Source organism: Coloeus monedula (assembly GCF_965178545.1).
Source record: "Coloeus monedula genome assembly, chromosome: 6".
Lineage (NCBI taxonomy): Eukaryota > Metazoa > Chordata > Aves > Passeriformes > Corvidae > Coloeus > Coloeus monedula.
Genome location: NC_138786.1, coordinates 59,583,061 through 59,644,008, shown reverse-complemented (window position 1 = coordinate 59,644,008; position 60,948 = coordinate 59,583,061). Strand labels below are relative to the sequence as shown.

Genomic DNA, 60,948 nt, shown 5'->3' with positions numbered 1-60,948 from the left:
CTAGAATATTAATACTATTTTATATACGAACCTCCATTAATGGTAAATATATTACCTTTATTCTCCTTTTTATCTGATACCAATTTATAATATTTATTTTATATGCTTGCATTTTATATGCTTTATTTTGTATTATGTTTATATTCATTATGTTTCATAATTTTATTGAGCTTATTTTACAAGCTTTGTATTTTTATTATGTTTCTATTTTTAATATGTTTTATATTAATTTTCAGCATAAAACTATTCTGCTTCTGTTGATATTTTGGTCTTTGCTGTACTTTGCTTCTGCTGGTTTTCTTGAATTATAGGTTACTTCCATCAGCAAATTCTCCCTGGAAAAATAAAACTCATGACTGAGCATCACTTGCTTTCTCTTACAGCTAAAATAAGAAAACCACATTGTGATGCCCTAATGATTTTGTACCTAATTTTGTAGTTTGAAAATTACCAGCATTTGGTTTTTAAATGAGATCATCACTGTTGTTTTTTAAAGCGATCAGGAGAGCATGGATCTGGTCTCAGAGGCAACAAAGTATGGCAATTTGGGAAGCACATTTCAAAAGTCCAGCAGAAAGGGAATTATGTCAATAATTATGAATTATGTCAAAAACTGCTGCATTTCAAGAATGCAGGATGTTTGCATGTGATGACCAAAATCTTTGTGACATCCTTCAGATAAATTCAGTTTGGATGCAGGATACACCCTAGGTGTGTACTTTTGATGATTTAAACATCATGTGATTATTAATCATCACTACAGTTCTGGCATTTTATGGAGCTCCCAATGGCACAGCTGCCCGAGCAGATCCCTACAGGTGTCATCACACCAGGGTGTTGCAGGAATAGCACCAGGAAGACAGAAAGCCTGCAGCGTAATTATCCATCTGGCTTTGAGATTTCCAAAAATAGGTGCAGCCCCCTGGAGAAGGGATGGGGCAGGGCATCAGTACTTCCCAAGCCAAACATGAAGTTATGGCAAGATCACGCTATTACGGGTCACACATATCATTAATACAAAGATTTCTATAGATAGCCTCTAAGTCTCTCTAATATGTAAGGTAATTAATTCATTTTAGCTATATAAAAATTAGGAATATCGTCTAAGTTGTCATCTGAGCTTCTTCTGAATTCACAGACACTACAGAAGAGAAAAAAAGTCACCTTCAAAGAACTCACCCAACCTGCTCCAGACACCAGTGAAAACATGACAGTAATGACCACCTGCCTCCTTCCACCAAACCAAGGCAGCCCAGACAACAATCTATACATCCAGTATTTAGATGTGTATTACCAGGTGATACAAATCCTTTTCCAAACAAAACCCTGCCGTTTACTAACTTTTTAGGCTGCAGAGTAACTTCGAATGTATTATTTCCCACCTACATCAGATATTCACGGCAGACCATATAAGAGAGAAGAAACAGGGACAGTAAATAAGGGAAGCTGAAACCAAGCTTTCAGACGACAGAAGTTCAGGTTTTTTCTCTCCGAAGTCAAAAAAATCTAAATGGTGCAATACAAGAGTTCACAGTTACAACAGTGATCCTCCACCTCTACTCTTCCCTAATGAGGCCACCTCTGGGGTGCTGTGTTCAGTTCTGGTCTCCACAGTTCAAGAAAGACAAAGAGCTACTGGAGAGGGTCCAGCGGAGGCTGGATGATCAGGAGTCTGGAGCATCCCTCTTATGAGGCGTGATGAGGGAGCTGGGCCTGTTTAGGCTGGAGAAGAGAAGACTGAGAGGGGATCTCATCAATGCATATAAATGTTTCAAAGGTGGATGTGAAGAGGACATTACCAGATTCTTTTTGGTGGTGCCCAGAGACAGGACGAGGAGCAGTGACTATGAACTAAAACACAACAAGACTTGCTTCAACATGAGGAAGAACTCCTTTCATTGACAGTGGCAGAAGACTGGAATAAAATGCCCAGGAAAGTTGTGAATTCTCCCTCTCTGGAGAGACTCCAAACCCACCTGGGCCCATTCCTGTGTCACTGCTCCAGGTGGCCCTCCTGCCTTGGCAGGGGATTGGACCGGGTGATCTCCAGAGGTTCTTCCAACCTGACTGTTCTGTGATCCTGTGATATTGGTACTAAAATTTCCCTGTTTGAGGAATACACAGACAAAACTCTGATACTTCATGGTATACCTTAGAGTAAAAGAAGTTTAAGCACTGCTATTGAACCAGAAAGAGTTAAAAGGGGTGTTGGGCAATACAGTGTGCAGAGATTACAGCAGGCTCGTACAGAATATGGCCATTACGATGGAAGCTGATTCCAAAGTGCAGTTAAATTGCCATGTGATCCCCATTGCAACTGTGGTCCCATTTTCTCTTTTTATGGGAAATGATGTCATTGGGAACAGCTTCATCGGGCTAAGCGTGGAATTTTCTAAATTGAGTTTTAATGAATAGACTGGACAAAGTTATCCTCCTGCCTGCAATAACTGAGTGGGCATCGGTGGCAGAAAGCTCTTGGCAATTACCATCCATCTAAAGACTTCTGAAAACCTGTAGCAGGAAACAGAATTAAAATTGTCCAGAAATAATATTTTCTAAGAACAGGTTGAGAAGCAGGACATCATTTTAAATATGACTATAATGCCAAAAGAATTTTCTTGTTCCAAACAGTGAAATATGATCCTTCTCAATAACTCATTAATGATTTATGATACAGAGTTGAGTTTCACAACGGTTCTTGTTACTGTGGTGCTAATGAGTGTGGTGACTACAGGTCCCAGCCATCTGTATCACAATTTGATGTACAGCTGAAGAGAAAAGAAGGAGTTGTACACTGGGAGATGTAGTTTCATCAACTACAAATACATTTAGTAGAGGGATATGATATACTTAGCTGTTTTATCAGAATCAAATTCTTGTAAATATTGATTACCATTGTCAGTGCAATACGCCAAGCAAATCTAGGGAACTAAATAAAAGTTAATGCTTTAAGAAAATATTGTAGTAATTTAACTTAGTCCAATTTCCCCTGAAAAATGTATAAATAGCAAATGAGAGCAGCAAACTCTCTGCTGACATGACATGCTTGCAGCTTAAAATGAGGGCATCACCAAAAAGATACAGGGCCATGTTTTCATTCACTTTTATTTAAAAAAGCCTCACTCAAAACGCAGATATGGGTAACATGGAATCTAAATGAAATCCATTATTGTACATAATTCTAAGTGCTAGGAGAGCTTTATTAAAGTGGAAAAGGGGAGTGAAAAATTAAAGAGGAGAGGTTAAAGAAACATGGCACATGCCTGCAGGAACAATTCTGTGTAATCTTGGGAAGGGAAGGGTTAGGGTTTGCATTTAAATCTCTCTAAAGGTCTGTTTCCACCAACAAATTTTACTGCATTTGACTACAAAGGCCCGAAATTTCTAACATTGATTTGTTGAGTTAACAGAACATTGAGCACAACTGAGTAGTGCTCAGTATCGTGGTAACGATCACAATTAGGGGAAATACAGGGAGATCGGGTCCAAACATTCCATCCAGCCGAAGACAGCAACGGGAAGTGGAGATTCTGCCATCGTACCAAAACACGGTCAGTTTATCTGTCACAGGAAAGCCATACAGCGATGAGGTTTCATTGTATTTTTCAGAGTTCTTATAGCTCTCTCCAGATAGGATTTTCTGCCCTCCTTTGCTGACAAACTGCACTGATAGTTGTCAACCATAACCAGCCATTGGAGGGCTCTCCGAACATTCAGTTTAGGGAATGCTTTGGTTTGGAAAGGACCTTAAAGACCACCCAGTTCCAACCTCCCACCATGGGCAGGGACACCTTCCACTAGACCGGGTTACTCAAAGCTTCATCCAGTCTGGTCTGGGGCACTTTCAGGGATGGGGCATCCACAGCTGCTCTGGGAAACCTGTGCCAGGGCCTCACCACCCTCGCAGTAAAGAATTTCTTCATAATTTCTAAAGTAAAATTCTCTCAGTTTAAAGCCATTAACATATGGCTGTTTGCTGTGATTGTTGTTAAAGATGGAAACTATCTAGACAACCTTGCTACACAGCCACTTCACCTTTCCCAGTCCTCCTCAGCATCTCTTCCTCTGTATTCAATTCCTTCTTCGCATCCTCGGAGCTACAGTGCATTCCTAATCCTCCCCTTGAAGCACACCTCCCAGCACCCACTCTGCCTGAGAAATCCCCAGCCACGAGGTTTAACCCTGGCTTGCTGGAATTAGCCATTCCTCCCAGAACCACCCCTCTCCCATCGCAGCCTCCTTGAGCACCCTCCTCCCCTCCTTGAGACAAAAGAGAGGTTTGTCTAAAAGCTTCTCCTCTCAGTTTGTTCCCTGCAGACTGGTGGGGGAGTTGCTCCATGAACACACTCCCATGTCTTTTGTTCACAGGCCAGCCTTCATCAAAGGGGGCTGAAACCCGTGGGATTATTAAACGCATTACGCGTTCATTACTGGTAATCCGCTGCTGATTTTGCCAGCGGTTGTGCTTCCAACGGGAAATCCTGCGGGGCTCTGATTCAGGCGAGTAAGAGTCCCTCAGGGCTAGAGGACATAGTCATAAACTGTGACGTTCGGGGGATGTTCAGGTTGGACATCAGGAGGAATTTCTTCACAGAAAGGGTGATCAGACATTGGAACGGGCTGCACAGGGAGGTGATGGGTCACCGTCCCTGGAGGTGTTTAGGGAATGACTGGACATGGCACTCGGCGCCATGGTCTGGTTGACACGGTGGTGTTGGGTCATAGGTTGGACCCGATGATCCCAGACATCTTTTCCAACCTAAACGATTCTGTGATTCAGGGAGACGAGCCAGCACCTCGGGACCCACTGTGCGCTCCATCATCCTCAGGTGGGTTGAGCTGCTGACGCCACCGCACCGGGACCGAGACCGGGCCCGGGATCCGGATTGGAATCGGAACAGGACCGGGATCGGGATCGGGATCGGGATCGGGATCGGGATCGGGATCGGGATCGAGAGTGAGCTCAGGATTTGGATCGGGATGGGAAACACGCGCCCCCAGCTCTCGCGCCAGCCTCTCCCCCTCAGGGACAGGGGCGGAGCCAGTGACGTCACCGCCCCGCGCGCCGCTCCCGCGGGCCCGGCGCACGCGCGGCGCGGCGCGGGACCCGGGGCGGAGGGTGATGTAATACCCGTAACGGCCCCGCTCCGTCCGACATCCGGGTATCCTGCTGGGGTGCTGTTGTTTTTTTTGTTTTCCGCTTTTTTTTTTTTTTTTTTTTTCTCTTTTCCCCTGAAAAGCTCCATTTGTCGCTTTTTCTGGTGTTTTAATTTTTTTTTTTTTTTAAACGGGAGAGGGAGACGGTGAGGAGGGAAAGGGCACGGGGACGCGCGCGCGCTCCCACCTCCCCTCCCCTGCGGCGTGCGCGCCTGCGCAGAGGGGCGGCGGCGGCAGCGCAGTGCGAGTGTGTCCGTGTGTCCGCCCGTCCGTCCGTCCGTCCGTCCGTCCGCGGCCGGCGCTCCGCGCGGCGCTGCGCGGGTGGGCGCGGAGCAGCTCGGGCGGGGGACGGGGACGGGGGGGGCCGCCGGCGGCGGCGGGGGCGAGATGAGCGCTGGGCTCCCCCTGGGCACAGAGCCGCCCTGTGAATGAGCTGAGGCGAGGCCGCCAGCCGGGTGCCCCCCTCCTTCTCCTCCTCCTCCTCGTCCCCCCCTCCTTTCCCTTCTCCCCCGCGCACCGCCGGGAGCGCGGCCCTGCCCGCACAGCCGGCACCGACGCCGCGGCCGGGGGGGTAAGTGGCGCTGCGCAGTGCGGGGCCGGGGCGGGGTGAGGGGGCGGCGGGGCCGGGGCGCTGCGGGGCCCCGGGGCCTGTAAACAACCGGGGGCGGCGGAGAGCGCGGGAGCTCGGCGGCACGGCTGGGAGCGGGTCGGGCGGCCGGAGGGAGGGAGATGGATGGGGAAGGGGGGTGCGATCCCGCTGGGATGCCGCTGCCGGGAGCCCCCTGCGCAGCCCCTGCATTGCAGGCGCCTGCTGAGGGTGGGGGTGTCCCCGCAGCCCCCCGGGCACGGCGGGAGGAGGGTGAGCGGCGGGGTCTGGGCCTGGCTCAGGTAGGAGCAGCAGCTTTCCCTTTCTCCCTGCCCCCTCCTTTCCTCGCCCAGAGTTCATTTAATAAAGGCTATAAACAGCCTGCTCTCCCATCGCCACCCAAACGCTCGGGGCACGGCACTGACTGGGAAAAAAAAAAAACCAAAACAACACGCATCTATTTATAAAGCACCCCACCCTGGCGAGGGTCGGGAGCATCAAGCACTCCCCAAATAGTGACATTGTGATGCAGCGGGCGGTTTTCCCTCACCAACGCCTTTCGGGCGTTTAAAGTTTGAGAGAGATTTCGGTGCCTTTGAAAACAATGTCTTGAGCAAAGGTTGCGCTGACGATCTGTGATCTGTCACAGAGTGCGTGGTAAAAGTCCGTGGAAGAAAATGCTGGTTTCGGTGAGAAAGTTGTGCGGTGATGTGCTGGGTAATTGGGCTTGCGTGTGAAATGCCGGAGGTTCTGAGCGTACGTCTAACCTTTTTGTTACATTAGATTGTATTCTAGTAGTTGTGATACAACGTTAAGACAGGCTGGAGGTTGACCGTTTCAGAATTGATTTTGCAGACATCTGTTCCATACGTATTTGTATTTATTTGGTACGATTAAAATATTCCTTAATGTTGCCATGTGGATGGCAAAATTTTGTGGTTACAGAACTAGTGTTTAAGTTTACAGCAGCACTTGGGAAGAACTAAATTTTTTTGAGCTGTATCTTCTGTCAAACGGGAAAGTGCTGTTCATTGGGGTGGTCTCTGTGGTAACTTTAAGGTTTAAAGTCCTTAAGGTATGTCATCCAAAGGAATTTTTTATTTTTATTTTTTTTAAGCAGGAGACAGTTTTAGATCACGAGAGCAGTAGCTGGAAAGAAGGTAGGTGATATGTTTTCTTTAGATTGTGATATTTAGCATCAAGTGAGCTGAATCAATTTATAAAGTAGAAGTTCTAACTCTTGTGATTCTAGGAAATTAATTTCCAAATATAAGCCCTAGTAGCACTTTCCTGAGCTGTTTCAGTGATTAGGTGGCTGAAGCAGGTTCTGTGAAGTACTGGTGGAATTAAGGCTGGATGGCTACTGTTACTCAGCACCCTGAATGAGTTGCCAAATGACCAAGAATTTTGCAATTTCTAGCCACATTTCTTCTCTGATAGCTTCCCTTCTGGTGCTATTCATGGTTTCTTCTATGAATAACATCAGAGAAAACGTGAGCCAGGTAAGTTTTACAGTTTACCTATCCAATCACAGTAGTATTCAAAGGGAAGGTGTTAGAGGACTGCAGCTTGGATCAGTGCACCAGCATTAGCTGCTCCTAAAGTTCTCACTCCCAGGCCTTGCTGGGTCTCCCTTTTGTATATGAGACTGGGCTAGAAGAGTTGCTGATGCATCATGCCAGTTATTAATGTTTTCCTCACAGAGCTCTCTGATAAATTCCTCAGAGAACCGTGGGGAGAGTTTGTCTGTCCTCTCACTCTCTTCCAGCATAGCCGTGTTTTTCTCATATACAGGCAAGGCCTAGCTCTGGATTACAGTTTAGTCCTCTGCTTGATGATTGTCAGGTCAATCTCTCCCCTCGAAGTACAGTACAAAACTATACTTGTTTTCCAAGTATTTCCTTAACTGTCTATAGGTATGCTTGGGATACTTTTGTTGAAAGCGAAGAGAGATGGAAGTGCCAAATGACTGGTGAAGCTTGCAGGTCCAAACAAGCAGAACTCAGAGCAATTTGAATTAAAACAGAATACTAAAAAGTTTTTTTTTTTTCCTATAAAATCGAGCTGGTTGCTTCTTATCTGGAGTGCAACTTATGTGGTGGAGTTGAGTCATTCTTGCTGAGATTGCATTTTGAGAACTGTCGTTAAAATGCTTAGATATTTAACTCTGGCACAGTATAATTTGCAAACTTATGTAACTGGTATGTTTTTGAATGCAGCTGTCAATAAGAGATCGTATTGCACTTTTCCTTTTTAGTGGAAGTAGGGAATATAAAGCAGCTGCTTTCACAAAATGACCTAAATATAAGTAATTTAAGAATAGCATATTTCTTGCTAAAATATTGGCATTTCTATAGGCTTAATTTTCACATGTTCCAGGTCTATTCTGATGTACAAAATACTTATGTAATTGGCTAGGCAGAACAGCATTGCAATTAAGTGATGGAATGATGCAGGCTGTGCTAATAAATAAACAAGTTTTAGAATGGAAAGTACTGTAAAATAACTGTTTTCATTTGGCCCGTGCTAACCGGAGACATTTTAAAGACTTGAGTAGTAGTAATGTTTGAAGTTAAGACATTAGTGGTTTATCATAGCTAAACCTGAGCCAAAATGCATTTGTTCTTACTATTGCATGTGGACCTTTGTAATTTTTGCTCCTCTTTTCTCATAAATCATACTTTTTACTTTTTTTAGAAAAAATTGTATCATCTGTTTCTTTCCAAATGACACAACTTGTAGTCTCATTTGTTCTTTTAGAAATTTATCTCTTTTTGGATAATACTTGGTTGCCGAACTCTTACTGGTCTCTGTAGTTTTAATCACATGATCCAAATTTCAGTTTAGAATACTAGGATAAGGAATAAACTTCTGTAACATTTACACATGCTTAACTACAATCCTCTTCGTTGAATGAATGGCAAATGCAAAGTATCAAGTCTGTGTATACAATATGTAAATCCTGAAAAAATGACAATGTTGTTAGGATATTTAGAAGATCCAGGGAATGTGCATAGATGTACATTTTATGGCATTTTACATACATTCCATTCACCAGAGCTAAAAAATGTTTTTTAAGGAGGATTCATGTATTTGAGCCATGATGTGGTGCAGATCGTGGTGGAGATAATGCTTTCTACTCGTAGCTTCTTTATGTTGCTCTCTGTCTGTGAAGGAACAATTTAGCATTTATTAAGATTTAATATTTCTAGAGTAAATCACTTGACTCTTAAGACTGGGAGGAATGTTTAGACCAAGGGAATTGTAATCAGGGCAGGAGGAGAAAGCAAGTGTGATTCCATGGGAGTGAATAGGCTGATTTTTGTTCCTGGGTAGAGGCGGTAACCACTGTGTGTTACTGGTGTTAAACCACTGCTGCAAGGTCTGCTTTTCTGTAGTTGTCTGCTAACTCTGCTCTGTGTTAAACCACAGACTAAGTTACAGATTTCTGTCAAATTGTTATCTGTTTTCTTATTTATTTGGTTTGTGTTTAAACACAAATACCAGTACAATTCACTAATGGATATTTCAGCTGCCTATTGGACTCTACAGAACAAAGTGTGTTTATAACTATATGAAACAGTCGCTCAGATTTTTTTAACAGCTCTTCTCAAAAGGTGTTTATATGTGACTAAAACAACAGAACAAAAACTTCTTTCACTGACAGTTCCAATGAAGTACACTTCTACTGTTTAGAGTGTAAACTTTATAGCAGTATATATCTATGTATACCAAAAGAGCATCTAAGAGTGCTACAAAGGAAAAAGCAAAACTGGTTAACCATGTTTCAATATTGAAATGTAGAGAAAAGCAGTTTACACAGAGAGGGAAAAGTACATTAGCCTCCTCGTTGCTAACAGGTTAGTTCTCATTTAAAGAATATTTTAGTAGATAAAAAGGTCTCTAAAGTCTTCTAAGATAATAATTTACAAACCAAACAAACGCAAGTGTAACATGGCTTGTATTTTGATAGCTGCAGTTTAAATAAAGCAAAGCACTTCAACGTGCTTATGGTGATACACCGCGTGCTGAATTATGTGGGACTACTCAGATGTGTGATGTTGCTCTCATGCTTAAGTGCCTTGCTGGATTGTGACCTAGAGGATGAAATGTGCTCTCATGTTTGGGTCTCAGCTGTAACTTGAAGGATTTTATGTATCTGTGTGTGCAATTCATTTTTACTGCCAACTGTCCTTGTGATCTGAAATTCGAATGGTAGCCTGTATGCTTCTTGACGGTATATCATAGCTATTCGTCCATTAAGTTCTGTGGTATTTTTACATAGAAATAACTAAAATGCAGTAGCCACGAGAACTGTGTAAACTGTGCCTGAGCTCTTTGTGTTTGGAGATGAGTTTAAGGAATTCTCCAGCTGTTAAGTAAAACCCAGTCTTTGGAAAGGACTACAGAATGTGGAAAAATGTGGGCGGTTAAGCAGCTAGCATTAAATTGTAGGAAAATTTAATGAAGAAAAATCAGTTGCTGTCAGTAAATAATTTTCTGGTTCCCTCAGTCAATTACAGTATGTATTTGGACAGACCCTTGTTAAAAATCAACTGCTGCCGCTCTGTAATGAGCCATTCTGAGGCTGCAGATCAAGGCCCCATAAGCTTAGGAAATGCTGGCATTAGCACTGCTTTGATTTTTGAAAAACAGGTGAATTCAACAATGTCCTCATTAAGTGACCAGAATGTTTAGAGCTGTCGTGAGCTCTGGTTTGGACTGAGGGGAGCACCTTTACTGCCTTGTTTATCATGGGCAAATCACCTCTCTGCTGGTAGTGATAGAAGCGAACTTGGCAATCAGTGTGCCCCTCAGAGGAAAGCCTTCTGTCCTGAAAGTTTCTGTCTGCATAAAAGGCTAAAAACAATAGGGTTGTTTTTTCCATTGGTTTCTTTTTTGTATTTTTATGTAGTCTTGGGCAAAAAATCTGCTTTATTGCAGCAGTCATCCTCTGTCCTTGATCTTCTAATGAGATAGGAATGCTGGGGACGTGAGGGCAAAATAGTTTTGTAAATAAAATCTCTGTGTGTATACAAATGAACAAACTCCAGCTTTTCCTAAGCATTGAGGATTTGACTTCCAGGTCTTAATTGCTTCTGGCGTAGTTTTGATGTCATTTCCTTGCAAGCAAAGCCAGGTTATAGCTGTAACTTCAGAACATTTCCTATTTTATTGCCATTTTATTCCCAGGTGTAGTCATCAGGTTTCAAGTCTATCCTGTATGCTACTTTTCCTATATCCTCACCAGAATAGCGTTAATGTTGCTGAGATTAGAACCCCACAAATGTTTTCACGTAAAGTGAAGGGTCTGGGAAATTACTTGTGTATTATTTCATAATATTGAGTGCTTGACTAAACAGGAAGTTTTGGGGCCTTCATGCAAACATCATCTTCTAATTACTGGGCACACACGTCCCGGTTGTGTTTTCTCTAAATAGTTTATTTTTATTTTACTCCCAAGCTCTATCTGTATAAACTTTATTTTCACTTGGGTGTCATTCTGCCATATTGATAAAATAAATTGCTCATAAGACAAACCATAAACAGTTGGCTGATGCTTCTTGTAGAAGTTAGGAAAATCTGAAGTTTGAAAGCTTTAAATAATAAGTTGGTGAGCAACTAGAAGTACAAAGAGGAAAAATAGAAGATCAGATAGAGGGATGATTCCATGTGTTCAGTTTTCTTGAATTGTATAGGACCATATTAACTAAATTTTTAAGATGTTTGCGGTGAAGTTATCAGTGAAACAATACAACAGAGGGATGGTGGGGTTCTGTAAGAATTTGTACACATTACCACAGGCAACAAACAATATCAACTGTAAAAAAAGTGGTAGTTTCCTGAACTGACTGTGTGAATGTAATTTTTTCCCCATATTTCAGAAATAGTTCAGTTAATGCATTTGCTGCTTTGTTGTTTTTTAAATTATTCTTATTCGAGCCTCCCTTTGTTTTTGTAATCTCAGTGAATAATCCCATCAGGACCTTTTTCCATGGAGCATCTTTTTCTTGGTTTATTTTAACACTTAGCTAAAACACTGACAAATTGCAGCAGTAGCTTGACTTCGCTCCAGTTGCATTTGAACAAGCAGAACAATCCTGGACAAAAGCCATTCTAGTCTAGAGGCTCTTTACCCAATATCTTCACTCTTTTGGATGGGGGCAGGATGGCCTAGGACTCCAATTTTGTCTTGATTTTTCTGAATATGTTTAGTTGAACTTGGTAGATAAAGTAAATGCTTTTTGTTTGGTTTTTTCCTTTGACGCAGAAATGGCAGTGGAATGATGTGAGCCTTCCTTTAAAGAAAACATTCTTCTGTGAATCTTTTTTTGTGCTAGGTATTGTTTGGCTGGTAAAACTGACAGTGTACGAAGATATTGAGGCTTCAAGCTGTAGATGAGAGATAAAAAAAAGAAGAAATTTAGAGAAAAGGGAGGTTTTAGCTATTATTTGAAATATTTGATCTGTTCAGATTTGTTCAATTCTTGCACTGTAAGTGGCTCGTACTCAAGTAGGAGTTTTCAGTTAGATCCACAATGTTTAGAAGTGGGGTAATGATCTATTATGATGAGAAATGGCAGTTGCAGAGCACTCATGGTATTACAAATACTGGAAAAAATTGTAATTCAACTTTTATGACTTACTATAATTCCATTCTTCTGGGTTGTCTCTTTCTGTTTCCTTTCCACCCTTGTTTTCTTTGTGGTGAACGTATTGCTGTATGTAGTTCTGTTGGAATGGCTGTGTAGCAGGGTGTACTCCTGTCATGAGCAGCTTGCTTGGAATCCTTAAATTCACTTGCTTGCCTTGGTCTTTTAAAAAAATTGAATCTTACTGCATGTCATTGATATATAAACTGAAGCAAGGGCCTTTCTTTCTCCCAAATTCTGTCTACACAGACTGCAGCTTCCTTGGATCTTCCGGTTCTTTTTTACGGTTGCTTCAAGGGGGCTCTGAATTTTGGCTGGAGCCTGCAGGAATTTCTGCGCTGTTAACAAAGCAGTTGTCTAAGCTTTGTGTCTAAAATGGGTGTCTTTTGTTTATATTCCAACACTTCTAAGTAAGAAGGTTTTGGAAAATGAAGTATAATCAGAAAGTTATTCTGAACTTAGCACCAGCATGGGCATGTTTTCTGCTTATTAATGCTTTCAAGCAAGGACCTTGGTGTTTTCATTCTCACACTGTTCAGACAGCAGCACATGAATTTATGCAGAGCTATCTCATTGATTTTCATAGTTCTTGTTAGTGCCATTTTGGTTGTCTACATAGTTTTTCATAGCGATTGGGCTGCTCATATTTTGATGCTGCTGTGTTTTTTTCTCTTACGCTTTCCCACTTCTAATTTGTAGTACAGATATTTAGAAAGAAGCAAGAATTCTGTCTTGGCCAATAAAAACTCACTTAATCATGTTCTGAGGGTGCCAGTCATGTTAGGATCCTGATGAGTGACTGTCACTTGTGGATGCAAGTTGTGTCTCCTCTCAGAATCAGTGTAGAGATTTTTCATTCCCAGCAGCAGTCTTGGTGATTCTGGAAAGAACTTAGTTTCTTCCATAACAGACCATATTGCAAAATTAACCCCATAAAGAATTCTTGAAGCTACATCACCATCTTTCAAACTTCTGAAGGAACAGTTTGTTCCAGGTGAATTATCTTTTTCAGTGTCCAGGGCTTCCTTTTGCAAAAATCAGATTACACATGTCTCTGCTGGAGAGAGCTTGAACCTCAGCCAAAATACACTCATACTGAGAAGCTTCTCATTTAACCTTGGAACAGGTTTAGTTGTCTGCAGGAAAGGTAGGTAGGAGCAGAAAATAATGTTTTAAGAAGAAGCTGAAACATGTTGTTGGAGGGAGGGTGTTAACTTAGAAATGGTTACCTTCTGTGTTCCAGAAGGCATTAATAATCCTCTCCTAAATCCTACCTGCCCTGCTATACACACCACGTGGGATAAAATATTTTGCTGCTTAGTACAGGGAGGCATTTGGAAAGGCTGTCAGCTTCTAGCAGGGAGAAGGGATTTTTAGTAAAGTTATGTTTAAAAAAAAAAAAAAAAACAACAACTCTCCAAACAACTTAGATCAGTGAAATGGCAGTGCCTGTGGACCAGCTACTAAGAGGTCAGAGCTCATAGGTGTTTGTATCAGAGGTGCAGTGATTTAGTATTTTCTCCTGTGCTGTGAAGTTGTAATAGCCATCACTGTTGCAGTGGGAGAGAGGGAGGGTAAGCTGAGGAAGTTTGGAACAGTTCATACTTTCCCTCATACACACAGAGTTATTAACTTGCTTCCTCTGGTTTTTTTGTTTTCTGAGGTTTTTTTGTCTGCCACAAGCCATACCTGCTACATCTCTCCTAAACCAAAAGTTCTTAATGTTATTAGAAATTTTCTTACCCCTATGGGTAGTTTCTTAGGATCTTCCTTTTGCAGTTGTCTACTGAAATGTAACACAGACTACAGCTGCATCCTCAAGAAGCAAATGTTCTGGTGGGGAAATGGTGTGTTAGGCTGTTTATTGAAATAGTCCCACTTCTGTATTTTATTTCTTTTACTTCTTTTTCATAAATAGTTCTTTTTCATAAATACAGGCCATGTATTCCTGTGTCTGAAAGTACATATCCAGAAACATCAACTGTAATTTTTTAGTGTTTTATTGATGTTTCAAACCGTGAGTGCCACAACTCAGTCATATAGCCTCCAATAGTTTTTAAATCGTTTCACTGGCAGGAGGCTTTTTCATGACTTCATTCAGCCCATGACTGTGGTGTAATTGTGTCTCCTCATCTGCGTGTTCTGTTTTATTTTAGTCATTCTTCCGATCCCTGGGATGTTCTCTGACATGTTTGTTGAAATTAATTGATTTGGGGCATCCAGTATGTACTGTCAGTTTTTCATTCAGCAGGCTGTAACTTCTGAAAATGTTTCCACGTTTGCACAATTACATGCTGTCTGGCTACTTCATCCAGCCTACTTAAGGCAGAGGGAAAAGTACTGCTGATCAGGCTGGAGTTGAAGTGAATAAATGCCCTTTTTCTAGTCAGTAGCAGTCTGTATAACTTGGTGACTTGCTTTGTGTCCTGTAGTTCAAGTAAAGGTTGTAATCTTTCTGTATGGTCCTCATTACAGCACACAGGGTGTAATGTCACTGAGAGAATTGTTCTAGGAAATTGGAGTGTGGCAATATTTCTCAGCTTAGTTAGAACAAGTGCCTGTGACTTCAGTGTTGTTCATATAAGCAGCTTATCCTAGTGGAAGGAATACAACTTGAACATTGTTTAAAAAGGATTATTAATTTACATATTGTTCAACTGAAAGTTTCAGATGGGGGTGGTTAGTTTTCTTGGACAAAATGATCAGATCTTTGTCCAAATTCCTTGGAAAAATGAATTTGTATTTCTGTAGGGTTATGTGGAATTGCATTAACTGTCCTTTGTGAACAATTTAGGGCTTATCTTCACTTGAACCTTGTGGCAAATGAACAAGCAAATAGCAAAACAGTAAAATTTATTTTCCTGTATAGCAGAAAGCATTACAGTTGTGCTGCCTGGATAGCACAATTTGAGGAACAAATGAAGGGGCAAAGAGATTTCATGCATTCCAGTGATGTATCTGTGGTTGTCCATGGTTGTCCATGGCCTGGTATACTAATTACCCTCCTTTTCTTTGCCACTCTGTTCTGCAGTTGCATCTACTTTCAAGGACTTTAGCTACTGACTCTTTGGCATGCTCCATTCATTATTTCAGTTTTGTTTCTAATGCTGCAGTCCTTTGAATTTTGGCACTCTTGTGTTTTATCCAAGATCTTGTTATTTGTGTTGATTTTTCTAGGCCCTGTACAGTATTCTTACTTTTCCATCTGCAAACCACAACTTGAGTTTTCTGTGCACTTGCTGGAGAGGCTGTCCTTCAGTTTGACCTCCATAAAATCAGTGCTTCAGAAATCATGGTTAAAATGCACTTGTAGATGCAGAGATGCATCCCCTGCATGCTCATTTCTGTTCACAGGGGTCCATTTTCACATCTAGTTTTCTTCAGATGCCTCTCTGTTTTTAAGAGCCAAAATCCAGAAACTTTGGCTGCAGAAAGCTCTTCTCTTTTAGGACCTAAAACTAATGGAAGTCACTGATACGGAAGTGGTGATCCAAGAATCATCTTAGATTAAAATTGAAGTTTGCTTGACTGATTGCTGTGCAGTTGTAGCATCAGATGATGTGTGAGAGTCAGCATTTCTGAAGAAAATGTTGTACCTCTGATCTTTTTGCAAGGCACCACCCTTACAGTACTGTTCAGAATGGTACTTCTCTAAGAAAAAAAACAACAGTGGATGGTGTATGTTTGCCACTAAATTTAATGATTAAAGTGCCTTTTCTCTTACTTTGCCTTTAATAGGAAGAGAGAGAATGTCTGTCTCCTTCAGTACATATGTGCATCACTGAAGCATCCCAAAAGTTGAGGCTTTCAAAGCAGAGGACTGGTTCTGTCTCCTGCCTTGAGACTGCAGTTTTCTGAGATAATTGTAGAAATGTGTGACTGGGTTAAGATAGTAAAATTATGTGGAGAATAAAGGTCATAAAATGAGGGCTCCTGTTAAGAAAGATGACTAAAGACATAAAGAGAGGCTGAGTTAAGCCATGTTCAGGATCTGTTTTATGTATTGCACACATTGCATGCAGTCTGTTCTGGGTCTGTGTTTTTACATAACAAAGTCATGCTGTAATTTGGGCACTTGCACTGCTATAGGTTAATCAGATTTGCATACAGAGTTATATGCTAACCGAAGGTGTCATTCCAACTCAATCACTGTAGTGCACAAAGCACCTCATCAAAGAATGACAAATGTGCTCATAATTTAGGTGGACACTGGTGTGTGGAAGATGATTCTGTAGATATGGACTCAAAAACAGGTCTAAAAGGTATTTTTAGTAGGAAGGAGGCTTGGCTTTCTTATGTCAGCATTTCTCTGTGTGTGTCCATCCCTTCTTGTAAAACCAAGATAATTTTTTTTTAATAGCTAAGACTCTTTAAATTCTTCAGGTTTTAACTACACATAAGGGTGTCTTGGTTTGAAAGACCAGTGTCTGCTAAGGAAGGCAGGAGCCTCCCTTGGAATGGAAAATATAACCCCCTTCTCTCCAAATTATTATAATTTTGAAATTAAGAGGCTTTCAGGCAAAGATATAAGAAATAGGAATAGCAGTTCTTTACTAGTATATATAACAAGGCAATAATACAGAAACACTGGCTTAACCTGACGGAGTCAGGATAGGACCTGACACCCTGCCGGGCAGGGTGGTGGCAGTCACAGTCCCATTAAGGGGCGGCTGCACCCTCTTTGAAATGATAGAAATGGTTCTGTCAAAGCAGTGACCCTGTAGAAGGGTCTGGTGCTCCTCTGAAGGTCCAGTGGTGGTTATGCAGCTCTTGTCCTCTGGGAATCCAGTAGGTAAGGGCTTACTGTGGTGTTCCAAACCTCAGATTATATCCAGGTAGGAATGCTTGTTTCCTCCCCCTGGGCAGAGCATCTCACAATGGGATGATGTAATTTTGAGTCATGCAGTAAGGCTTGATGGTCCATTAACAGAAGATACCCTTCCGGAGGGAGTTATCAGGGATGTGTCAGCGAAGAGACAAAGAACACTGCCCCACCTGGTTTTAACAGCTGGTGATAGAACGCATACTTATGGTTACATCTTACATTGTAATATAAGACAAAGGGTATGGGGGGAGAAGTAGCAGGTAGTCTCCATCAGAATTCACAGATTGGTCAGTTGTAACTGAATTTTTTCTGAATGAGAATTGAAATTCTGGAAAAACCTAAATGTCTGGCACATTCATCCTATCTACAAGTAAATGATGCTTTTTTTGCAGATACAGTGAGGATTTTGAAAACCGGGCCTATTCTCCTACAGGTTTATACTGCTGTTTTGGTGGAAGTCTGGTTAGCTGGAGTGTAGCAGGAAGACAACTGCAGTCTGTTATTGCAGTTTTCAGAGGGTGATCACTTCATGCTGTGGGCTGTGGGCAATTTCTGAGGGAGTTGTTCCATGACCACATTGTGGTTTTCCTTCTGCCCAGCTGTATTCACATCCATGGTGGGCAACTCTTACCCCTGAAGAATCCTGAGTCAACATGTCACATACAAATCTTAGCTTAAAAGACCACCAGCTTTCAGGTTGCCTTCTGGAGAGGGATAAGGCAGTTTGGTATTTAAATGGAGAGTGATTTATTAACTTTGGAGGTGTGCTAGCAGTTCTGTAGTTGTTGTTAGAACTTCACACAAACTGTATGTATTTCTAATTTACATGATAAACTACTGAGCAGGACGAACAGTTTACAAAGCACAACTCTGAATGTTGTGTACATAGTAAGGTGAGAGATTAGAAGAAAAATGGCCCTTTTTAGTTCATGTTTCAACAGTGTTTGTGGTCACTGTAACTGTATCCTGTTCTTAATATTTTTCTGTTTTGTTTTAAACACAGCAATAATGTCAAATACCTCACAAAAAATATATTTGCTGGGGAAGTTTCTGCTTTTTGAGCTCTAAAATAAGGTGAAAAAGTTGAATATCTGCCTTCTGTTTAATGATCTCAACAAAAAGAACATTCAGTGTTCAACTCTGCTGCTATCATAGAATGAATAAAAAGTATTATTCAGCAAAATAATTCCCCATATGATTTATAGCAGCATTCTGTAATTATTTTGATCACTCTGACTTCATCAGAGTTGCATGTGAAAATAAAGTCTCAAGTCGTATTTTTTTCCTAGCAACTTCAGTAATGTGAACCTCCTACATGTGTTTGGAACACAAGACACACACTGTGCACACTCTGTTTCGTTGGTTAGTTACAGCTTGCTTGGGCATCAATATTTTGTGTTCACTTGAGAAGAGACAGAACTGCAGAGCTGGGTTTGGGGTGAGAGGAGGCAGAGGTGAATTGCTGCTGCCATCCCCATACAGCTGAAGTATGTGTTTTGTTTTTGTTAACAAAGCATGTGAGCCAAGGAGTGCATAACCAGTCCCCGTGCCTCACATTTGAATCACTGTTGTGATGAGATCAAATATAAACATTTCTTGACTGTTTATTCTAACACAGATGTTTTAGAAAGGTTGATAGTGGCTGGAAGAGACAGTGTGAAGAGCTTTGTTGGATATATGGTGTCACTAACGGCTGATGCTGTATTGCAATAAAAGCATGTTGTAAAAATGTGATGTTGTCACTTAGAAAACTGGTCAAATACATTCCATGGTCACGTTAAACATTTCTAGAACCCCTGATGTACTGTTTTTCTGCTAGTGCAGCTGTTAGTTGGGGCCTCAGGTAAAGTCTGTTTCTGAGGTGCTTTTCACAGCTAGTTTTTGTCCACAGTCTTCAAATAGAAAAGCTCATAGTTTTGTTCCATTACCTGGTATTGTATAACAGTGATTTGCAGACTCTTTGATGCTTCTCAAGGCATAATTTGCAAGTATGTAAAATGTGTGACCTATTTTGTATGATTTTTTAATAATGAATGCACAAATAAACTGATGTGGATTAGAAGGGTGGGTTGGATGGTTAGGGTGTGAAAACCATGAAGATAAACCAGTCAGTTTACACTGCCTGCAAATATAACTCTTATTCTCTTAAGCATGAATATTTGCTGCATCACATCCCAAGGAGGAGGTGAAGGAGGAGAGGGTGTGCAGTGTATGGGTCTGGCTTTAATCTCAATTCACACAGGAATTTACAGTATTGTGATTTTATTTCCAGACAGATTTCCTCAGACTTGTCAGGGGCAGTTATCTTTTAGTGAGGCATGAATACATGAGGGCTTTAAGTAAATCTGCAGCACAGACATCTGAGAAGCTGCTGCGTAATTTAACCGAAAATTTAAGGATGAGCTTTTACAAGATGGCTGAGCCAAACTAATGGCTTACTGCTGCCTAAAGGGACAGCTGCTCTGTTCCTTTCCAGTCCTGCTCCTAGTTAATCCAGCGTTGTTTTTTCCTTTATGCAGACTCTGGCATCCTCTTGGTCATTCAGATAATTTATCTGTTTAAAAAAAACAACAAATAACAACCAAACCCAAAAAACCCTGAAACTCTCTTCCTGAAAGAAAACCTAATCGGTTTGCTTTCATTTCCCCTTGACTACCAGAAAAGCAGTGTTAGCAGGAAATTGTGTCCAGCAGGTAGGGATCTAGGGAATGCCACTGTCCTGGAAACATTGAACTCTTTCATGGCTCAGTAGTTGCAGGGAACATCCATTCAGATGTGTGCCAGTTAACAAGTCCTCTTTGAAAGTGGTTTCATACATAGTTCCATTAGAGGCTTTTGTCAGAACCATGAATGACAGTGAATATAAATTTTTCAAGTAAAACAGCTGAAAATACAAAAATATGAAAAGTGCAGTTCAGCTAGTAGTAGTGTCCTTGTTTAAATTAGATGAAAGCAATGCAAATTTGACTGGAGACACAGAAAAACCAGCTTTATAGCTGTGTATTTTGGTCATCTTAACATTACTTGTGCCATTATACAGGATTTTTAAATGAGATGTTTAAGAAATATCGTAATAACCCTTTTGTTTTTTTCCTTTGTAGAACTGAAGGAAAATCATCATGGGAGCATTTTTAGACAAGCCAAAGATGGAGAAGCATAATGCCCAGGGGCAGGGGAATGGGCTGCGTTACGGTCTGAGCAGTATGCAAGGCTGGCGCGTGGAAATGGAGGATGCACACACGGCTGTGATTGGTTTGCCAAATGGACTTGATGGGTGGTCGTTTTTTGCTGTCTATGATGGGCACGCTGGATCACAGGTTGCCAAGTACTGCTGTGAGCATTTATTAGATCACATCACAAGCAACCAGGATTTTAAAGGGCCAGATGGGCCACCATCTGTGGAAAGTGTAAAGAGCGGCATCAGAACAGGTTTTCTGCAAATTGATGAACACATGAGAGTCATCTCCGAGAAGAAGCATGGCGCAGATAGAAGTGGGTCAACAGCTGTGGGTGTCATGATTTCTCCCCAACACACGTACTTCATCAACTGTGGAGACTCGAGAGGTTTGCTCTGTCGAAACAGGAAGGTTCACTTCTTCACACAGGATCACAAACCAAGTAATCCACTGGAGAAGGAGCGTATACAGAATGCAGGTGGCTCCGTAATGATTCAGCGTGTGAATGGCTCCCTTGCTGTTTCAAGGGCACTTGGGGACTTTGATTACAAATGTGTCCATGGGAAAGGTCCCACAGAACAGCTGGTCTCACCCGAGCCTGAAGTTTATGAAATTGAGAGATCAGAAGAAGATGATCAGTTCATCATCCTGGCTTGCGATGGTATCTGGGATGTTATGGGAAATGAAGAGCTGTGTGACTTTGTAAGATCCAGACTTGAAGTCACTGATGACCTTGAGAAAGTTTGCAATGAGATAGTTGACACCTGCTTGTACAAGGTAGCCAGACTTGAGAGAAGGAGTTTACTGTGTTTTCACTATTTGAAGTTTATGAACACGTTAATAATAAGTTTGATTCCAGTCTCTTAAGTATCCAATGGTTTATGGTAACATGACTTTGACAGTGATGACCGTGTTTCCCACAAAAGTGGTGATAGAGGGGGAACAAACACACAACAGAAACAATGTTTATCTGTGTGGTTTGGTTAATTAAGAATTTATAATCATGTACAGATACATTGTGATCAATGGAAAACTAGAAGCTGATGGGAATTTTTGGGCGAGCTAAAGACAATAACTACCCTTTTCTGTTTCATAACATACTTTAGAAAACCTTAACTCCTAAGACTTAATCAGGCTAGAGAGTATTTCCCCTTCCTAATCTTCCCCTGCTTTCTTGGGCACGTAGTAGTAACATTACTGTCACATTTACACCAAGACAAATGTAGAATCAATGACCCTTGACTTCATATTTTGAAGACTGGCTTCCTACGTTTTTATTTTGGTTTAATTACTGTATTTCTTATTCACTATTGTGTGATACAGCTCTGAAACCAGCTCAAGTAGAAGAAGATGAGGCTATTTGGTTTAACAAAACTATGTAACTTTGTCTGCATTAACGTCTACTTTGTAATAATAAGTTGCAATGTGATGCAGTTACTGAGTTTCATAGCTTGATACTTATTTTGAAAAGGCAAACTGGAAGTCATAGTGTAAAAAAGCCGACTTTTTTCTAAAGAAACAAGACAACATCCTTGCTCTTCCCACATGGCTAACAGGATCATTGTTTCCCATCTGGAAAATTGTAATTGCTTTCCATCACCTTGGCAGATTGATAATGGTTATATTTTTGTTTACTATCTTTGTTGGATAATCCTAAAAACAAATACGTGGAAAGGAACAGTGGCTTGTGGATGCTTTAAGCTTTGCAGGAGCCAACTGTCAGCCCCTCCCCATACACACATATACTCTTGTTTTGCCCACTGGTTTGTTCTTGGTCTCGCTGACATCAGTGGATTTAACTAGTGTTTAAATTTAAGCCTATGGATGCATGTTTGCAGGCCAAAGCACAGGAGTATTGAAAGTAGACCAAACAGTTACTCTGCATAAGCAGAATGTGTTTGTATTTTAACATATTCAGGTATTGGGGTTCTCTTTAGTTGGAGTTTTAAATGTTAACATTTTTTGCATAGACTTGGGTACTTTACAACTGGTCTTCTAACAAATTCTCTCACTTGTAACTTTTCTTGTTTTAAATGAAAAGGGGAAGAAAAAAACTAATAGCTGTGGTTTTAGGTGGAAGCACTGTCTGAATTCAGCACCTTCCTGCTTAGTGCTTTTAAGCAGTGATGGTTTTGTTCACCCATTCAGCTGTTTTCCCAAAATGATTGGATGGTGCTTAAAACAAGATGGAACATAACTTTGTAATTATACATCACTCTTTACTAATGTCAGTTTTTAGAAGACAATGGACTGTCTGTGACTGGCTCCATGTAGTCTTCACACCATAAAAGAGTTAAAAACAGTGACTTAAGAATTGTACTGAATGAATGGGCCTGGAATTCTGTAAGGGGTACAGGGAGATTAGTTCTAATGATAATATTAATTCATAATAGTGAAAGTTGGATTCTGATGCCATATGATTTGTGAATTTCTGTGTTTAAAATGCTTTGATGTGTGTTTAGCCTGGTGTATATACATTTCTCAAATAATTTTTTCTTTTCCACCAGGGAAGTCGAGACAACATGAGTGTGATATTGATCTGTTTTCCGAATGCACCAAAGGTATCACCAGAGGCGGTGAAAAGAGAGGCAGAGTTGGACAAGTACCTGGAAAGCAGAGTAGAAGGTGGATCATTTAAAAAAAAATAAGTAACTTTGTTTCTAAACAGACCCCTGGCCCCTTTCCCCTTCCAACAACTAAACCCTTAACACATACAGGCTTTTTAATAGATCTTCAAGTGCCATTGGCCATCCTGTGTACCTCTGAAAAAGGCACTCATATATGTCCTGAAAAAGTTCTGCTATGAAAGTGCAGCAGCCTGTAGCCCTGAAAATTATTCAGGATGGCAGAGGATTCATTTGTGCTCAGTGTTCTTCCTGAGTCTGTTGACAGCACTAACTTCAGACCAGTGAATCCTGGTTCCTGTCACATGGAGTTAAATGAAATAATCAGAATATCTTACAAAGTGTCTGTGAAGATGGTAATTTGAGTGCCATTTTTCCTTATAGTTAAGTACAAATCAGTTAGCTGTAGTATTTTATTATCCAGTAATAGTAGGATTACAACTTGATTACTGTAATCTTTAAGCACCTGCTTACATATTTACTTATTTGAAAGTATGTCAGAAATTTGTCAAAGCTAATCTTTAAGCATTCATGACAAACGAAAGCTGGAACTCATCTCTTACTCTGATAGTAACTTAAAAATTTTTCTTTAAATTTGTATTTCAGGAGTTCTTAAACTTTAAATTGAAACTGCAAGTCTGGGGCTTTTTGGATCACATAAAAAGGATATTTCAAATCAATTTGATTCAAATAATTTCTGATTAAAACTGAATTTATAGTGCCTTTTGATATTTAAAACCAACTACAGCTTGGAGTTTGTTTCTGAAATCTAAGACCTGCTGTATGCATTATTTGCATAGATTAAGTCTATTTTTGAAGTGGACTCCTATATGTTGCAAGTCTAGTTATGTGTGTGTATACTTCCAAGAATCCTTAATAGCACACAGGGTACGATAGGCAGAGTTCTCCACAAATACGGTAGCAGTGATTAGTAAGTCAGAGGAGTACATTATGCGCTTTTTTCCTCCTTAACTTGCATGAAGGTAACGCAGTGCAGCTCCAGAAATTTCACAGAGAACTTGCCTACAGGGGAATTGTGGGCTCAGACAAATTCATGTGCAGTTTTTAAAGCACTTACAACCTGTATAGGTGCTCTTTCAGAAAGTACCACGTTTTTCCAGGGCCTCGTTCGCCAGGTCTTGACAAACTGCATCTGTTCTGCCCCTGAACAAATGCCCAGGCAGACATTTCTGTGTTTTAATCTCAACACTTGCCTGAGAGGAGAGGTTGGTGCACAGTCAGTGCTGGTGTGAATCTCCCTGACAGCGTGGCAGGAATATCCTAGTGCAGTCACACTGCAGGAGGGAAGTGTCAGATGGCTCCCTCCATGCAGAGCGGGGAGCAGGTTTGCACCAGGCGTGTGAGTGCCCACCCACAGATTTGGTGAAGAACAAGTGTGCTGTACATTCACACATTGATTCACAGCGTGGTAACTCTCCTTATCTGGGCAAGTACTGCCTTCTTATCTTAGATATTTTGTCTGAGTTCAGACAAACCTGTGACCTAGAATATGAAAATACGACGAAGCCAAGGCTGTGTGTTCAGCTGGCCTCATTGTACCCCAAGAATATTACAGGGAGGAAAGCTGGCATTTTTGTACAGCTGCTTAATTTTATAAAGGAAGAGCCTAAACACTGGACCTGCATGTGATTATGGTACATACAAGGAATTTGGCTGCTGGTACTTTGCATTTATACGAATAGGAAATTGCAGGAATGAGCAAAGTGTGATAATTGCATAGAGGCAGAAGGATTCCATATGTAGTTATAAAGCACTTTAATACTAATTTAATGGGATGATGTCTGAACAACTTGAGGAAATACATTGTACTTTCCCTCAAGGGTCTTTGCTTAATTTTTAGAGTTATCCTCAATCTTTTGTCTATTGTTGCACAAAAATATTATTTAAATTAATGAATATGTAGTAAACACTACTCAACCCAGCAGTGATTTGTATCAGCTGTTTGCAGCATTTGGCCTTTTAGGACTTACACATGAGGGAAGTTGAAAGGCCTGAACTAAAGCAGAATTTCAAGAACAGGAGTTGATAACTTTGTTACATTTAACTTAATTCCTGTGCCAGTGCATTGTTTCTGGAGTAAATGGTTAATGCCTTATTGACTAGTAGGGTAGGACTGCTGCAGCATCAGCATACACTACAGTGAATAATCTTGCTCTTATCTTAGGATACTATAAGAGTGGCAGTGCTTAACTTTAAAAGCCTGATTTTTGGCTGAAGGAACTAAAAAAATATAAAGAGTACTTTTAGAATGATCTTACTAATTTGTAATATCAATTTAAATTTAAAACTCATTAAAATGGAAACTTGGGAAAAATGCATATGTATTTTTATGCACTTCAGTACTTGGTGAAGTCCAACAAGTAATGAGAGTCGATACTTTCTAATGTGCATTTTTTTTTCTGGTTGTATTTTTATCCCCTCGGCCCAGAATATACCTTTATACTGTTAAAAGGTAGTGCAAATTATAAGACTGAATAGGATTTAATAATGATGGTCATCTTGAAAAAGGAGAGATGATTCGGATTTTAAAAATGTAGAAACTTTTCTACTTATCATGTCACTTAAGACTCCCCTGGTGTGTTTGTGGTCCAGATTCATAGCTGCAACAAATAATGGAAGAAGCAGCAAGTGTGGAGAACCATCCTTGTGCCATTACTTGCAATAAATCAGTGTTACTCCTAAAGTATCATGTGAACTTCATGGTAGAAGTAATCAGTCATTCCAAAATGTGTTGCTATTATTTGCACTAATATGTGTTATTGATGTGTTGACTCTAAAAAGAAACTTGTCTAAGCTTTTTTTTTCTGTTCTCATTTTTTTTTACATAGAACCATTCCGTAATAGATAATCCCTGCAATATTTATACTGATGTAGAGATAAATAACTTTGAGTTAGCTGTTATATGTTCCTTCCCTAATTTTCACAAAAACAAAGTTCTGGCTTTTTCTTAAACTTTGTATGGAATTCCCATTTTTGAATCCTTTATTTTAGGGTTGTAAGTACATTTTTCCAATACTTAATGCCATGAAAATGTGTAGAAGGTTTAAAAGTAAATTAAAGATTGGGGGGAGGGTTGAAGGTGTATTGAAACAAGATAATTCCAATAAATTAAACACAGCTAGCAGACCGACTCCATTTGTTGTGTCTTCAGTGTTCATTCAGTCTGTATCTATAGTTTTATCAAAATATAAATGTATTCATTTAGTGGAGACTGTATGTTAAATGTACTGCAGTTACAGGTTGTGAAACTGTGTAGTATAGGTCAACCATAAATTCCTTATTTTTGTACAGCAGAACTTTAGCACTAGCATAATGTAGCATATTCTAGATGTTCAAAATTGCACAATAAAGGAACTTGGCAAACCAAATCTGAGATCTTGGCTTCTTATTCAGATTTAAGATTCATAGATTATTTCTTTGCTAAATGTTAGATGGTAAAATGAACTTTGGTTGTAGATTTTGAGGAAATGGCAAGTTTTTGAGGTGTCTCTGGTGTGCGGTGTCATGTATTTAAAATTTAGGGTTTGAAGTAAACAGCTTAAAGCTTTGTGCTGCACAATTTGATGCTGGTTGAGGACTAGGCAGTGTTTCCACTATACCTTGCAAATAATTTACACAGCCTGACTACAAAACAGAGCTGATGGTTTTTGTAAACACACGCAGCCCTGAAAAACCATTACGTACACAAAAATAATTCACAATTGTTGGTTTTTAGGGGTTTTTAGTTTGTTTTTTTTTTTTAACTAAAAAGAACTGGATACATGTTGGTTTAAAAAGCTTTCAATGTGCCTTATCTCACAAATTATAAAATGGACACTTGGTATGTTCTTCTGGAATTTAGGACAAAATCTGAATACTTGAGTGTTTTTCAAAAGCGGTACTGATGAATTCCATCTACTTTCAAACTGTGTAAAGGCTTTATTACATGAAGAATAGTGTGCATGTACATACATGCTTGTATAGATGTGCACATATGTACACATTATTGTATGCATGTTGCAGTATTCATTTGAAGATGAACAGCACCAGGTCTTAATAATTCATGTGTTTTGTAATTTCTGAGAGCTCATGTTTACAGAGAAATCAATGAGATGCAGTTTTTTTAATGTTCTTGTTCTTTAGACTTCGTAAAATCCCTATTTAAAGAGTGACTCTTCAGGGGCGGTATGGTCTGAAATGTCTTGAATTCCAATAAAATTTTGTGCTTTTGACTTGAGGAGAAAAGTGAAAAAAGCAAACACAAAAAAACCCCAAACCAACCAGGCCTAAGAATAAAGTTAAAGAATTAATGTCTTGACAAATGTGGCTATGGCTACAGCACAGATTCTCTTCACCCAGCAGCTGGAGTGGATCAGCTTTAAGTTTCTGCCCTGTATTTAAATATCTCCTGAGTTGAGGATGAAACTGTCAATTAGATGATGTCCCTGGCTTTTAATTTATGTGTAATAGTTCTTAAAATTTGCATGTGGCTGTAATGCAGTGAGGTACAAGTATTGGTTAATACACATGCAGCCATGGGAATTACTTTTGACATGTCGAACCTTTTATTTCTTGAACGTATTTTGTTTTCTGTGATGACAATAATATTTAATCATGTGTTGCAGCAATAAAGCTGATGTTAGTATCTGCCCCATGCCTTGGGCATATACTGGGAAGATATTACATCTTCTATCTAATGTATAGCAGGAAAGCTATTAAAGATTTCTTTTCCCACTGTTATTAGGTAGCTGTGTATTTCTAAAACCAAATCACCATGTTAACAGCAGTAAATCTGTGTCAAATCTGTTACAGGTTTTTCCTTATGGAACCAAAGTTATCAATTACCATGTTGAGTATGGTCTGTTGCTTTTAATTTTAATTTTTTTTTTAATGCTAAGCTGCCTTTTTTATAAAACTGAGTGTTTCAATCTTTTTGATTTAAATTTGGACTGCACTTACAAAAAAAGTACTTCTGATTCCCAGAGATCATAAAGAAGCAGGGTGAAGGAGTGCCAGACTTAGTCCACGTGATGCGTACGTTAGCAACTGAGAGCATCCCAAACCTCCCGCCGGGGGGGGAGTTGGCAAGCAAGTGAGTTCACATCAGTGTACATGTGGGGCTTGATTTAAACTGCATCTTAACTGCAAGGCCACTCTTAAAAGTGGGGGGGCAGGGAGGGAGGAAGGGCACAAGACAAAAGGTGATGATCTGTTCTCCAATTTTTATTACTCAGTTGTTTTGGATGAAAAGGACAAGCCTAAGAATGGGGTTGACAATGAATCACTGTGAAAATTAAATGTCAAACCGTAGTTTTGGGAAGGAATGAGGGGTTTTTAAGGGTGGCCTGAGTGTCTGTTTTTTGTAATTAACTGGGGGTTTCGGGGGGATGTTCACATTTGAATATGTGAAAATAGTGCCCTGACTTTATTACTTGGATATGTTATACACTTCCACAAGAAGTGATATGCAGAAAATGTTTTGCTTGGCAGCTTTCTTTTCTTGTCTGTAGCCATGTTGTAATTGCTTAAAAATTTGCTTTTGTTTCTCTCTGCTTGTGACAAATCTGAAAGCGAGATAGAAGTCTATCAAAAAAGAAAAGTGGGAAGTTAAATTTGTAGCTTTATATAGCTGGCTTTGTTCTTGAAGAGTTCAGTGGTGATGATCTGTGGTTTCTCAAATGTTCAGTCTTTAAGGAAGCAACATGCTTAGCTTTTTTGCACCCCTAACTGAGTCCTTTGTGGCTCAAAAGATTCTTCATGAGCCTATGCCATGTTAAAATGGATTGGCCACATATGATACAGAGTATTTTTAACCTTTCAGAGTATGATTTTTATATTTTACGCCAAAACATCTGGACTTTAAGCATGTAATTGAATAAATTATAAAGTGATAACTGTAAAGATGGCTTCTACAAGACAGTATTGTTCCTATAGGAACTGTTTGACTAGGAAAAGAAGAGATGGCAATTTAATGTACAATAGCATCTATTTAGGATGGGTTGCTGTAGTGTTCAAGTACGAGTGAGTCAGTTACTCATGAAATGCAGCATACAAACTGATTTTTCTTAATCACCTTTGGCTAGCAGTATCATCACGGTTGTGAAGAAATGCTGAAGTGACTGACTTCAGTGGGATTTTGTGTCTTAGTGGTGCTAGTTTGAATAGGGACTTAGAGTAATACTGATTTAATTGGATGTTAGTATAACTTAAAGTACTGTTGCCAATTTGGAAGGAAAATAATGCTTTCCAAGAAACTTGCCTGTATTTAGAATCAAAGAAACCTATTTCTTGAAAGATATGGGAAACTTTCCAATCCATGTATGCAATGTACTTTATGTGTAATTGCTTGATTTTATTGCTTTAAATCCATCCTCTTCTTTCATGCCCTATAATCATTCACTAGAGTCACTATGATGTTTATACGTGGTAGTTCCTGACTTTTCAGTGTTGCATGATGATTACAAAGCTTGTCATCTGCTTTTTTTCTTCTCTTGCACTCCTTTGTGATTGCTCTGCATGCATTCATCAGCGGTTTAAAGGTTGTTCTTTGAAGTTTGTTTTGTATCACAGTCTGCTACTTTGTCATACTTCATTCTGCAGAAGGGGATCTGAAAGAAAGTTGCATTTAAAGTCCAGTGTGTAATTCCTGGTTTTTTTACTCCCCTCTTTCCTTCCTGTTCTCCCTCCAAAGTTTTTTCCTTGTATACTGGGAAAGGCAATGGCAGCTTCTTCCTTCAGCCTCACATTGGGCTGTGGTTTTTGGTTTATTTATTATCAGTTTTCAAGTTTTTTTGACTCTCAGTTTTTTCCCTCTGTGTTAGAATAATTAAATAAAAATCATGTTGCTCATTTGCATGTTGATTGCAAATTTTGTATTAATATTTTATCAATCTATTTCTTATCAATTTTCTATCAGTATTAGAAAAGTCAAGAGTCCCAGAGATGAAAGTTAATTTCAAGCTGTCTTAAATATGCTAAGCATGGGGTTTTTTAAAAGGAGGTAACTGTCAAAATGCTTCAATTAATATTTTGATTTTTTTTACCAGACAAAATTTATCTCAGTCTGAAGATACAATACACAAAACTGCAATTTGCATTTTAATCTTTTTATTTGGAGAAAAATTGCAGGATAGTATTGGACATGTCATTGTAGAAGAGTACTGTACTAGAACTAACTTCTTCATGTTTGCGCATGAAAAGTCCATTTTAAGATGTAACACTAACAAAAATGGACTTCAGAATGTAATTTTTGTGTGTCCAGAGAATAACACAGCACTGTTCCCCTCTGGAAGTGCCATAATACATAAGGCACTACTGCAGTGTTTTTTGGGCACACAAATGACCAGGACATTCAGTGTTCACTGAGCTTTCTGCTGCCCTTTTTCCAAGTGAAGACCTGACTGTCAGGTCGTGCCCTTCTCTTGCTGAACTCTGAGGGGTATTGAGCCTTGTTTGTCTTGAGCCTAAAGGTTTTAAAGGATATGGAATGTTTAAGGACACTTAGTGCTAACTTCTGGTAAATATGGTTCTGTAAATTTGGAATCTTCTAAGGTTTGCATTTTAAATTAAAATTAGGAATTTGACTTCGTAAAAAAAGAAGAACACAGCCTTAAAGTCTTGTGGGTTTTTTTTTTCTTTTTTTGCTCTAGACGGAGTGTGATTGAAGCCGTGTATAACAGACTGAACCCCTACAGGAATGATGATGCTGTAAGTATCCTTTCTCTTACATTATCTTTCCTCCCACCCCAATTATTTTATCTGGTTTTTAAAGAAAGGTACTGCTAGTTCTTGTTAAAAACCCCTTCCCCCAAGAAAGGAATAACACTGTTGTGCTCTTTGGATTGTGTTTTGTAATTGTTTTCTGCTGCCTTCTGCTGATCATAATCTCGAAACTCCAGTAGAGTTGATTAATTTGTCCTCTGGAATTTCATTATTTCAGTCCTGCTTGGGTTTTCAAGTGCTGCCAAATGGTGGAAAGAGTCATGGGGTTGTTTTCTCCTTTATAGGAGACATTTTTTCCTAAACATCAAGAAGAAAAATGTGATATCTAAAGGTTAAAGAGATGGGTTAAGAATATATTAGTTTACCAAATGGACAGTGTAAACACTTTTATTCTTAAACATAAAGCATCTTACAGCAAGTGAACAGTTTGGGTTCTGATATGTCAGTGATGAGAGAGGACAAATAAATCTACTGTCAGTATGGGGGAAAGAACAACCAAACAGTGAACATGATTCCAGTGGCAGTTTGATCACCAGAAACAGCATTCTGTCACTGAAAGTGCAGCATGTCATGGAGCAGTTAAACTGATCCTTTAACTATCAGCAGAAATTACTCACCTGCCTGGATGTGACATGGCTGAAATGCAGCCAGACATACATAAAGATTGTGCATTGGCTTTACAACTGTGCACTAGTTTATTTGGCAGCCCTCATTCTATTTTTAGCATAACAATTCCTAAATAGGGGCTGGAAGAGGATGCTTTACCTCCAAAATACATTCTGTAGTATGTTGCTGTTCTACAAATGTACAGTACACAAACTTTGCAATCATGTTGGCGACTGGAATACAGAAATTTGCGTATGGAATAGTTGGCAAGCAGCTCCCGCATTTTTACTCATGCTGCTTTTACTCTTCATTCTTGAAACAACCATTTTGCTCTTTCATATAATTGCTCTCCTTTGCTACTTCTGGTCTTGAAGGAAAAGCTGGAGGTGGTACTTTTGCAAAGGGCAGTTTCAGTTTGTGTTTTTTTACTACACCTCCGTGCCAACTGTTCCTCTCTGGTTTGTTACGGATTCTGTGGGCAAGTTTGAATGAAGGGTGCAGAACTTCAGTGCTAAGAAATTATCATGAGTGGCATTGCTAGAGACTTAATTAGCCTCTCCTCTCAAGAGAGTCACTAAGGCAGTGCTTTTGAAGAGGAATAATATTTCTACCTCCTGCAGTCTCAGTAATGATGGGGAGATGCAGCTGTGGAAGCACCAGGATGTGCTGTTGTAAAAGCCCATCCTGGCCCTTAATTGCTTAGAGAAAGGGAGCAGGTAATGCTGAAACCACTGAAGGTGGTGCACAGGAGCAGTTTGCTCTGATTCCTGTGCTGCTGATTTAGCTGTTGCTTCAGCTGCAGAGCCATGGCCTCACTTGCTCGTGGTTAACCTGTGAGCCTGCCTGATGAGGCTAGTAGAGAAAGCTGAATATAGAGCAGCCTAAGCAAAGGAAAAGGAAACAGGCCTGACATGAAGGCAAATGGATTAAAAAAACACTTGGTAAAATTAAATACAGGTTAAACCAGCAATTGGGTAAATATTTTTCAGGCTTGTCGTAGTTATACAAAATCTACTGTTGCCTGTGGGCCTAAATGGGATGAATTTTAGGGACACTCAGATATTGGATAGGTTGTAATGCAGAGTAGTGTGGCCATACAATTAGGATTTGGAGCACAGCATGTCTCTACTTTCAATATTTGTAATATACAATTTTTTTCCCCCTTTGTGGTTTTATCACCATCCAAAATTACGACTTCCTTCAGTTCCTTAAACTACGCTTCTGTAACCTTAAATTTAAAGTGTTAAAATAGCTCTGAGTTATAACAGGGTGTCAGTTGATGTCTGTATCTTCCCATGCAGCGAGGGAGGGCTGAGAACACAAAAAATTATAATGGTGATAACACATGGCATGAGCACATCCTGCTCTTTTCTCGCACCTGTGAGCTGAGTATATCCATTTTGTATTGCTTCTAACTACTCAAGGAAATATCTAGAAAGGTTCTGGAAATGCTTTTGAGTAACATTTCTAGGATATTATTTTTCAGGATTGATAAAACTCTTGGTCGTATTTTGAAATTTCTTGGTTCTAATGTTTCATTAATTAAGAGTATGTGGGGTTTAGATACTTCTTAAAAACTGTGTCTGAAAGGGGAGAGAAAACAGACTCCTGAAATGATTTAAGTCTTTACCCTTTTCAGTCTGGATTATCCAGAAACTGCTGCAAGGATGGGCACTCCAGACTTTAAAGGGTTCCTTCTTTTTTCTTTAAGGATTCTGCCTCAACTGATGATATGTGGTAAAACTGCTCATCTAGCTGTGGAGTTCACGTTTCATCCTGCAAATGAAAGTGCAGCCCAACCTCAGTGACCCTTCTTAACATCCATCCTCAACCTTAATTAAAGAAGGGAATATGATGTGTTGGTGAGAATGACTACAGCAGTACGACATCTAGCCCAGGAACTGATCTTTTTTGTAAAACAGACTTCTGTAAACGTGATTTCAAACCATAAATTCATGTTGTAAATCAGACTCCAGCAATTTATGTTGTATGATTTTGTTTTTGTAAAGTGCAATTGTCTTTGTACAAAATGCTCATATTTAATTATGAAACTGCTTTAAATCACTATAAAGGTTAGAAGAAATGTTTTGGCTTGTGTGATGCAACAATATATATCCCTTTTAAAATCATGTTGTGGTTTTGGATTGCAAGGAGCAGCAGCCTAGCCAGCTAGGTGCTCAAGAGGTGCACAAAACTGTTAAAGACAACTTTTTGGTTTATATGAAAGCTGAACTCGTGGGCAACCTACCAGAAATTACAGTGTGTGAATTTTGCTTGGCAATGGAAAAATAACTTAGGAGTAGTGCACATTCTTCAACAAACGTATATCATTTTCTTGGATGCACTCCTACTCTCACATTGAGTTGAAGGGATTTGTGATTTTGAGTTCAGTGGGAGTTAAATCATGCCCTATTAATAGTATCCTGTTCATACATGTACCAATCTTGGGATTAGAATGCCTTGGTTCTTTGCACCTCTTTTTTCATTAACCCTTACCTGAAACTACTAATCACTGAGCACGAAGGCAACTTTCTACATAAAGTAGGAGTCTGCAGCATTTTTACAATCCTGATTGGCTGGGTCTGCTGCTGTTCCAAGAAAAATACTCTGAATTCCATTTTATCAATAAAGCTTGATTTAACAAACAAGACATTTACCCATACATGTGTAATTCCTTTTTTCCTGCCTTTTAAAATGTCAGTGCCATTGTAAATGATATTTTACTTGTGGAAGAATATTTTTATTAATTGGTAGCCCATTTTTAAAATGGGAAGGATTTTGATTATTGCCCAAGATATAGCCATATGCTAGAGGATGATGTGGGATTAATCCGTTACCCTATTTTTTACAAGTGTGGGTTTTTTCAGGCTTTTTGGTGTTGTTTGTTTTTTTTTTTTCCCTTCCCTACTGAAGATGTGCATTGGTTTGAATTTGCCTACTGTTTGATAAAAATACATTTGTCAAAGCCTGACAATCTTTAACATTTTATGGTGTGTGTTTTTAATTGACCCACTTACTTAGAACGAGAGACTAGTGGTTAAACAGTACTTGTGATTTGAGGTATAGCATGTTGACAATATTTAACTGTTCGTTGTTTAAAATTCTAATTTAAAATTTTATAAGGTAATAAACTAATTTGATTTAAGCTTAGCTTTCTCCCATTGAGCATACGAAAATTAAGTTTTCAAGTCAGTCGTGTTTGCAAAACTGCTGTTTTGTGCACCTTGTATTGTCTTTTTGGTTGAGAATATTGTATTTAATATGTAGTTTACTCATTTAGTAGGCAGATTCCCCAAAAGGAAAATCAGTAAAACAAGTAGATTGTAACATTTACTGCAGTTAAACAGAATCAGAACTTGGTGTATAATTACTTTTTGATAGGAAAATGTAGTACAATGCATTTTGCTATATTTGTCTTTCCCTAACTTTGACATATACATATTTGTATATATAGCCTTAAAACTAATGCAGAGTTAGGGAACACTGAACAGTGAAAAAGTAACTTATAGTGTCTTGGAACTAAGTATAGTATATACCAGCAAACTTTTCTTTTATCCCTCTTGTCTATGTGGGGTGCTTAAACGTAACTTCATTGTATTCAGTTTGTAATCTGTTCAAGCATGAATGAAGAAAACATAAGCACTATTTGTATTTATAAATTTATAGCAATTTTTGCTTAAAGAACCAGTTCCTTACCTACCTATGAATAAATGCTTAAAATGTCTAATTTTGTTGTAGAGTGCAAAACTATAATGCTGTTAAGTTATAGCTTCACAGGCACCTAATTAACGAGCATATTTAATAATACATGGCATATTAGTGCGAAAAGCTAAACTTAATTTAGGACTAGGCAGATAAAGTTCTGTCCTTTTTTTCATAGATACTAAAGTTTAGTTTTGGAAACTGCAAAACTTTGAACTGGACTGTGGAACCTTTGAGTTTTAAACTTTAAAAATCGGAAGCAAAACTGTGGTGTGAAAAGCCATACTTCAAACCATAATCACTTAAACTGTCTCAGTGACAAAGGAGATTTTTGAAGCCTCTTCTGACGAGGTCTCCTGAAGGTTAGAAAGAAAATAATTCTGCTGTTGCTACAGGTGATGTGAGTAGGTTTGAGGGTAGTGGCAGAAAGCCCGTTTCAGGCCTTTCTCTCTCCCGCCTACGTTCAGCGTTTTGATGAGCTCAGAGCACTGAATTATGATGTATGCATAAACACTGCCATTTTAGATACAGATTTTGATTACAGAATAAATGAGTTAAGTATATAAAGCATCCTAGAAAAGAGGCAAGCTGTACTTTTTTCACTGCTCTGAAAAGAAAAAGGCACTTTTGCACCTTTGTGCATCTCCTTCTTGCACCAGAAGCTTTTTTTTTTTAAATGCTAAAAACATTAGCACCTCAGGGGCAAGGCAGCAATTTTTATTTTGAAGTATTGTGTGCTATTTATTTCCCTCTTGGAAAAAGATTCCTGTGTGACAAAAATGAAAATTGTGTGATGTTAACAGATGTATTTTTAAATACATGTTCAAATAGGATGGTCCTGATTTGCCTGTTTTTAAAAGGAAATGACATTTGTAAAGCTACTTTGCTTTGTATGCCATGCAACTTTGTTTTCCTTCTACATTTAACAGCTTCACTGGCTACAGTTTCTGTGAGTTTTGTTATAGTCAGATTAAATGTTTCGCTGATCGTTCTGGGAGAATACCTGTAACTGCTTTATAGACAACTGTTCCAAATAATCCTCGCTAATTCAGCATTGAAATATGTTCAAGACAGAGGCTTCTAAAATGTGCTTTAAACCAATGTTGGATGAACTCAATGCAGTGACATCAAGTAGGATCCTAGGTTTGCAAGGCTTTGTAAATCCATTGTATCTGTAGAGTCCCCGGTACTCGTGCTGAGGCAGAAACAGAGCCAGAGCCTTTCAGCTGGGCTTGCCCTCAGCTGGCCCAGGAGCAGCACTACCACAACGTTGAGGCACGGCCATCATTCAGTGAAACTTTGAGCTGGAGTCAGAATTGGAGAGAGGAATTTCATCTGCTTGTCATTAAACTGCTCTGAACTGCAGCAGCCATAGGTTGTGTCAGCAAGGTGCCTTGGTGAATACTGAGCAGCAGATGAGTCATGGTAGTGCTTACCTTGAGAGTTCCTGCAGGTGCCAAAGCTAATCTTTCCAACATTTACTTGTAACAAACTGACTTCAATGTCCATTACATTATTTATTGCAAAGCTGGTGCTGTCACTATGTAGGTTAATGTCTGAGCCATTTTGCTCAGTTCAAGAGTTGGAAGCTTAAGGTGATTTAACAAAATTAGGGATCAGTTTTCACTTCAGTTGGTTCCCTGGTAAGAATCCCACTTAAATTTTATGCACTGGGATAGGATAGACTTCCTATTGCATTCCATTTTTAGTAGTTTATGAACAAAGTATATGGTTTCATGATCAACTTACGCCAAGACGAAACCATTGCTCCAAGTTTGCCCCTACTGCCTTTTTTTGTGCCAGTGCTTGTCCTTATGTGAGTGTGCAGTTAGGAGAAAGAAAAAATCTGTCCTCTTCAGATGGGTAAATTGATAATCCAGCTGTGGGGTGCTGATGCTAGGGAAAGATGGAGAGTGGGGAAACAAGACTGAGAGCAAAGGAATGGTTGCCCCACCCCTCCTGCTGCAGTTTGGGAAACCACACCCAGATAAATGATGGCCTGTGTAGGGAGCTTCGAAGCCTCTGCAGATCTTTCCCCACTCTGTACTTAAGACAAATATTTTGCTTTGATAAACATTCTTTTTCTTTAAACTGGAATCATCAAACTTTGGTCTCAATATCTTGTGTGTGAGTTCCATGCTGACAACCTTCCTCTGTGTTTGCATTCTCTAGAGGTTTGTAGCTCTGTCCTGTGGGAGAGGCAGCACAGCTGCCACAATTAGGTTAATGATACGGTTGTTACAGTTTACCTTAGTTCAATGTACATCAGGATTTCATCATGCCAAGATGTTCACCTTCACCTCTACCTGCACCTTCTTGAACTGCTTTTGTGCACAAATGACTTGGTGTGTTTCAATTCCTTGATATTTAAACTTGGCTGTGTCTGAAAGGGGCTAACCTTTAGGAAAGCAGTGCTCTTTTCCTCATCCTTTGGCAAATACAGTGTTTGATACAAACCTGATGTACCTTGCACAGGTTCAGAAACAGGAAAACTGTAGAACTACACAGCTGTACCTGATGTTCTTGTGTAGAACATGAATTGTTGCTTGGTGCCAGGCTTCACCAGATGTGAAAATAGTGTCTCCTAGGTAATGAGTGTGGCTCCTTGTTACTACCTGTGTCCGAGGTGATCATACCTGAGCCTTTAAAGACCAGTTCAGGGTGCAAACTGGAGAGGTTTTTTAACCCTTTAAGTGGTGAAAAGAGGTTCCAGATAAGAATTTCCAGCATGCTGTAGCACATAAAATGAATGTGATTCCTGCTATAGGCTGTAAAAAAGGAGCAGAATTTAGAAGTACCACTCTGTGACTAAATAATTTTGACTAACCTGTCTGAAATACTGATCAGAGAATCCAGTCTTCTGTGAGCTTTTTCTGTGGAGTGCTTGCACAGTCTGCAGTTCTCTGCAGACTCAGGTGTGCACATCTGAAGCACTCTGTGGCCTTATTTTGCCTAATAACATTGCTTTGTAAATGAGGTAGCAGCCACCTGGGCCGTGGCACATGTTCAGAGGAGGTCAGGAAGCTGTAGGAAAACTTGAAGCTTCTCTTTAGTATCATGGACCACTAAATGCATTCAAATAGAAAAAAATAGACATGTTGAAAGTTGAGTTTACATTGTCTCCCACTGACCATTTGTTTCCAGAAAAATGACAAGTATTTCTACCATTTACTTAATATGTGAAAATAATATCTGGAGCTTTAATCTCCTGATTGTGTCAGAGTTGCTGACCTGTAGTTACTTAGGCTTTGTGCATATTCCTCATTTTCTCTGTGTTTTTGTTTGATGTTCCTTTTGAGTAGCAGTAAAACAGATCCCTTTTTTGCCCATCTCTTGTACACATTCTTCTAAAGTCTTTGCTTCCAGGCTAAGGGAACAGGAATGATAACAATGTCTTAGGAAAGTGTTTTGGGAGAGGCTTGTTTTAAATGCAACGGCCACAAAACCCCCTAACTTTTGCTCCCCAAAAGTTGGGAAAGTGGGCTTAACTTTAAAAATGCCTTTTATAGAGTTAAGAAAATCTGAAAGTGTCAAAACTTGAGTAGAAGTGGAATGACAGGTCAGATTTCTAGAGTAGTTTATGCATAGACAGATTATTAAACATAACTTCAACTGATTCCTGCCCAGATGCTTTTTAAAATGTCACTAGGCACCTGCCTTCTTCTTTTTTCTTTTTATTCCCAAAATGGGAAGAATAAAACCAATGGTCCTTACTACTGTGTTAGCAGCTGTTTATCTGAAGGGTGGGTGCTGTGTCAGGCAGTACCATTTTCTTCTAGGAGCACGACCTCTGCACTGCTCAGCTTGCTCAATAACATTGAGGCAAAGCTGAAATTCCTTTTTGCTTCCTTGAAGTGTTGGCTCTGAAGAGCTTGGTGGGAGGGTGGGGTTTTTACAGGTGGACAGGACTCCCCATGTGTATTGTGAGGAGGCCTCTGGAGTTGAAGGAGCTGCCATTGTTATTTATTTTGAGAAATATCTTTAAGAAAAATGAGAAAACAGACTGGCAGGTCCTAAAACATTCAATACTTTTATTCTACTGATGCCTGTAGACTAAGGTCCAGAGTTTCATTTCTGCTGTGTTACTGAATTCCAGCCAGTCTGAGCAGTGCCAGTACTGGGTAGCCAATTATATTTTCACTGTTGGGATTTCAGGTTGGATCACAGTATTTTTGTTCACACTGCAGGGGAAAATTAGAGTCAGATAGGCTTGAGAAAATCAGGCACAAACTTAACTTTACATCCTGCTGACAGTGATGGAGCTTTTGCTCACAACGTACAAATTTTGCACGTGTTGCTGGAACCTTAACTGTCCCACTTCTCTTGGAATGAAAAACAAATGTAATCTTTAGTCAGTTTAGGTTTTGAAAAAGCTTTTCAAAGCCAAAGGGAAGATGGTTGTAATGTTAAAGCAAAATGTTTGATTAATCTGAGATAATTTTTTAATTCTTAAAGTGTCTAAGAATTTTTTTGCTTTTAAAACCTCAGAAGAGCAGTTTAAGAGGTTTGATCTTTGATGCAGTGCTTTTAGCTGTAAATTACTTAAATCCAAGATGACATACTCAGGATGGAAAAACAATGAGACCCTGAAAATGTAGGAATAAATGTCCTGAATTTACACAGAGTTATATCCACGTCCAGCAATGGACTCCTGAAAGGTTGGAACTGGGTGGTCTTAAAGGCTCTTCCAACCCAGATCATTCTATGGACCATCCTATGAAAGGATCTTTGACAGTATTTATAGGGGAACTTTTTATCTTGCTGAGTGATGCCAGACTGAGAAGTCTGCTGCAATTTGGAAATCTGCCTCTTAAATTGGAAACTGGGCATTGCACACCAGAGTCCCCAGTGCTGGGGTGCTGTTACCCCACATTCCACAGGTTAACACCCTGCAGCCCATAGGCATTGAGGTTGGGGTTTTCCCAGCCTGTTCTTGCTGATGACCTTGGGCACCGAGAGTTAAATTGTATTTATTAACGGGATCTAACTCTTTGGTGCCAGGAATCCAGTCTTTGGTGTAAGTGCTGAATTATGCAAATGTTCTTGGCAAATGGTGCTGGGTATTTCACTGCTTGGAAAACTCAATTACTCGTGACCAAGAGTTGATAGGAGACAAAAGCCGAGGTTCTCCCAGCCAGGGAATGCTGGATATCTGAAAAGTGGGAGGTTTGACTTCCAGGACCGGTTATTTTATAAATCTTTATAAGCAGAGATTTTGGGTTCTAGCATCTGTCTTGTTACTAAGACCACGTACAAACATGCTGAATTAGAGAGTTTACACCTGTCTTCTCACAGAATTGACTCCACACCGTACCATAAGAGTCTCGTTTGTAGTGACATGCTGTGCCTGTCTTTTTAGAAAATTCATGACCTCTTTATATCTATTTTGTGGAAAGTGTAACTTTTTTCATTGATGACCTGTATAAAATGTGTGTTACGAATGGAGAGATTTAAGCTTGAAAAGCATGTTTGCAGATTACACAGCTTCATTATGGAATTTATAAATTTAACAGAGTAATATACAAGAGCATAACTATTTTCCTTAAGTAGAATGTATAACAATATATAATAAATTATTCTCCACGTAGTTCACCCACTATTTACAGTTTTACACAATTCAAACTGTGTGTTTACAGAAAGTTCAATAAATGTATATTTTGTACTATGTACAGATTCCTGGTCCCAAAGAAAATGTGTGAAATTAACTTTCTAACTTAACTTTTGAGATTGTACTTTTTTTTTTTCCTTTTTCTTTTTTTTTTCTTCTTTTTGGTTTTTTTTTTTTTTTGTTTGTTTGGAATCAGTTGAACAAACTGCGTTACGCCTGTCGATGGTGGAGGCTTGCATTGGAGTAAACGGGAATTGGAAATATTTCTAATCTACAAAAGTGATTCCACTAAATAAAACAGGCAATTACATCATGTGTGTGTATTTGAGTGCGATTCTACACAAACCATCCTCACATCTCTTTTATTGTCCCTGATTTTACAAACTTTCCAGGCCTCCTTCCGTTTTCTGGCTCGAAGGAGTTAGATTAAAATGAAATACTGATGGCTTATCGTGATTACTTTTAGTTACAATTATAAAACTCCCCCCTTTTTGCTGTTTTTCCCTTTCATGTTGGAATTCCAAGATAAAGCTGCATGTGCTTGGCTCCAGCCCCAGCATTCCCCAGAGGCTGCCTGGTCTGGGGCTTTCAAGAGAACTAGGGATGGATTAGGATGCCCAACTTCTGGAATACCACATCACACAGGAGCAAAATACATTTGTATCTTTTGCCCTGATTCAGATGCAGTACTGTAAAATAAAAGCTAGGCCTTTGTAATGTAATATCTAAGAATTAAGGGATGCTAATGGCTAAAATAAATATGGTTTTAGCCTTTATGATTTGAAGCAAAAACAAGCCTGTAGGTAACCAGCTCGCATTTGTCATCCATGGAAATCTTTCTAGACAGAGCTGGAAGGTTTCTGACATGGACTAAATAAATTAAACCTGGGGAGGGGGCAGGAGGGGATTCTGCTGTCACCTGAGACCTGGAGCAAACTTGTCTTTTAAAAGAACTTAAAAGATTCAGCTCCATCCCTTTAAGGATTAGAACTCAGAACCACTGAATTGTCTAGCAAAATAAAAGAATATTATCTGTGGGTTTAAAAAATGGAATTGCTATTATAAGATTGACTATTAGCCTTGGTTCACATTAATGGAGCAGACATGGGAGACAAAGTGTATCCCTTTGTCTCCAGCTCAGACTGTTTTATCCCATCCTACTGGAAATATGCATTTCAGTGTATTTTTCCTCAAAGCAAAATAATAATATACCTCTGAATAGCACTGTTGGTTTATTTAAATGGGTTTTTTTTAATCCTGACATGTAATAATGAATTTGAATGCCATCAGAGCTGTTTAGATAGAAATATTAAGCCAGCTGCAGATGTTGGTTGTGGCTGAATTTCATGAGGCTGCATTTATGTGAGCTAATTTAAGAGAGGCAGAACCCTGAAGCCTGGTTAAATCAATTATTTCAGTTTTTGGTTTTGGTAATTTTTAAGAATATAGGAGATTATTCTAGTAAGTTCTGAAGGAGCAGAGGTAAATTTGGCAAAAAATAGAAGATTTTACTTTTACTGAAAGTTTGACTCGATCTCAGAGGTCTTTTCCAACCTTCATGGTTCTGTGATAGAAATAACTAAGACAATTATCCCTGCAAGTACACATACACAGGAGAGGCTCTGGGACTTGGGTGAACGTGGTGCTTGGCCCTCATTTGTGAGCTTGCAGGGCTGGAAGTTCACCAATATAATGAGAATTCCTATATTGATTAAGTTAATTTGTACATACCAATTTTAGCTCAAACTTCCCAGTGTTTTTACTGAAAGTGGGAGAGCTTAAAATTATCTGCAGCTTTCAAAGGTCCTACTTAGCCACAGCTGTGGGAGTGATTTATTCTCTTTTCCCAATTAGCAGCCTTTTCTGGGGTACATGCTCTACTTGAAGAAAATGCTTGCTAGAAGTTTTTAATCCTATTAAACAGGACTGAAAACTTAGTGACCTACAACTTAGACTTGCCTAGAATTAAGGGTTTGCTGAACAGACATTTGGAACAGGGAGTTTATTTGTACAGTAGAGCAGATATGAAGGAAATACATTTAGTTCTGTGTTTTCTTGTCTTTACCTCTGCTCCTTAGCAGGATAAGTGTTTGTGACACTGCCCAGTGTCCTGCTGATTCTCTTTAGGAATTGTCATCTTGCTGAAGCTGCATCATGGCTCTTCCCTCTTACTCTGAACAGAACATCAGAGTTTGTGCTGGCTCATGAGCACCAAGTGTAACTTGGTGAGAACACTCACCTTTCTCTGAAATTTGAATCCTCTCCCATACACTATAAGAAGGTAACAAAATAGTTCAGGGTGTATTACAAGTAATAAAACATTTTTTAAAAAGGCTTTCAAGGAAACAAATTTTTCTGGTCTGGTTTTAAAATAACCTGTGAAGTCTCTGGGCCAAGAGGAATAGGATATTTGGACAAGCCTGTCCTCCAAGTCTTTTGAGCTGTTTTTTTTTTTTCCCCCTGCATTTCCTGCTTATCCAAATTACCTTTTCCAAAATGCCAGAAGCCTTTTGAAGTATTCTTTTAGAAGAGTAATTTATTCTTCTGATGATCACCCCTGTCAGGGGTACAGTAGGAGTCTGTTACCTGAAGAATGTGAAGTGAGACCATCAACTTAAATCAGTCTTAATCCTGAGAATGTTTTACTCTATGTTGTATCTGGAAGTGTGCACTTCAGAGTGGTTTTGGATCTTTGTATTTGCTGTTGTTACTAAGTTTGTTTTATTTGGGGGATTTTAATGCTCACCTACAGCTGTCTTAGCAGAATGTATACAACTGGAATAGGAAGGCAAGTGAAGTCACCCCCAGCTGGTTGTTGTTAACTCCCAGTAAAGAACTGGAGACTTGTCAGATGTCGAATCAGTTTCAGGGAGAAAAAAATACCAAAGCAGAAAGCTGATTTGGAAGGCTTTTAGTGATTATAATATCAATTAAATGTGCAGCATGAATTAAAATAATGTAAATATTTAATTGCAGAAGTGTGTTAACTTAATGCTTCTACAGTCACAGGACTTTCAGTATGAAAACTTTATTGTTCCGTAAGGAAACATTGATAGGTGCCAGCCTGATGGGCTGAACCTTGCCCTGTTTCAGATGTTAAGCTGAGGGTCTCAGTTTGCCTGCACCCAAAAACCTCAGCATGGGCATGAGTTCAGTTCCAGAATAACCCTGCCCCAGGCCACAGCCCAACTTTTGTTGTCTAATAGCTAATACAGAGCTTTCATATGAACACTTGATAAGGGGCTGTACTCACCTTATCACCTGGTTTCTTGATAGACTGTAGCCTTTAGCCTGATTTTTATATTCCCTTTACCGAGGGATCAGTTGGGTCTTGTCCTGTGGGTGCCTCTTGCTCTGCGTGCAGTGAGGCACATTCCTTCTGCCACCTCTCCCATGCACCTGATCCCTTTGACTTTTCTCCCTTGTCCATCTCTTTTTGGCCTGAAGCTGCCAGACTATTCAGTAAAAGTCTGAAAATCCCCTCAGTGTTGGGAATTGTGTTCCCTCTTCTCTGCATTTTCTAAGTTTCCTCATACTAGGAATAGTATCATTCTGCATGGCTGCACCCTCCCTCAGGTAGCTGTGGAGAGTGATAAGGTTCCCCCCTGAGCCTACTTTTCTCCAGGCTGAACCCTCTCCCAGGGCTTGGGGCACTGCTAAAAAGCCAAACTCTTCGTCCAGGCAGGTAACCCACGCCGTGGTGTGAGCACCTTGTCTCAGCCCATCTGGCTGTGTGTAGATGCCATTTCCAGTGTCCATTTCCACTGGGTGGATCCCGTGCTGGCAGAGCACGGCACCATGTGCTGAACATCCAGTCCCAGCTGAAGCCAGGCAGCTCCTTGCGTGCTCAGGAGTAAGCCCCTTCAGATGTTTGTGTGGCACAGAGCTCACAATTCATTTCCTCTGCTGCTGCTATGGGGTTTTTTCTGAGAGAAGAAAGAGAAACAACAGAAGACACAGTTGCACAGTCTGTGTTAGCTGACACAAAAAAAAATTAATGGAGCTACTTCTGACCCTTTTTGGTTTTTTTTTTATTTCAGTATTGCTTGACTTCAAAAGGTTTTTAAACCATTTCCTGGAAAATGTGCTTAGTCTGGTGAACTGGTGCTGCTGTATCATGTTCTCAGTGTTTGAAGAGTGTGTGTTTTTAGGTGATGTAATCCCTGTGCTCTAATTTACAAATCCTGTGGAAGTAATGGTGTCCAACGTGATTTCTAGTTCATTGGATCATAGAATCATTTACATTGGAAAAGATCTCTAAAATCATCCAGTCCAGCTGTTAACCCAACACTGCCAAGCCCACCACTAACCCGTGTCCCCAGGTGCCACATTCACACATCTTTTAAACACCTCTGGTGTTGGTGACTCCACCCCTTCCCTGGGCAGCCTGTTCCAGTGCTTGACAACCCTTTCAATGAAATTTTTCCCTAAAACCCAATCTAAATCTCACCTGGCACAACTTGAGGCTGTTTCTTCTTGTCCTGTCCCTTGTTCCCTGGGAGCAGAGCCTGACCCCCACCTGGCTGCACCCTCCTGTCAGGGAATTGTAGAGAGTGAGAAGGTCCCACCTGAGCCTCCTTTTCTCCAGGCTGAGCCCCCCCAGCTCCCTCAGCTGCTCCTCATCAGATTTGTGTTCTGGACCCTTTCCCAGCTCTGTTGCCCTTCCCTGGACAAACTCCAGTCCCTCAATGTCCTCCTTTTCATGAGGGGCCCAAAACTGACCCCAGGATTCGAGGTGCAGCACTGATGGAGAGAGCAGATTCAATGCATGTCACTGAAACAAAAACTTCACCAGTTCTCCTGCTCTAATGAGGATGATGGAAACAATTATCAGAAGCAGAGTATCTGCCCACCAGTAACAAAATCAAACTCATTTTTCTATGACTGGTGGGAGCATCAAGAGTCTTAGAGTTTCTGTGTCTTTGCTACCCAAATCACCATTCTATTCTCCCCAGAGAACCACTCAATTGTTCTCTCCCGTGTCTGTTCTGCTCTCTGGCACCAAATCTCATCACTCTGTGTGTTGGTCACAGCTTTCACTGTCTGAGCAGAGCAGCTGTAACTGGGCAGGAGTTACAAATCCTGTAAGTGCAAAAAAGGAGACGCTGGCAACTGGACATACCAGCTAAAACTCACCCCATTTCACCAGTCCCAATTCTCCTGTACTTCTAACCAGAGAAAACCTTAAGACAAAGGCACAGGGCAGCCCAAGCCTCCAGGCCAGCTGTCTTTTTTGACATATATTTCATTAGGCAGTTGTAGTTCCTGAATTACACACGTTCTTTGTCTATTACATCCTGACCCCCAGCACAGCTGGTGATGTTTTTCTGAAGGGAAGGAGAAAAACTGGGATTCCTCTGTTTTGATCTCATGGAAATCAAATCTTTTTGAAAAGAAAGGCCATGTTCTCCTCTCCTGGTCTCAAGAGGAGTAGCTGCGAGGGGTTGTTCCCATCCTTGTCCCCTTTTCCTTGCCACCATGAGGATCTTAGGCTGGGAACCCTCATCCCTGTGAGCTCAGAGAAGATGTGGCTGTTTTCTGTTGCTGTGCAGGGAGAGGGTCATTGACTCCATTCAGCTGAAGGCCTTCTGTAATCAATTTTCAAAACAGTCTGAGGTCGTTGCATACTGTGCCCTACGGCATCCCAAGGATTTGTATATTGTGTGCTTTGACCTGATTCTTTTTCCCCTCTCTCCCAGCATCCTGAGGTAGATCTGCCATGCTTTGTTGTCCCTAGCACGTGTCTGGAGGGGGTGGGGTGGCAGTGATTTGATTTGATTTTTTAATTAATGCCTAGAAATGTACATGCAGCATCAGCTTTTGGCTTTCCACCACCCAACCTTTGGTGTCACTGCCCTGAAGTGCAGCCCTGGTGGGGCCTTTTGCTTGATGTTTGGACCTGTTCTGGAGCACATTCACAAAGAATATTTATGAAGCCACAAGCCATGGGTTTCTAAGATGTAAAAAAAATACAAATTTTGAGTCATGCTCCTTAGTTCATTGCAAGATACAGAGATACAGCTTCATTTTGCCTAGATCCTTGGTCTCAGCCAATTAACTGAGCCTCCAGGAGAGCTTTCTTCTTCACTGCAGTCAGCTCAGAATATTTTAATTTGATACCTGGATGAGTTAAAATGTTTATATGGACCTGCCCATGCATGTGGCTGGTGCTGTACAGACAGACATAAACAGGAGATACCGACCCAGTACTTCTCACAGCAGAAATTTGGAAACAAAAGAACTTCACTCAATGTTAAGTGTAGGGAAAAATTTGCAGTGAAAAGAACCTTAGAACAGCAAAAGATGATGTTATTTCTCTAGAATAAATGTTAATTAGTTAGATTAATATTTGCACATATTGCATACTTACAGCTAATATTTGATTAAAGTATGAAAGTAGAATAAATACTTCTTTTAATAAAGTTTGGCAAACAAGCTCAGCCCTGTATAAATGTCAAATACAGTCTGTGTTTAAATGGAGTCTCTGCTGTCAAAAACAGACATAGAAAGTCTCAAGACATTGCCCAAGCTAATCTGTGCCTACGTTCCAGTCTCATTTAGGAGCACAATCTCTAATTGCAAAAGTGCTTTTGAAAACTGTATTAGGAATTTTCTCCACTGGCAAATCAGCGATTTTCTTTGCAGAAGAGAACAATGGAGAAGTGACCTAAATACACACAATTATGCAGGAAATTTTGCTTTGGGGCACAAAATGGAATTGTAGGGCGGGTACGAAAGTTAATTTGAATTTCAGACTGAGTCCCAACTGTTGCAGAAGGGAGAGTCAAAGGAAACTATATTTGAGGGATTTTTCCAGCCAGCTGTGAACACTGAACTTTCCTGCAGTAGTCTCCTGTTCATAAATGAGACTTGTAAACGCTTGTGGAACAGGCTCTCACTACTGAAGTTTTCTCACCCCTTCCCCTCCTGTACTTCAAATAATTGTCTGCCTGTTCTCAGGGAGACATCCTAGAATAGGATGGCCTCGTTCTCCTGGTTAGTGGGGAATGCTGGATCTGGGATGTTGCCACAAAGTTTGGCTGCTGCAGAGCTGAGCAGTAGAAAAAGTGGCCAGTGTGAAGACAAGGTCCGGGCATCTCAGCAGTAGAAAATTGGACAGAAATCTGAGGGTCAAAATACTTGTATTGTATTTGCCTCTCTTTCTTTTTGCAGACAGGGTATGGTTTCCAGAACAAAAAGAGAGAAACAAGTTAATGAAAACCAAAACAGTCCTGTGTAATGAATGGGAAGAGGCCAGAACTGTCTGTTCATCTCAGCTGATTGTAAGGCAGAATGATGAAAAAATAGCAGAGGAAATGAAACAGAAAATCAAAATAGAAAAACTAATAGAAAGATTATAGAAAAACAAATAGAGTTAATAAAAAGTTAATAGAAAATCAAATGTAATAAATAGAAAATTTATAGGCAATCTAAAGCTGGTGGTCTCTTATTTATACATAGGTGAAATCTGTAATCTCTGATAAAAAAAAAAAAAACCCTTGCATTTTCAGTGTGCTCCAAAAATCAGGGTGTTGCAATATGGTAAACCCACACCTGTGGTCTGCAATGCTTCTTACTGAGCAAATTCCTTCACGTAGAGATGTCAAAACCTTTACATGGGAACAATTTCTCCAATTCTGCTCCTGAGCTGCAAAAATCCTCTTCTGGGAGAGCCAGGCAGAGCAAGGCAGTGGGGTGGGACAAGCACACAGGCTGTTGTCATGTCTGGGATCCAGGTGAACCTGAAAACTCCAAGAATGCTGCAGTGCAGCCTCTTACCCATTTCTGTGCTGCTCTTTTCAGCAGCTGAAGAAAACCTCTAAGGGTAATTGTGGGGTGACCTGGGCAAACCATGGAGAAAGAGGCAAAAACCTGGTGAGGGCTTCATATGGAATAGGATCCTCATCCCACTGGTGAGCCCATTTCCTACAGTGCTTGGGATTAAGTCCACTTTGGAGATAGGTGGGTTTTATAACTTTTTTATGCTGTTCTTTTCCAATTTAGAATAACTTGTCCGTGGGAGATTTACTGCATCAAATGGCAAGGCTGAGACTGCTGTTTCAAATGCCCAAGAAAAGGAGTGTCCCTCAGATTTCTTTCCCAGTGCTCCTGGTTTTAAGTCACACCAGTCTTAGTGAGTGCAGAGATGGTCCTGGGCGTGGCCAGGTGTCCTGGGAGCTTTACAGGCAGCTGCAGGTTTATAGGGAGGAGGTGAAGGTGGTAGGACAGAGGGACAGATCTTCATTTGGCCAAGAGGAAAGTCAAACTGGGAAGATTCCAATATTGGAATCTCCACCTTGATGCTGTGCCTGTGCTCATGTCTTAATTTCTTCAGGAATAATTACACTTGGCTCCACTTTGTCTTACAGTTCATACAGATGGAGAATGTAAAAAAATGGTGATGTAACGTCTCCATTAAAAATATCTGTCCGCTTCCTCCTCCAGCCCATGGGTCAGAGGGAGCCTTGCAAAAAAGGACATTCCTCCTGCCTCTCTCTGATTTCTGCCTTGATAGGGCTCAGACCAATGTTGCTTCAATTAATTTATTTTCTTTTATAGCGTATGTTTCAGAGCACTTCAAAAGCTGCATTCTCTAATCTTTGGGAGATCAGCATGAGTCAGAAGCATCTGCAGGAAGAGCAGGAAGGTGCCTGAGCCGTTTTCCAGAACAAGCAGCGAGCATGCTCCTGTCAGGGAGAGCAGAGCTCTGGCAGGGGTAACTCAGGCAGCAGCTGGGGCTTTAGGAGGAGGTTGTGCTGAGCTCAGCAGAGCTGCTGGCCATGCTGCTCTCCTCATCTGCTGTGAGCTGCTGCCTTAGAGATGTTCAGACAAAGTGACTTCAGTACTGCTGCCCTCCCTTGGATCACAGAACCATGGAATTATCAAATGGTTTGGGTTGGAAGGGACCTTAAAGATCACCTCGTTCCAACCCTCCTGCCATGGGCCAGGACACCTTCCACTATCCCAGGTTCCTCCAAGTCCCATCTAGTCTGGTCTGGAACACTGCCAGGGATGGGGCAGCCACAGCTTCTCTGGGCAACCTGTGCCAGGGCCTCAGCACCCTCACACCCAAGAACTTCTTCCTAACATCCCATCTAAGCCTTTTCTCTTTCAGTTTAAGGCCACTGGGATTTTTGTTGGGATTTTTCTGGGAGGGAAAGACAGGACACACCTTTGATTCAGGTAGGTGCAAAGAGGTTTTAAGAATCTTGCAAGAAACCTCACATGCAGTGGAATGGCCACGTTGGATGGGGCCCTGGGCAACCTGGTCTAGTGGAAGGTGTCCCTGCCCATGGCAGGGAGTTGGAGATGATCTTTAAGGTTCTTTTCAACTTGAACCATTTATGATTCTATGTGTGCTACAAAGCCAGGGTTAAGAGGGGAGCACTACATCCCTTCATCCCCAATTCATCCATGCCTGGACTTGCTACATCAAACCAAATCAAAGGATGGATCTGCAAACCTAAATCATCTCAGTTCTCACTTTCCTGTCATTATCATCGTCACTGTTAACTTGTTTTACAGCAGAGCCCAGAGGCACCAGTCATGGATCTGCCCTGGCTAGAAGAGTTCATGCCGCAGACAAAGGGATGGGTCCTGCCCCATGTGGGTGCAACAGGCAAATTCCGGGAGCTTCGGCCAAACAAAGAGGCAGCATCACGGGTGCCACGAGCCCTGTGTTTTCACAGCATTTCTGTTCCTGCACCTGATCCCAAATGCAGCCATCAGCAAAGCCTGGGGCCGCTCCGTGCCCAAAGGGCCACACCACACAGTATGAGGTGTCCAGTGACGGGAAACCCTTCTGTCAAGGACTGGGGAGGGAGAGGGTGAACGCTGCCCTCCATCAGCACCGAGTGTCCTAGCAGCTGAAATATTTCAGTAATTAAAGCTTTAGCTAGGGCTGGCAGTGCTTGCCCACGGTGGTGGCACGCAGGGCTGTGTCCGAGTGGTTGCAGGCGGCTGTGGCTGCTGCAGGTGTAGCTGCCGCCAGCCCCGCTGCCATGCTCGGGGTTTTACACGCCCCGAGCCTGCTGTCACTCGCCAGAGAGCCTGCAGGCAGCTCTGCGGGTCACCTGGGGCTGGAGGCGGGGAGCGCTAATGCCCTTTGTTCCCCCGCTGAATTCCATTTCCCTCCCCTTTGTGCCGTGCCGCTGGTCAGTGTAACGCTACACCCAGGGCAGGAGGCTGGGACAAAGCGCTTCGGGGGAGGCTGGCAAATTGCAATCCTTCACTTGTGAATGGGGACGGCACCAGGGATGGGCTGGAGCGATGCACCTGGTGTCAGTAATTACGGGCTTGAAATGGGGGGAAAGGGCTGAAGGCAAGAGAGAGGCCGGGTGATTGTTGTGGATGGCAAAGGAAGGACTTTTCCTGCGGGAAGAACAAATGCACTGCTCAGGAGTCTGCTGGTGATGGAATAATTAATCTTTCCTCTTTCCCTCCTCGTTCTTTCCTTGACTTTTGGGGAGTTTTGTTCATCCTCTGCTACCTCCCCTTTTTGCTTGCGTTCCCAGAACAATGACTGGAGGTAGGGGCTGCCTCAGGAAAGGAACCCCGCAGTGGCTTATTCCAACCGAGAATCTATTTTAAATAACTTGTGCCCTAGTTTTTTCCAAGTCCCCTTTGATCTGCAAACTGTCTTTTAAATGACGGAAGCAGGAATTTGCTTTACCAGCCACCCAAGCTGGATTTCTTGGACCTGCAGCAGCTCTGTGGCACTAAACTAATGCTGCAAGTGATGGTGGTGAGTCTCTGCTTACCAGAGATGTGCAATGCAACTGAGCTTACTGGTCTCTTTTGGCAATTCTTTGTGCTTTCTGCCGCTGCAGGAATCAAACAAGCTCATGTGGGTGAAACATGAAATAGAGAAACATCTTTTACTGGGAGAGTAACAGGGTGCCCTTCCTTTTGAGAAGGTAAGGAGGGTAGGATTTCTAGGGGTCTCTGCATAAGCACTGGGGTGTGGGAATGTGTGTGCAGACAAATGTTCATCCCAGTTCCCTCTCTCCTCCCCACACAGGTGACAAGAATCTTGGAATCAGGGAAAGGTTTGGGTTGGAAGGGCCCTTAAAGGGCCCTTTAAAAATTCTTCCCTTTGAGGGTGCTGAGGCCCTGGCACAGGTTGCCCACAGAAGCTGTGGCTGCCCCATCCCTGGCAGTGTTCCAGGCCAGCTTGGATGGGGCCTGGTCTAGTGGAAGGTGTCCCTGTCCATGGCAGGAGTTGGAACGAGATGATGGAATCATCCACAGCTTCTCTGGGCAACCTGTGCCAGGGCCTTATCACCCTCAAAGGGAAGAATTTTTTCCTAACGTCCCATCTAACCCTGTCCTCTGGCAGTTTAAACCATTCTCCCTTGTCCTACCCTGCATGCCTTTGTAAACAATCCCTCTCCTGCTCTCCTGGAGCCCATTTAGGCACTGGAAGGGGCTTTAAGGTCTCCCTGGAACCCTTTGTTCTCTGGGCTGAACAGTCCCAGCTCTCTCAGCCTGTCTCCACAGCAGAGGAGCTCCAGCCCTTAGATCAGCTCCGTGGCCTCCCTGGACAATGATGTCCCTGTACTCCCTGTTCTCCAGTCCTGGGAGTTGTGCTGCAGTTGAGTTACCCCTCTTCTTCCCAAATGTTGTTTTCAATCATACCAACTCAATAATATATGTACTGAAACAGAAACTATTGATCCTTGGACAACAATCCTGCATTTCCAGAAGAGACCATGAAGAGTTGTTAGTTCACTTCCATGCTACTTCCAGACACAATGATCCAGGGAAAGACACCCTGAGGCCAAACACACAAAGCCTCGGTTGGCTGGAATAGTGGAAGGGCTGGTAAACAAGTCTCCCTGCTTGGATCTCGGGGAAATCTGCTGTGTGCTGCTGCTTTTCAAGGTGAATTTTTTGACCCTGAAATGAACATGATAGAACAGGCATTGTGGAGATAAGGCTAATGATGGGAGGTTACTCAGCCCTTTAAGAGGGATTATTTATAACCCCTTAAAGCACAGAAAGGTAAACTCTGAAACAAAACCCTTAATTTTTAGCTTGTCTTCTTTGCTTCATGTGCCTTGCTTTCCAAATTTTATCATAAAACACCAGAATAACAATAGTCAGTGTACATTTTACCACTGCATGTGGGTTTTTTTTATTCATCTCTTTATCTATTATAGTTCTTCCCTCTCCCTTCCCCCTTCCCCTCTCCCTCAATAATCACCATAACTCAAGGGGAAAAAGTCAGGATTCTGGCAAAACCTGTTTCTGACTGAACAAGCGAAATCCTGCCCCCCACTGACACCACAAGCACATTCGATTTGCCCTTGCTGGGGCCAGAGTTTCAGCTCTTATTTTTGTTGATCATTTTGGAGCAGGCATCAGGGAAGAAAAGAGGAAAAGAAGAATTCAATTAAGAAGGACCTCTTGCCCCAGAGCAGGTGTAAGAGCATACACAGGCTGAGGACTGGAGTTAAGCGTGGGAGAGCAGCTAAACACGATCCACCCGCGGATGCTTTTATTCATTGTGACACGTCCACCTCCACAAAGCTTATTCCAAAAAAAGAGGCAAAATAAGCCCCCTTTAAAAGCATTTCATTGCTTTGCATGTTTTAAAAAGTCTGGGAGAGCAGAGGGGCTGGGGGAAACCTGGCCATTTCCCCGCTCCCGATGTTATTTAGCTCTTGTCATGCTCTGTTTCTTCGCGTGGCCATTAGGAGCGACTAATGCGGCACCACAGCGCCGAGCAGGGCTCTCCCTGGGGCTGGGGATCTCATGTCAGGAGGACACGATCCAATTCACGTTCAGATGGATACATTAAATCCTTTCACTCCGTGCCTTGTCAGGAGTAGCCGATCTCCCTGCACGGAGAGCGCCCCAGCCCATAAACAGCAGTTTTATGTGCTCGTTGATACAGAATAGGTTGTCACTAAACCTTTCAGGCATTGTTGTCAAGGTCAATAATACTGATCTATTTTAGCACAACAGGGGGGTAAGAAGGGGGATTCTGTCAAGATATGACCTTTAAAAGACCTCGTCTTCGGAGAATCAAAATTAAAAAAAAACCTATTTGTGAGAAGGATGTTATTTTGGTACCTTTGGGCTTATCTGAGCTGGGAGTAATTATCCATGTTAGCAAGAGAACAGCTTGAGAAATTGCATGATCCATCCAGTAAGGCAACCAGGGCACTAATTTGGTGAGTTCACCTAAGGATGTTTAAACTTCATTTTTCCAGTGGTCATTTTTAGCAACATTCATAGAATCATCAAGTAATTAAGGTCGGAAAAGACCTTTAAAATTATTGAGTCCAACCATCCAGCTGTTAACACAGCACAACCCCCTTCACCACAAAACCATGTCCCCACGTGCCACATCCACGTGCTTCTTGAGCCCTCCCAGGGATGGTGACTCCACCACTGTCCTGGAAAGCCTGTTCCATTGCCTGGCTTCCTTTTCAGTCATGAAATTGTTCCTAATATGTATTTTAAACCTGTCTTGGTGCCAGTTGAGGCCTCTTTTTCTCCTCCTGTCCCAGGTTACCTTTCCCTTAGTAGGATACAGAGGTGGCACATCCAGCCACCCTCACCCTTCCTTCCTTCCCCAGGTTACCCTACAATTGCGTTCTGCAGGTTCTAAACCAACAAGCTGGTCTTCACAGCAAGGGTTGTGCCTGTCCTGCACAGCCCCTGGGTCTCAAGTGGTGACATGAAGCACTTGGTGGGGTCACACAGGTGTCTGCAAGTTGGACAAAATCTTCAGCCACAGAGGAGGTAGAGCAGGGGCAAGGCCAGGAGCTGGGCTTTGATGTTCCTCGTGGGTCCCTTCCCATTCAGGGTACTCTGATTCTGTGACTCTATGAGATATGGATCAGAACATGACTTTACAACCTTTTTTTAGGCACATGCTTGTTTCATCACTGCTTTTCCTCCCTTTAGCAGAAGGACAGTTGGGGATGGGTTACACGTCTTGAATCACTTAGCAGTGAACCATTGGTTAACTCACACATCCAGCACCTACAAATATTACCAGCAAAAAGACCTGGTATGCAAAATTACCAGGTTGGTTACCCTTACCTGGGGAGACCTGTAGGTAAGAGGGAAACAAGTCTGTAGAACAAGCAGTTTTTCCAGCCAGCAGAAGTAAGTCGTTGCCTACTTTGCTCCAGGGAGCTGATTTTTCATGTGCCGCCAACACTGGCTTTTTCGCTTGACTTCATCTGTGTCGTGGCATATGCAGCCAGCCCTTCTCCCTTCCTCTGTGTTACATTTATTTTAGGCCAGTTTAAATACATGTCTGGAGATCCTGAGAGAAGAGAGTCTAAAGGTGCTTTGTGCGTTGTCTGAAAAATCTGGGTTCATGTCGTGTGCTCAGAGCTGCCATCCTGCAGCCTGCAAGCAGAAATCCCACCTGTCCTAGGATGCACTATCTACCTCAACAGCAGCCCACTCCATTTGCCTTGGCTGCTCTCTTCCAGTCTCATCCTCAGCAGCAGCAGTGGCAATCACTGTCCTGTGTCTCCAGTGACCAGACAGGGGATTAAAGTGACTGTTCTCAGAAGCTCATGTGTGAGAAGTTTCCCAAAGAGACAGCACATAATACTTTTAACTGACTTTAAATGCGAGTGCTGGCGCTTCAGACGTGCTGGCAGAATCCATCTAGCAGGTGATGGAAGTCCCTTTCACCATCCCAGTGCAGTGTTACTGGGAGCAGCTGTACCTCTGTGTCATCTGCACACTGAGAGAGTTTTGTCTGAACAGTTCCCCTCGTTCTGGCTGTCCCGAGGCCTCCATCGAAAGTCAGATGGGGAACGACTGAGCATGGAACTCCCTTGCAGTGTGAAAGTTTAACCATGTAAAAAGGGAGTTTTAGCCATCATTTTACCTGGAAGTTATCCATTTCCTGCCAGTTCTAGCAGAGATCAGGTATGGCAACTATTTGATTCCTGCTCAGATGACAGGACCTTTGGGAGACTAAAGGTGGTGAGGATCTTCCCTGTTGTATAAGGAGCAAACTCTTACTTTGACAGAGTTCTCTGGGGTGAAGAATTCCCTTCCACTTCCCCATATAATGGTGTAATTGGGAGATACTATGTAGGGCTCTGTCTATTGAGAAATTTGTCTTTTTGCACAGTTAAGCAGTACCGAATGTTTCCAGCAAGAAACTGGCTTGGAAATCCCTGTGCCATCCCTGAATCTGAGGCTGAAATGAATTTCCATCTCAAGTCCTTTGCTCTTGGTCACTTAAACACCTCCTGGAGAAGCCAGACTCAAACCCATTGCTACTGATGCTTTACAGCTCTTCAACTTGGCCTCATCCCAGCAAAAAATCCCTGGCCCAGGACTGTCCCATGCAAGGTTCAGTTCTGGGCTGTCCTGTGAAATTCCTCTGTCTTACCTTTTGGAGCAGGGCAATGACAGCATTCAATTGGAAAGTATTTCTTGGGTCACTGAGCTAAACTTTCCACCATGGGGACCCAAGTCCTGTAATCCCTTTGACAGACAAAGGCACACACAAGGAGTGCAGTGGCTTTTAGTCTCGTTGGATTGTCTCCTGGAGTGTAAATGCACAGACACAGAAATGAATGACTCACTCAGAGCAGTGAGTAAGCACAAGATAGCAATATTTCCATAGCTTGGGGAAGTCCAGACTGTGTGTGCTGTTTGGTGTCAGCTGAGATGAAAAATGGTGGGTTCAGCTAAAAAACACCTGCACAGAAACATGGCTTTTCATAAAGCAGGCAAACACATGCAGTGCTGCCTAACAGAAATATTCCATCAGCCCCATGCATTATACTTTCAAAAGAGGGACCATATGTACAATTATATGATAAAGTTTAAGAGAGTCTGTGAGCTCTGCCAGTGTCCTGAACCATGAAAGCTGCAGATATTTATAAATGTCAGCAAGATCTCCAGTGAAACCATCACATTGGTATTTACTTCAGGACTTCATTACTATTTATTAATGTGTAAGATCATAGATTTGAAAGTATAAATAGATGGAGGAATTTTCTGTGGACGGCAAAGGCATGATTTGGAATATATGCGTCTGGGAGGCAAGTGGAATATCTGATGCATAGGAAACATTAAACAAAGGCTTTTTCTTGGAAATCTTTTTATACGCTCTAGTTCAGTTTATATTTCCACCATCACAAGCAATGCCCAAGCACAGGCAAGCAGGAATTACATAACTTTTGTTTATATTTGCGTTATTTTAGTTGATGCATTTAGAACAGCTTGATTAATTAATCATGACTCATGGTCCAATTCGCAAAACTTTGTCGGCCAGTTTGTATCCCTGCAGTTTACAGAACCTAAAACGTGATGCACTTACACTTGGGACACTCAGCAAGTCCTCTCTGTGCTGAACTAACCTGTGCCCTGAAACACCTGCTCACAGAGGGCTCTGAACCAGGAATTCAGTGGCAGGAAAGGAATTACCTTAGGTTTATGCAAGATGAAAAATTTGCCTTGTCTGGGGAGCTGCTGCCTGACTGCTGTCTCCTTCTTGCCCCATGTATGCTAAAAAAACCCAGGGTGATGGTTGTGTCACTGAGAAAATTGCACTTCAGATCTAGTTATGCTTGAGTGCATTTGGGTGTATTGTTGGGTTTTTTTAATGATGAGATATCTTCTGCAAATTTTCTTAAATCAAAAGAAAAATTCCAGTAGCATTGATCTCAGATCCAAAATTATCCTTGCCTCTTTTTCCTCTGCTACTCGTTACCCACAGGTTTCTAAAGGGATGTTTTCTTACTTCCCTGGAATTTCTACCTTAGCCACTGGTGTGCATCAGTCCTTCAGATGATCTGTCCCCAGAAGTAAATAAGGTTCAGCTTCAAAAAGTGCAAGAGAACTTGTCATTTTTCTCTCCAGGTTTCCAGCTGCTTTAGCTCCTTCAGATTATCTCCCTGACCTTGCTGTCAATTCTCATGAATTCTCCAGGGCCCCACGAGCAGCAGCAGCCTGTGACATTGCAGCACAGTGTCACAGCAGCCCCCGCCCCCACACCAGACCCTGCCTGCCTTCCTATGCCACCATTCCCATTGCAGAAGTCTCCTGGAGCAGCAGAAGGCTGTGAGCAGCTGGGCACTGCCACACCACGGGTTCTGGGGGTGGTCATCCTTTTCAGCTTCCCATCCCACAGCATGGCAGCCTGTGATGGATGGTGTCAGCTCATAATCATCTGCACCTCTCAGAAGGGGCAGAAATTCTGCACACAGAGCTCCTCTTGGTTTGCCACGCTCAGCAGGTCTCAGCAACCTGTTCATCAACACTGATCTTCTCTAGACAAGGGTTACCCTTTTGCAGTCACCAGAGACAGCCCTCAGCCATTAAATAAGAATCACAGACTCAAAGGGTTTGAGTTGGAAGGGACTTTAAAGACCCTTTTGTTCCAACCCCCTGCCATGGGCAGGGACACCTTCCACTATCCCACGTTGCTTCAAGTCCCATCCAGCCTGGCCTGGAACACTGCCAGGAATGGGGCAGCCACAGCTTCTCTGGGCACTCTAGTGGAAGGTGTCCCTGCCCATGGCAGGGGATGGAATGAGATAATATTTTAAGGTCCTTTCCAACCCATACCCTTCTATCATTGTGACATATAACTCTGAGCACCAGAGCTCAGCAGGGTCTCCCAGTAAAAGAGGGAGAAAGATTCAGCTTCAAAATGTCTTGGCCAAGATGTGTATCTAATGAGTAAACAAATAATCATTGGTTCAAGTATTTTGGAAAGCTGTGAATCACGATGATGCAAATATGCTGTTCATAAAAGCCATTTTGCCATTAATAATATTAAACATTTTGATTTCTGTGAGAATTTTTCAGTTTATGTTTCCTTAATTTTAAGGGAAATTGCCTCAAGGAACTTCAAAGAAAACAAAGGTTTCCCATTTCAAGTTAAGCACAAGAGTAACTTAAAACTACAAATTGTATTTGCAGCTTAAAGAAACCCTGACTTTCTATAAATGCAAGATGTAATCTCAGTGAATGGAGGGGATGGGAAGAGGATCAGGCCCTAATTCTCCTCTGGTCCAAGACCAGCAGTGCAGGGGCTCAGCAGGAGTAGCTCCATCAGCTTCCCACAGGACAGATATCTACAGTACCTGGCCCACAGGTGATGAAGTCAAGCATGATTTAAGAAGGTGATGGTGGTGGAGGGAGATATTTGGGGGCTGGGGTTGTGCAGCAGCAGAAGGAAGAATGGACGCTCTAATCTGGATGTGAAAGGAGAGGCTGGATTGCGAGGGGTGTTTGAAGAACAAAGCACCACAGAGGTCAGGGGAGCAGTAGAGTGTAATCATTTAATTGTACATTATCATCACATCCATCTCAGGCTGTTGTTCTGACTCAGCTGGAACGTGAGTGCTCTCCAGGGCCTGTGTATAACACAGGTTATGGTGCTCTGCAGCTATTAGTATGTACAGTTATTAATATTTGCTCTTTTTTTTCCATTATGAATGGGTAATAAAGCGTGTTCATTGCTCTAACCACTACAAACCCAAGTGTGAGCTCTTCCCTGAGATCAGCAGTGCTGTCTGCAAGTGGCAGGTGACTTTGTGTTGACCTTGGGCTTGGGACAAGCATTTCACTGCAAAAGATGTATCCAAGAGGTAAACGATGGGAATGCTGCTGCAAAGCTTGTTCTGAGCTGTCAGGTTTCCACCAAGCGACAAAGTTTCTATGTACCCTTTTTAAATTTTTAAGAATAAAATAAATGGAAAAATACTGTAATGTGGGCGTGTTGCCTTGTCTCAAATTGTATTGAGTGCAAATATCTTAAATATGGAGCTGTAAATAGGGTCATGGCACACAGCAAAGAGACTGTGGAGTGTTTAACATGCTACTTTATTCAAATCAGCAAGTCCCATTAGAGTGCATTACCATAATGTCTTCCGTCAGAGCCTTCCCTCCTTGTGTTGGCTCAGACACTCAGCTGCTGTTGGCAAGAGGTATTAAGGGCTCTCTCTCAGTGAAAGGTACCATCGGCATCAATTATTTCCATTTCAGCTGTGCGGGGGTGGGGCTCAGCCACTGCTCACAGCGTTCAGGCCCTGATGGCTCTGAAATCCAGACCGTAAAAGGTGAAACACCTACTAGTCACCTCTTCCAGCTGTTGCCACAGCAGTCCTGAACCATAAAAGGTCATTTTGCCTGTAGGTGTTGTGTTTAACCGCAAGCAGAGGAAATGCATCACTTGCCAAAGACGCTTTTGTGGCTGATTATAATCAAGAGCTTTGACGTGGGGTGAGAACCAGGAGGCAAAACGGAGAAAGATCAGACATGACTTTCACCTGCACTGAATTTATCCATGTTGCCAACCAAACGCAGACAGATTTTAGTTTAGTGATTAACGTTTGGGGGCATTTTTATCTTTTTTTTTTTCACAAGTAAGCAATGGGAAGCATCTTAAAAGGCCTGAATTTTGGGAGGGGGGTCATAAAAAGCCACATCCCTGTGTTGTCTTATCAGCTCCGAAAGCTCCAGCTGCTGCAGAGAACCTTTTATCAGAAGAGTATTACAACAAATATAAGTATGTCCAAACATACAAACCTAAAGCAAAAATCATCCCAGGTTTTCCCCAACTTTGAACAAATGACATGATTGTGGTTGCTTAAGCAATAGCTTCTGACAATAAAATCCTGATGCTCATATTCAATGTGGTTTCAATATCAGCTTTCACTATCAAGCTGATATTACTTAATGAGGCAGAAAAGCATTATTTATGCATAAAAATGAAAAGTAACACCAAATTTGCTTCAGTTTCCAACAATCTCAGAAATTCTCAGCCATTAAGATGCTGCCTCTTCCAAAGTATGTGTGCTATTATACCATAGCCACAAACTGGAAGATCATATTTCTCTCTCTGAGTGGAAAACAGTCCTTTTGCACAGCTCTGTAGCAGGTGTGGGCAGATTGATTTATCCTGTGCAGCTTTGAAATTCGAGTGAAATTGAAAACCCTATAGTCATCTTTCTAACATGATGCTTCCTATCCAGTTGGCACATACTGTATCCTGGTAATTAAACACTGGGGATTAAAAAAGTGGACCTGTTGGAGCAAACCCAGAGGAGGCCATGAAGGTGCACAGAGGTCTGGAGCCCCTTTGCTCTGCAGACAGGCTGAGAGAGCTGGGGATGTTCAGCCTGGAGAAGAGAAGGCTCTGGAGAGACCTTAAAGCCCCTTCCAGTCCCTAAAGGGGCTCCAAGAGAGCTGGAGTGACTTTGGACAAGGGATGGAGTGACAGGACAAGGGGTGAATGGCTTCAAACTGATAGAGGGCAGAGTTAGATTATATTTTAGGAATAAATTC

At 41.3% G+C, this 60,948-nt stretch overlaps 1 protein-coding gene across 4 annotated transcripts; it reads left to right on the top strand.

The window, feature by feature from the left end:
- Positions 1-5,308: 5,308 nt before the first annotated feature.
- On the top strand, positions 5,309-40,969 carry PPM1A (protein phosphatase, Mg2+/Mn2+ dependent 1A). 4 transcript variants are annotated; one of them, XM_082282915.1, is made up of 7 exons: positions 5,309-5,728; positions 6,864-6,903; positions 20,323-21,174; positions 22,905-23,022; positions 28,005-28,113; positions 30,671-30,728; positions 32,989-40,969. In XM_082282915.1, exons 3-7 carry the CDS (start codon positions 20,341-20,343, stop codon positions 33,034-33,036), a joined length of 1,167 nt encoding a protein of 388 aa, XP_082139041.1. In that variant the 5' UTR covers positions 5,309-5,728; positions 6,864-6,903; positions 20,323-20,340; the 3' UTR covers positions 33,037-40,969. The 4 variants fall into 4 exon arrangements, with proteins under 4 accessions (XP_082139041.1, XP_082139042.1, XP_082139040.1 ...); XM_082282916.1 differs by having other exon boundaries at positions 6,861-6,903; XM_082282914.1 differs by lacking the exon at positions 6,864-6,903.
- Positions 40,970-60,948: the final 19,979 nt, after the last annotated feature.

What these genes read in the sequence shown, in the direction of transcription:
- PPM1A (XM_082282914.1), top strand. Translation starts at nt 20,341, where the DNA reads ATGGGAGCATTTTTAGACAAGCCAAAGATGGAGAAGCATAATGCCCAG. An exon ending in TTGACACCTGCTTGTACAAG is followed by an intron (nt 21,175 to 22,904) that starts GTAGCCAGACTT and finishes CTTTTCCACCAG; the next exon opens with GGAAGTCGAGACAACATGAG. An exon ending in CCTACAGGAATGATGATGCT is followed by an intron (nt 30,729 to 32,988) that starts GTAAGTATCCTT and finishes TACCCTTTTCAG; the next exon opens with TCTGGATTATCCAGAAACTG.